A 72,089-nucleotide genomic window follows, 5' to 3' on the forward strand; every position below is an offset into this window, starting at 1 on the left:
CAGATTCCCCTTCCCAAATTGGAGGTGAATGTTTGTTATTGCTCTATAACTACCTGAGATTGTAGTGAGGTGGGGGTCAGCTTTTTCTCCTAGGTAACAGCAGTAGGATAAGAGCTGATGGCCTCACGTTGCTTCATGTCCTTGCTGATAAAAATAAGACACTGCACAGTTTTGTTCACCCTTTGCTCAGGATAAGGACCATCTCTGGCTGCAGGGAAGTGCTCATCCTGGCTGGGATTTGGGTTGTACCTCATGGGGTTCTTCCTGATAGCGGCAGCACCAGCAGTCTGCAGGCGTGTGGATTGGCTGCGTGCGGCTCCAAGAACACTGACACCTCTGACAGCATTAGTCAGTGAGCTGGGACAGCGCGGAAATAGAATCCAAGGACATGACACACACATAGGAATAGTCCTATTTATCAGTGGAAACAGGAACAAGTGGTGTGTGCCCGCGCTGGGCTCAGAGCTGGGAACAACACGGGATGTTTGTGCAGTCGTCAGTAACTCGACAGCAATACAGTTTAGGAAAAAACTGACATAAGTTTTAGATTTTATTCATTCATACATTATTTACAGCAGTTGCTCTCATATTACAATTCTCTTTCATCTTTTCAGTTTTCACTTATAAAAAATTAACCAAATAAACCTTATATAACCAAATTTATCACAGCAGGTCTGGTTAATTTTCACAGTTACAGCGGCCATCAGGAACACAACACGAGTGCCTACGCCTCGCTCTCCCCGCTCCAACCCACCACGGACACACGGACGTGTGGACACACGGACTCATGTGTGCTCCTTCCTCCTGCATTCTGCCATAGGGCAGAGCAGAGCACACCGGGCTATGAGACGTTGGCTCTCCTCTGCGTGGCAGTGCTGGGTTTGCCTCCTGCCTGCCCACAGGCTCCCTCTCCCCCACCACAAACAGCATTTCCAGTAGCTTTCCATACACCCACCCCACACAGCCCACCCCACACGAGGCCTGGTGGTGCTGACCCGTTTGAGGCCCGATCCTGTACGTGTAGGCCCTGCAACTCGCAGCCCAGCCTGGCCTGCTCGCCCCCACCTGCTCTACAGTGTAATTATTGCTGTTTTAAAATAGGTTCGTATTTCTTTGAGGACTTGTAGCCGCTTCCTGTTACAAATACAGTACATACGAGGCTGGACATGGAGAACACAAGACTAATTTCACATCAGTCTCGTACAACAGAGGGGAGGTGCAGAGGCAGCCCCATGAACCAACACCACCGCCATGGGCACGTCGAGCCATGGAGCCCCAGCTGACGTTGGACATTTTCCAAATGCATACCACACATCTGCTTAACACTATATTAAAAAAAAAAGTAATAATATTAATAATTATTATTATTTTTGTAACCTTTACTGCATTTGTCTCGAGAAGACTTTTGCTTTGATAAAATAACACGAGCACACAAACAAACGGCTTAAAGCTAACGGCCCAGCACAACTGTAAGTACAGCTCACAAAGCAAAGGGTGCTTTGTGAAACCTAATAATAATAGCTTTGTATTAATTAAAAAAAAAAAAAAAAGCAAATATACATATTACAAGTCAAAGGACTAAGCTTTGAAGGCAAAGAAACTGAAAACTATGTTAGCTATATGCTCATTACGCTTACATAGCAGTAGCTGCTTCTGCATCCAAACGTGTTATTTGTCAATAGATTTACAGTTGCATCAGGTATTTTCTATGCGCTTGGTCTCAGTAAGTCCATCTCCAGCTACTCTGATGTTAAAGGCGTGCTCTCTCCTCTAGCTGGCTATCACACAATGAACAGCACCTCCAAATCATAGACTCATAGAATCATTTGAGTTGGAAGGGACCCATCAAGACCACCTAGTCCTACTCCCCTGCAATGAGCAGGGACACCTACAGCTCCAGCAGGTGCTCAGAGCCCCTCCAGCCTGACCTTGGATGTCTCCAGGGACAAGGCTTCCCCACATGCAGCAACCTGTTCCAGTGCCTCACCAACACTACTGCAAAAACGTCTTCCTTACATCCAACCTAAATCTCCCCTGCTCCAGTCTGAAACCATTTCCCCTTGTCCTATCATTGCAGACCCTGCTAAAGCGTCTGTCTCCTCCCTTAAGCTGCCTCACAGCTCCTGCTTTTAGCCACACTGTGTTCTAACCAACTTGTCCAAAGGATTCTCTGGCTCCTTTGATTCCAAATGAAAGGTAATCACAAGGGGGTCGCAGGCAGCAGCTTTTCAGAGGGAGATAACTAATCTCTGTGCACAGTGTCTGCTACTGAGGAGCGCAAGAACACATTTTTGCTCAGGATTTTGCTCAGGATTTTTCAGGGAGAAAAAAAAAATAGGAAAAAAAACCAAAACAAACAAAAAAAAAAAAAGGTCCTTTTGCATGTTAAAGCTTATTTAATAGCTTGCACCCATTCATTTTCTTTATGCGGTACAGTACATTCCACCGCAAGACTCCTGTTAGCTTGGAATTAAAATGCCTTTATTAAGCTTTAAATAGAGTGCATACCAACAGCATTATACCAGCGCTAATGAAACACAGGCTCCCAGCAAACTTAAAATTAGATTGTTAATTCAGAAGTAACCGGAGCTGGTTCCTACCCCCGTGTATCTAGCAGCTCTGGGATCCCTGCAGTCCCTCTCTACCCATTTGCACCTCAGCCAGGAAATGTGCCAAATTAAAAGGCAGTGTGGCCTTGCACGGAGGATCGAAAAGACTCGGTGAGAAGCAGATGCTCCTCACTGGGATCCCTAAAATCCCCATTTCCTTGGGGAATCTCACGCTGGGACTCCCAATGACCTCTTTGGTGCTGCCCTGACCACGGGTGCAGTGACAGCAGCGCAAAGGAGAAGCAGCGATGTCCCTGTGGCCAGGAGCACTGCTCAGCTCTGAGCACCTCACAAGTGCTGCCGCCTTCACTCAAGGGAGGACATGGCGTGAACTGACAACAAACAGCAGCGTGGGGCTTGCAAGTAAAATTACATCCTTCATTGCTGACCTGCCTGTAACCAGGGGCTGAGCTCCCCACAGACCTTATTGCCAAACATGACGTGTGCTTGGGATGCTGTTTGCTCCAGATGTGCAGGGTGTCCCCGCTCATCTCCAAGGGAACTCATCTCTTGGGGCAATTCCTGAGCTACTACAATGCAAAATTTCTTACTTTCAAGGAGAAGTGCTCTGTACCACCCCTAGTTGCTCTCCCAGGTGATCTCTGGCTTCGAGCTGAGGACACGTGAGCAGAGCCCACTGTGTAAGGATGAGCAGAACAGCCACGGTGCTAAAGGGACGACGGCATCGCCATGCAATTCAAGGGCAGCAGATACAACCCGTGTGAACAGCAGGTGCCTGGCACAGCTGGAGGACATCTGCTGTTATCCAGCTGCTCTGCCTGGCCCTGAAGTGGTCTCAGTAGCTTTCATATTTACCAAGGCAAGCTTCACAAGGGATGTACTGCTCTTCCCGTCACTCCTGCTATAGAGGAGCAGGGCACTTGGGCAGAAAACACCATCAGTCAGGAGCAGCCCCTCACTGCTGGGGTTAGATGACAACTGGAAATAGGTTTTCAATGAGTTCCAGGCAGTGGGTCCAGATCTTCTGGCCAGCACCAAGCTCAGAACTGCTCTGTGCCACCCTGATGCTCAACTGGGAGCAGCAAGATGATGCCTGAGCCAGTGAAAAGAGCACAGGGCTGGTCCTGCTGCAGGACTGCATCATGCAGGAAGAGCAAGGAGCTCATATCTGAGACTACAGGGCCGTTTCTGGGGGCCCTGCAGAGCTGCAGGCTCTGACTTCTCTGCATGGCACCATTTGAATGGGTGCAAAGCATAGGATGGATCTGCCAGGTCAGCATCAACTGGGGGTGTTCCTCCCCACTGCTGCACCTGCCCAGGCAGGGCAGCACCAGCAGCGTTGCACCCGTGAGCCCTCTCCATCTTCTTTGGCAAGCACAAGGCAGCACGCTTAACAGCCAGCCCTTCCCTCCCAGAACCAGCTGCCCGGGATGGATGGCACTGGGAGCAAGGGATGGATTTCTTCCAAAAAGCCACAGGTCACAGAGCAACTCACGAGAGCATTACAGGATGAAATTCACTGGGCAACTGGTGGCCAAATGGCAAAGATTCAGCACATCCCCAGCACCCAGCAGGTATCACCAGCAGCTTCTGCCATCACCAGCTTCAGTCTGCTCATCTTAAGAACAATCCTGGTAAGCTGACGGTACTTCTGTATCTGTGGGATCTTGGTACAATTGATTCCAGGTTTGTTTTTTTCTGATAGGATGATGCGGTGGTTTCATTACAAAGGCACAGGTATGAAATAAAACCAGCGACATTCTTTCAATTAAATACTCCAATAAAGAAAAACCTAATGCTCAGTTTAGGCTTTACGTATTCCTCCCTTATTAAGAGACTAGTTGTGTGTTGTTGTGTTGTTTTTTTTTTCCCCTCTGGAAAGATTTTAGTGCAGTGATTATATAGCAACAGAAAAATAAACTAAAAAAGGCACAAACTGTTTCGTGGTTTCTTTTTTTTTTTCCTTTCCCTTTCACTAACACTTTATAGTTGTCTATTTTCCTTAGGTTAATAAATCACTGAAAGCAGCAAGAAAATATTCTGCCCATTTCTGTACACTATACAAAACCCCCCAACCAACAGTACATTATTTCAGCTTCAGGAGAAATGTACAGCATAGTAAGACTGTTAAAAATAGAGTGCCCCCAGACAGAAATGGTGTTAATTAACCTCGTGCCACAGCACCCCTGCTCCACCCCTTCCCCCCTTATTGCTGACAACACGGATGGGGAAGGGGCTGTTCCTGGTGCTGCCCAGGGATGGGACCCCACACCACCACCCTGCCCCCCGCCCTCACACTGCAATGCTTTCAGTGCTGTTGATACGTTCCCTATCCTCTCACCGAGTTGATTGTGAACATTTCCCCCCCCTACACACATAATACCTTGTGAAATAGTAACTACTTCATTCCCCCCAGGAACTGAGTGAAAGGGCTTTTCCCTTTGAATGTGTTAACATAGCTGAAACCCCTCCACCCACCCCAAATTAAGTGCAGCCAGAAGTGTTTCTCTTTATATTTCTGATACCACGTTTTAAAAGTAAAATCTACTCATCTTCTTTTTTCCCCTCCCACCCCACCCCCAAGACGTAATTCATGCAAAGTTGCTATTTGTTTAAATAAGTTATAAAAGTTGATATTTCAGGCTAGGAGAAGCTGTAGCCTTGGTTACTCTTAGTTGGCAGGCACTGTACATACATACTGGGTACAGACACATGCCGGATCTGCTTTGCATTGCTTTTTGCATTGTACAATTCACAAATCTGACATCATTAAAGCGGTTAATTACCTTTTATGGCAGGCTGCAGTGAGGCCATCTACATGGATCAAACAAGCAGCTGGTTAAGATAATAAGTACGTGCCCCCCACCCCCCAGAGCCCCCCAAAATGCTATTATCTGTCACATTGCTTCTCTGAAGTGCTCGGAGCTGGTGCGCACATTAATGTGCAAATGTGTTGCCATAGGAACTGCAGCCTCCATTATGCCTCAATGACACCATTCAGCAAAAGCCAGAACTAAAAAAAAATGAACAACAACCAAAAAAAAAATATATTAAAAATAAAACCAAGCAAAACAAACAACAAAGAAAAGAACACCCACCCCAAAAGGCAGCAAAGAGAAAGTCACATGCGGAGCCTGGCCCAGCACTGCAGGTCAGGCGTGGCGACGGTAGCGCAGGAGAGAGATGGGGCTGATCTTCACTTCGGCTATGTTACATCGGGGCTCAGAGTTTGGACGGATCGAGTCCGGCTGCTGGCTAGGAAGGAGATGAGGATGGAGCTGTGGTTCCCACACGCCGAGGGGCTCTCAGACATTTGGCAGGATGAGGCACATCCAGAAAAGTGCAACATCAGTGCCGCGGTGGCAGTGCGATGTGTTGGAGTGCGAGCGCACGCTTCCTCTTCATGCATTGCAGCAAGCAGGTTGGGCTGGGGGCTGCCCCCCACGTTTTCCTTGGAAACTATTAACCAGTAAATAACGGTAAGACGGATGCATAATCTATACTTACTGGTGCGTGAAATACTGAAAACTGCATTCAAGTAATTTTCTCTGCACTATGATGAATGCATCGCTATGTTATCTTACACTTGGAAAAGGAGAACACTGGGCGCACCAGAGTGGCGATGTGATGCTGCAGGGAAGATTCTGTGCTTTCTGTCAGTCCCCTGGAGGCTGATACTGACTTCCAGCCCCGCCACCTCCAGCATGCAAGGCTGGGCCACCAGGCTGCACGGAGCAAGCCAGGATGAGATGAGGGAGCAAGGGGGGCACAAAATTGGCAAATAAACGGTGACGAGAAAGAGAAGGGTAATTTATTATTATTTTTCTTCTTTTTTTTCCTTTTTTTTTTTTTTTTTTTTTGGAAGGGGGAGGAGAAAAATAGCATTTTTGCTCATTGGTTGGGTTTTATTCTTCGCGGAGCTGCAGGCGGTAGCGGTGGTAGCGAAGCTGGAAGAACATTCTCTCCAGCAAGGAGTGAGTCATCCCCGGGAGCGCGTAATGTTCAACCACACCCACGTGCTTGAAGCCCAAGGACTCGTAGAGCTTGTGGGCCGCCATCTTCACGGCTGTGGTCCCCAGTACGACGGAGGAGTAGTTGTTGAGCATGGCAAACTCCAGCACCTTGCGGCCCAGGGCCTTGGCGATCCCCTTGCCACGGTAGTTGGAGTCGACAGACATGCGGCGCAGCTCCACCGTGTTGTCCTCCTCGTTGCCACGCGCTGCCACGATCCCCACCACGTTGCCATCCAGGACAGCCACCCAGAAGCAGGAGCCTGTAGGAGACAAAGCACCACATGTAGCTGCCTGGGGACTAAAGTGCTCTCAAAGCTTGGACCCAACTTGTTTTCCCCTTGGCAATGCCAGGGAAATACTCGTTTCCAGAGGAATACGTACATAAAGTTGCTAAAATACAAAACGTAGACACTAACAATTATAAAGTATGGATATATGCCTCCATGGAGATCTACAAAAGCCACTTCTGGCAATGGACCTGAGCACCCTATTCTGGGTGGTCCTGCATTGGTCCTTGTCAGCTTCAGCCACTGGCACTTAATAGCAAAGGGTGATCCTCCACTGTAATGGGACACAATGGGTAAATCCCAACTTGCATGCAGTTGCGCTCTCCAGTCATACCAGCATCTACACCATGTTGAGTCCTGGCCCCCATTTGGGCAGACCTTTGGTTGTGTGCTGCACCTCCCTAGATCCAACCACAGCACAGGAAGCCACGTGTTTGCTTGGCTTTCCAACAAAATGGCTCATGTGGGATATGGACCTCACCAAGAGACATTGGTACCCATTGAAACCAGCTGCTCAGGCTGATCAACCAACATGGGAGCCAATGAAATTACAAACTACTGCAGTTCCAGAACACTGCAGCACCATTTGGCTCCACTAACAAGACAACTTAAGCAAAACAATTGAAGTTAAACGAATGAATTACTTTGGTTTTAACTAAAGCAGATCATCACATAACACGTGATGTGATAACATGTAACAAAGTGCCTTTAATTGACCTGAGAAGATTAATGCTTTCATCACAGGACAAAAGCGATTCCAACTTGGATGCTGCTTAATTAACAGCCAAGAAAGCCATTACTCAATTACATCAGCTAATGAGGGATACCATGACAAACTTTTCGCTTAGAAGGAAAATGTGAACTTCTGCTGCACAGGAGGGATGTGGCCTTACATTAAGAAGACTGACCAGAAGAGATCTCGACATGCTGTGACTTTGGGACTCAGGTACCCCCATCAGAAGGAGATGGCTACAATCCATTGCACAACAGCCAAGGAATAGTGGGGCAGAAATCAAACACCCAGGATAAATCAGCCTTTCCACTGCACTCAGCCATGCATGGTGCCAGCAGTAACACTTGCTTTTGCTCCTGCTGCGAGCCATCATCACACTGTTGCTATCTAGGTCAACAGCTAATTTTTAAACACGCTGGGACCCATCTTGACCCACTTATCACAAGCAGCTAAAACATCTCCTCACTGCCACCACTGTGACAATGCCACTCATCCTCCTGCATCTGCCCAAATCTCACACTGTAATTCATTCAGACAAGACCCCAGACAACTCAGGAGTGCTGAGGACCAGCAGCTGCTTTCCCTCTGCACAAAAAAAACTAGACTTTGCTGCCAGGGCAGAGCACAGAAACTCTTCACACTCCTTTGACATGCCCAGCCCCACACCAAGGACCAGCTCCACTGCAAGTAGAACCAAGGAAAACATGCACATCTTGTTAGTTTTAACTTACAGCTTTAAAGCTTGATTATAATGATTTCAAGTTCAACATGAAAAGAAACACTATCTGGCACATCTCCTGGTGTGTGTTGTGCATGAAACGCTTATAATTAGTGCCAGACAGGACACATCTGCTCAAACAATGCAAGTTGTATTTGTCATCCCTTTGCACCAACATGATCAGACCCCAGTACTTTCATTGCTCAGTGTCCATGCTGTGCCACCAGCCTACAGTAAAATGCCCAGATCCCAAAGCTGCAAACCCAGCACCGTCTGATCCACTTTGAGTGTAGTTAAATCCCTTCCTTGGGGAGCAATGCTTCTTGCAAACAGGGATTTGCTACCTAAAGTCATTCTGGGTATCCCCATGCACACTGCTGATCATGATTAGATCATGGAATCATTAATGTTGGGAAGATCACTAGGACTGTCTAGTCCAACCACCAACCCATCACCTCTATGCCCTCTAACCATGTCCCTCAATATCACCTCTACCCTCTTCTCAAACATCTCCCAGTACAGTGACCCCACCACCACCCCCTGGGCAGCCTGTTCCAATGCCTCACCACTCCTGAGAAGAAACTGAAATTCTTTCGATTGCTTTCTGCCAGGGCTCACTGCTCCCCACTGATCTCAGCCAGCTGCAGCTCCATACCCAAATCCTCCAGCAATACATGCGCAGCACATCTGGAGCAGGAGGGAAAACAAGCCACATCCTCATTCTTAAGGACTATGGGGGATCTCCTAATCTTTTCGGGATTTAGGGTGTTGAATCAGAGCCTGTCTCATTTTTGCACTTTTTCATACCTAGGATGAAACAAAATTATCTTCCTCTCACCTGTCAGCAATAAGAAAGAGCCTCGCTGCCAGCAACACTATTAATAGCAGGTGCTGACGTTTTACTCCCTTGAACTGTGATCTGAAAATAATCACGGTTTCAAAGATAAACACACCCTGACGGCTGCGGCTCACCCTGCCCTTCAGATGCTCATCTTGATCAGCATTTGCCTTTACTCTCACCTGCCTCCATCTTCTGGCATCCCCCCACCGATCACTGGCGCAGTCAAAACCTTCTCAACTCATGCTGCCCCAAACTGCTCTCTAGATTTCTGATCCTGCAAGAAGACTCACTCAAAAAGGGCTGCTCTGCACACATGTCTTGCATTTAACTTCAACTGCTCTATCTCCATGCTGTCAGCACCTCAGGCATCTCCAAATACACTCCAGCTCACGCCGTAAAGCCCAGGCTTCCCACTTGAATGCGGTCTCACTGCAAGCCATCTCCAAACCATCTCCAAACCACGTCCTTGTCTCCTGCCATGGTGCTCCTACCACACTCCCCTTGAAGCTCGGCCTTTCTGCCTCACATCTCCACTTGTGGCACCCAGGGCAGCCCCTTCCTAAAGCTTTCCTTTTACAAGTGTGTAGAGGAGAGATGCTGTAGTAGGATATAAAAGATCTACAAAATACACTGTAAGATAAAGCAAATGCTCTTATATCTCCTACCTCTATAAAACTACACAAAGCACCTGGGATAGCAAGAGGCCAGCAGTTCTGTCTTATCTTCCTATGCTCTCCTGTTGTCTGTCTTTCAGTAACAGCATCTTTCCTTTGCCTTGACAACAAGCTGAACCAAATTGTCAGCAAGTAACCTAAACCATGCAGCTGGCTGCCAACTTGGACATCACCACGGTGAAGTGATGGTCACTTCAGAGTGGAGAGTAGTACCAGGGGAGCAGAAAAGTCAGACATCAGCCCTCCCCATCATCCTGAGTCCTGTGTGACTGAACAGCTCAGGTTCCTGCCACTCTCTAGAGTCCCACAGTGCCTGAGGACAGCTGTTCCTTAAGGCAGAATTGAATAGCAATACACTGATTTTGCAAAGCAAGACTCTGACCTGGCTTTTCTGACCAGACCATTACAGAAAACACACACATTCTGAGGTATTCTGAGATACCTTTTCCAGCAGCTCCATGAAGGAGGTGACACCCAGAGAAGTGATGCTACCAGCTCACACCACGATCAAAATGAGAGAAATTCACCCTCTTTCAGAGGCAATGACACTCACAATTACTCGCTGAACCCCACTTCCAGGCAGACACAACATCCCCACAAGCACATTTCAGATGGACTGTGATTTTCAGTGCTGATGTAGCACGTTACCATGACACAGATGTGAGCAGTCCCCCCCAGCTCAGAGCTGTCAGGATCAATGTCCTCAGAGCATCTTCTCAACCAGGGAGGTGATCCCAGTGAGTGGGTCACTGAGTGCGAAGGAAGCTGACACCTACAGAATTCTGTTCAGCCTCCCCAGGATTAAACATTGCAAACCTGCATTGCTGGGAGGAAGGTGTGAGCTGTGGGAGGGGATGGGGGTTCATGTGTTCTCAGGGCTCAATGGGAGGAGTGAGTGCCTTATCTAACATTGAAGCACTGCACACAGGGCCAACTCCATCTCACACCCTCCCCTATATCATTATATTGGGGGGAAAGGGAAAAACAAAAGAAAAAACAGCTGAGCACTTCCCAAAGAGCAGGTCTTGCAATTCCCCATGTCCCTCTCTCACATATCATACACAGAACTGATAACATATCAGGTTTGATAACACCAGCTGCAAAACCTGTATGCCCCAAACTCTTTGCTACAACCCGCTGACATCCTGGGTCCCATTGCAACACCACTGCACAGGAATATCAGGGCAGATGGAATGCAGCACACTGCCACATCGCAGAGCATTACAGATTTCCCTTGGAGTCATTTGCCCTGGAAGCTCCATGGTGGTTTTGGGCAGCCCAAGCAGGGCAGTGCAGGGGGAGCCCAATGTGGCCATGCTGCACTGCACTGTGTAGGTTGTGCTACTCTGATTTACTTGCAGATAACCAGCTAAAAAGCCCCAAGGCTCAGTGCATCACCTCTGTTACCTCCATCCTTTCCAGGCCTGTTTCTCTCCCTTTCACCTTTCCAGATCCCCCTGGCTTCAAGCTGGGCTGAGTAACAAGCTCCAACAACTTCTACAAATAACTCTACACTGAACTTCAGTTAGGAGGCATTCCTGGAGGGCTCTGACAAAATAATGGCATTTCAGAGTTGTTTATGGTGGTGGAAACTGGATGACATATGAGAGTCCTGCCTTGGCACTCTTGAAACTCATGAGCATCCCTATACAGCTGACACAGGTGTGGGGGAGCAAAAACGTCAGGGGCACAAAAGAATTACCCATGCATGAAATTAGAAATGCTATGGGAAACTTTCCTTCATGTAAATAACTCAACACAACCTACCACAGTAGGATTCATTGCCCCAACACAAACAGCTCCATGCTGGATGAACATTGAGCCACGTGGATGCACACTCAGAGTGGGTGACACCCACTGATTCATGGGGCATCCAAGGGGCAGATCACTGACATGTGCACAGCACTAGGAGAGATGGATGAGCTGCCACCACCAACCAACACAACTGCTTCTCCATCTGCCTTCTTTTTCATCCTCACTCCCTGGAGCCAGGAGCAGGATCTGATAATCTCTGTGGTCCCTTCTAGCATGGGGTATGGCAGCATCCTCTAGACTCTAGGTTGACCTAAACATCTCTGCAAACCCAAAAACACTCTAGGGTTCAGACTCAAACATCTGCTTTGTAACATGCCACTAGCAAGTCCAGAACAGCAGCCATGCTCAGCACATACAGATGAGGATGGGAAAACATGGTGATGTTGAACTTCTGAGTAAGAATAGGAGAACTGACTTTGACTAGTGCCTGTTCCATGTTTCCTCTGAAACCCTGAAGGCATTTCTGACAGCCCCAAAACCAGACACAGGCAGCACTTCCAGTGCATCTCAGAGGCTGCTACATTAACAAGTGCAATAGCAAGACCTGAAATCCTCTGTGCAGCTCTTTTTTGCTGAGCACGACACACCTTGGCTGAGCAGCACAGATCGCTCTGCATCAAGCAGCAGGAAAAGAATATTTAAAGCAACCTGAGAGCAGATGTTCTCCACGAATCCAAAATCCTCACTAAGCCTGTAAATTGTGGAGTCAGACCTTAGGTAAGCCAATGCTTTAGTATTTAGGTTGTTTTAAGTCAGAAATATAAAGGTGAGAAGGAAGGCAGCCCTCCAGTCAGCCTTGCTATCCTGCATCCCCCCAGTTGCTGCTTCAAATGACAGCTCTGACAATGAGCTCCTCATTAGTTAAATTAGTTTACAAAATAAAATGTGCTGTTCATTGCACTTTAAGCCAGCTTCTTAAAAGGGCATTGTTAACGCTCAGTCTCCATCTTCTCAATCTTCTCAATCTATTGTGGCTTTATTGCTTTCTGAAATGTACTGGAGCTACATTGCAGCACATTTCACTTTCAAATGTTGAAAAAAACCTGGAAAATCTAGAATTATTGGATGTTTTAGTATTCATTATTTGCTGGCTGGCTTCTGCTTCATGTGCATTACCGTAAAACGGCACTGAACAATATCAAGACTTCTTTTTAGCTTAGCAGTTGGCCCAGACATAGATCATAAAGAGAAAATGGGTAGAATTGATCTTATTTTAGCCATCTATCATTACTCGTCTGGCCTAAATTTAGCCAAGCTTCCCTCCAGTTGAACAGAAGTGCATGTACCTACACAGGAATTGCACCAAATGCTTCAAAGCAAAGGGAGAAACCAACATTGCATTTACTTAAGGTTAAATAACAAAAGCAATTCTGATCCCTACAAGGACTTCTGAGAACTTTTATGCCGTTCTAAAGGAGGTCAACAAACTTTACGGTGACTCACCCTTCAGGAGAAGCCATTCTGCAAACAGAGGTAACAAAGCCCACTCAGTGCTCTGCAAATGCTGGAATGATTCCCTGGAAGCAGTGGTGGGGTCCTTTGGAAGCTCCCCTGGAAGCACTCAAGGCCAGGCTGGATGAGCTGTGAGCAATCTGATCTAAAGGGAGGTGTTCCTGCCAATAGCAGGGGCTGGAACTGGATGATCTTAAAGACCCCTTCCAACCCATACTATGATTCTATGATCACGACAAGAGCAGCAGGGTGAACTACCCCCAAATTACAGACATAAATGTGGGGTATGATATAATGATGCATTAGGACAGAATAACCTAGCAGTACAAGCAGGTTCTTTAAATCAGAGTTTAAAGCAAGGCTGAAAGGGGCCTCCTCCACTCAAATACTTAGCTGTATGTAAGAAAATGAACCTAAAAGCAGTTGCAAATTTAAAACACGACAGCAAAAATGAATCCACATTCGCATGCCCCAAATGGTATGACATTCCCTTCTACTTTCAGGGACATGGAGGAAACCCAGGCCACAGAAGCAATGTAAAAGGCCAAAGGTGTTAATGATCTGCTGGAGTGAAACAGCCACCATAAGCAGCCATGTTTTCTCTGAAACCACACTGAAGAGCTCATTGCTCAAAGTAGAGGAAGACATTAAAAAATGAGAGTACGTTGAAAGCACAGGTTTGGTACAAACTAAACACCAGTGCAGGGCAGCGTGTCTACAGCTGGTGATAGCAAATACTTCCACAGCTGTGCCCTGAGCCTTGCTCAGAAGGGATCTCCTCTTACAAATGAGGCACCCAACTGCAACCATGGCCAGGAGAGGTGCAAACCCATAAAATCCAGGTAGCAATGCAGTATTTTAAGGATCCAGGAAGATGTTTGTATCTATCAAGGCAACACTAAAGTATATATTAAACCTCAATTGTAAGACAGAGAAGAACAAGTGAAACAAGAGCAGGTTCCTGGCTGGAACAGCTCCTTCGTAGAATTGTTTGGGCTGGATGGGACCTTCAAGACCACCTAGTTCCAATTCCCTGCTCCTGACTCCCAACAAAAGACAAAGGATAGAAGCACGTGGTTGACTCAAAGCAAATGCTCCACTGAATCTCTGAGCCGAGCTCACTCAGTTCTGCCTCAAGAAATAAAGGGTGTCAAGGGTTTCTTTGTTATGATTTTTTTCTTTATTTAATAGTTTTGTTGAAATCCTTCCTCGCTGTTTGAGTTATTCATGAACAACACTCCCACTTCTTAAGCAGCCTCGCAGATACTTTGATGCTTTTCAGAGAGCTGAGGGCTAAAAAACAAAACAAAACACTGCAAAATCTGGTGATGGCTTATTCCTGAATGAAAACCTCTGCACAGCTAGATGTTATCTTCTGAGCATCTGCAGCTTCTAAAATCAGACCAGACGTGTATTTTCACAGCTGCTAAGTGAGCCTCATATATTTTACAGGCAGCAGAAGTTTTCCAAGAACACTCCTTTCAAAAAGCTTGGATTCCTTCATAAAAAAAATATCCATCCAAATGCTCACTGCCATCCCTTTCTAACACCAACTGGCCCCACTTGCATTCTCCCTCTTTTTGACCAATTGCACCAACACTGCCATTCCAATAGCAGTGACTTTACCAATGCAATCCCATGGTGAAGCACCAAACTGCTGCCAGGCAGACAGCAGCTGAGCACCCAGAGCACTTTCATTGCTCTGCCTCTAAACTAAACACCATCCACAGTTGCTTAGCGCTGGAAACAGCAGGTGCTCCAAAGGAGCCCCGTTTCAAAAGCTTCTCTTTGCTGTTCTACTACTTGCATTATTTTAAATTGAAAGACAGCGTATTTAGGTCTTCCCTGGATTCCCACTGGCAGTGTTACACGGGGTGCTGATGCTGTTAGCTAGTTCCAGGGAGGATGAACAGATTTGGCGACTCCAAAAAAAGAACCCAAAGCCCTGATCTCAGCAAGCAAAACAACTTTTCTATGTACTCTGCCTGCAGTAATGATTTCATGCATCCTATTAAAATGGTCAGAACGGGTTTCGTGGAAAGAGTCAGAGTGGAAAAGATCAATAGGACATACCCAGATATGGATCAGGATGAGGTGGGTCAGAGGATTTAAAGGAGGTGTAAGAAATCCTGTTGTTGGCTGTACATTTGCCTTCAGGCAAAATGTTCTCTCCCCACTGCCATGTGGGTTTATGCGCTGACGCACCGTGTTTGCAGCTTAGCAGACACAATATCCTCGTGCAGCTGACTTGTGTTTGTTTTCTCATCTCTGTTATTCTGAGCGTTCCACCAACAAAAATAAATGCCTGCGCTCACCATGAAGATATCTCAATGGCATGTTAAGAAAGAGAAGGACCTATAGAATGACATTAAGCAAAGGGACATAAGCACATTTTAAAACATGATGGGAGGAGGAGAGGTGCAGATTGCTGCTTTGGGGAACCATCACAAGTGATAAATGAAGCAAGAACTGGCCCACACAAACCCACCGGAGAGTTCAGCACAAGGATGGGTACGAGAGCCAAGTGGGATTCAGAGAAGAAAAAATGCAAGCATTGCAGCTTGACAGAAGAGTGGGAGAAATGGGATGCAGAATGGCGGGTGGCAAGGAAAGGGGTAAAAAAAAAAGACAAAAATAAACAAAGAGCCACTGTCAGCTCCCCATATCACTGCTATGATCTTGTAGCACTGTACGTGTCTGCTGGGCACACCGAGGAGCCAGCTGGCCAAGAACCCCAACCCAACCAGCAGAACAGCTGATCAGACTGCACTTCTGATAGTGGTTTCCAAGTCAGGATTCGAACATGTTGATAAGGGAGCACAGGAGCAGTTCATGTAGCTTTTACTTGCATTGAAAAGTAAAACCAGGCAAGTATTGTGCTCAAAACACAGCTTTTGTCAATTCAAAACAAGTCACACTCTTGTCATGAATTCACTGAAGATCTTTAGCCAGGTCAGCAAATACACAGACAACCCAGACTGGTATTAATCCTGCTCACAGCTCATCCTCACATCTCTGCTGCTTTTAGGGACGTGGCTCAGTGGGCACAATGGTGATGGGCCAATGGTTGGACTAGATGACCTCAGTGCCCTCTAACCTGAGTGATTCTACAGTTCTATTTCAGAGGGCTCCCACAGCACCACCTCCTCAACAACTACATCAGTACAAAATGCATTAAAACAGGGCTCAGATGCAGGTGGTCTCAGCACTGATTCTGTGTGTACCTCGTAATACCACGCAAAGACCACAGCCCCTTATGGCCCAGTAATTCGGGTAATGCCTGGGAGATAACATGGACTCTACTCTAATCAGCATTTTTAATTTATTTTAAATATGCCTGGCTTCAGAAGAAAGCCTGTAAGAAAACCAGCCCTCCTGACTGACAAGGAAAGCATTAAGTTCACTTCAAAACCTACACCACAGAAACTGTGTCCTCATAAAAACTCAGGTTTTCAGTTCTATCACTTGAATAAATCCTACAGACAACAAACGAATGTCAAGCCACCAAACTATTATTTGCAAGTTATCATTTCAAGCAGCTCACCCCACCGCAAGACAGGCACTGCATTTCTGTATTTCTTTTTACACTGTTCCAAAATTCAGTTTTATGTAGCACTATCTCACAGCGCCGTTAGAGAAAATACACCTACAATACATGTTTCTATTTGGAAATGCAGTCTTTAATTCTCAGAGCCTGTTTTTAAAACACAAACCCCACTCGGCATCAAGCACTGGGAGTTCCAGGTCAACATTTTGGGATTATCCTGTGAGCAATGATACCTTCAGCTCCGTAAAGAAACACCCTCTGAGCAATTACAGAGGGCAAGAAATGATACAGTACGTGCTCTCATAAATAGTTAATTGATCGCTGGGGTCCCGCGGGTCAATAGGCTACTTATAAACGCGTGGCTCAAAGCCATCTGTAACAGACACCATGGCACGCACCTGTCTCTAACCAGACCAGCACAAGCCGGCTGTGATGCCTTAATAAAGGCATGGCAGAGGTTTCTTGATGATTCCACTGTGCTTTTGTCAAAAGAATTAAATAAATCCTCTTATTGGCACCGGTTACAAATGATAGATTTGTGAACAGAAGCTAAGCAAGGCACTCTGCTGTGTTTGGATTCCCGTGAAGGCTGCTTTCATTAGCCAGCTGTCAGGAAAAAAAAGAGGAGAAAAAAATATCTGATTCCTCAGCTTCACTGGGGGGGCAGGGAGCAAAAAGGTAACAATAAAAGAACCCTATAAATACACTTTGAAGCTCCCCGTTTCACTGATGCAGAAACAACAAAGGCCATGCATCACTCAGTGTGCTGCAGAACCGCACACCAGCAAAGCACCCGGCAGCCACTCCTTTAGAAGGCAGGGAGCAGCACAAAACATGCTGTTATTTCTAAGAGATCTTCAGCACCTCAATACCAAGGTGAGGCGTGGGCTCTATGATGCCCATCAATGGGTTCTGTCTTTTTGACAACCAAGCCGTGTATTTAGGCTTCTACATTAAAACCTATTTCTTTGGTAAAAACCAATAAACCTTAGAGACCTTAAGATAAAGAGCAAAGTCTGATAGCTCCTAAAGTATCTGGGCACCTGGCTGTGTCCACGAGGATCACAGATACTCCTGGAAAAGCCTAAGAGGCTAAACACGGTGCCTCTGGTGCTTGAGAATAGGATCATGAAGGTTGGAAAAGGCCCTTAAGGTCATCCAGTCTAACCATAGTAAGATTTCAACTCATGCTCTACATCCAAATCAGCATCAGAGCAGCTCAAAGCTCCAGACTTTTCTACCTCTCACCACGACTTTGGCACCTAATGTGAAGACTGAGTTGAAATCTCTTCAAAAGCCTTAAACTGAAACACACCTTTGGGTAATTGTTTTAAATCTCAGCCACTCTGAAGGAAGTGAGAGAAGGAAGAAGAGCCATTGAGCACCCTGAATGAGACTCATTACTTCACAGCTGAACTCACAGAGAAAACTTAGTACTCCTCCTCACGTTTATTCACTGAAACAGTCACATGAAGCTGTAGATAAAATACTACTTTAAGCTAGAAAAAACCACAATGCCTGATGTTGCTACTCTATTCATGCTCACAAGTCCCCACACAGCTCATGTTTGATGCTCTTGAGGAGGTAACAGCGCCTATAAGCTGCTGGTGTGCCATTTGCACAACTCACTACTGCTCATGTCACAGATTAATTAAAAGCACTTGCACATACTGGGGTTTTTAAACACCTGTACACAGTTTGCTTCCAGCAGTGCCATTCCCAACCAGGCGTCAGTACAAACTCAACACTGCTGCACGAACTGATAGCCACATCAATTAGGGACACCTCAAGAGAGTGTTTCTGAATGCAAGGGAAAGAAGTATAGGTCACAGCACTCCGCAAAATTTACTAGAAAATGTAACTTTATCTCATTTCGACATGGGAACGTGCTGAAGCTGGATCTGAAGCGAGGTCTATTTTTGTCTCATGGATATGCATGTTGAGGAATGAGTTTGCACACTCGTTCCTGCTTCAGTAATAAAGAAGGAAGAGGAACGGGGGGAGAGCAAGGCTGCAGCAGCTTCTCCATTAATGCATTTACCCCATTTGGGTCTGTACCACAGCCCTGAAGAAGCCTGAACCCTCACGTTGCTCTGTTAATCAGGCCACTTCAACTTTTCCATGGTAAACTCCCAGCTTACAGCATTGCTCTTCAAGATAAAAAGATGTGCATCGACTGAGCATCCCCAAAACAGGAAAAAAATGAAGACTCAGGTGTCACTTTCCCTCTTTCAGCCCCACCAAGTGCTTATCAGCACAGGCACAGGGCAAGGCTGGGGCTGGCCATGATATCAGCCAGGGGGAAGCTCAGCCGGCCTTGGGTTTGTCCATGCTTGGTCACATGCTGGAGGAAGCCCTGGGGACACTCAGCCCCAGGAAAGTGGCATAGCAAAGTGTCACGTCCATCCTGGAGGGCAGGTCCCTGCTGCTGCTGGCTGCAGGAGCAGAGGATGGATATGAGAGCATGGGATGGAATGCCAATTGCATCTGAAGAGGCAGGTTTCACAAGAAGCAACTCTTAAGGCTTAGGAGAGACCTTCTTGCTCCCTACAGCTACTTGGAAAGAGGTTGTGGTGAGATGGGGGTTGGTCTCCTGTCCCTGGAGGTGTTCAAGAAAAAGGCCAAGGAGCCACTGAGGGACATGGTTTAGTGGGGGAAATATTGGTTGCAGGCAGACAGCTGAACTGGATGATCGTGGAGGTCTTCTCCAGCCTTGGCAATTCTATGATTCTAAGTTTAATGACGTTTTACATAACTCAAATAATAAAATATTTTGGTCAATGACCAGTTCTGGACAACACACATCTCTAACACTTGAAAACATCAGTTGCTGTTTATTGCTTCCCAACAAGCTCAGCTCAAGACAGGCATTGAATGTGAGAACTGCCGAAGCGGGCAGTTCCAGCTCAGCTAAGGCATTAGTAACAAAAAAAAAAGCAACACTGGGAATTGCTTAGCAGTCCTCCCACAGGAAGCCAGTCCAAGATACATTCAGGTACAATGTTTTCCATTCTAAAATACACTAAAGATCTTTCACCCTTTTCTTGCAGGGTCTCTCCAAGGTGCACCATCTCATCCTTTGAAGTTACCTCCACTGGCATCCGGAGGTGCTGCCACACAGCACACACTCAAGCAAGGCCCTTCTCCTCCAAAATATGAGACCTGACCTCTGTTACTTCCAGCACCGTTGGAAGCAGAGCTGGGAAACACAGTGTTTCAGGACACAGCCTCTCCCCTGTGTTTCCTGCCCCTGCTCCATGCTGCACTCCCCATCTCTCTGTGAGATGCACGCCAGAGAAAATCCCTAAAAATCCCAACCCACAAAAGCCAGTGAAGGGGTTTGGCAGATGCCTGAGGTCAGGGTGCTGTATGATCCAGCATGAAATGATGGAGATAGGGATGCCTTAGATTCCAGCTGCCTTTCAGGCATGGGCAAGTGAGGCAGGGCCCTCTGAAAACACATTCCTGCACTGGGAAGCAGCAGCCCTGAGCCCTATCCTGGGGTCAGGTAACTAAGCCCTGGCTTTGCAAAGCTTGAGCTGCTCTATTCTTTCAAAACAATGTTATCAGTGGGCAGCGTCCCTCCAGCTTATCTGGTGGCTCAGCTGCTTGCCTTACCCAGAATGTGGAAGAACTGGGCTGCAGAGTCAGCCCTGTGCCTGGGGGTGTGCTCCAATACCCAGCTCCAGGCCTCCATTCCCACCATAGAAAGCTGCCATCTGGGGACTCCAACTCCCTGCCCAGGCCTGGAAGGAAACCAGCAGGATTTGCACCTCCTCACAAACCATCTCTGCCCCTACCTCAACTGGAATCCTGAGGTAAGAACACAAGCTCAAGGTCTCTGTCAAGGACAAGACCTACCTCATGGGGGTTCAGCTGAGAGACCATACAACCACTAAAGTTGGAAAACAACACTAAGTTCATCTAGTCCAACCATCAATCATCCCCACCACGTCCACTTAACCATGTCCCTCAGTGCCACCTCTACCCTCTTGAACACCTCCAGGGACAGAGACTCCACCACCTCCCTGGACAGACTGTTCCGATGCATTGCCACTCTCAGAGAAGAAACTTTTCCTAATATCCAACCTAAATGTACCACCCAAAAGCAGCTCAGACTGAATTCTCATAAACCATCCTCCTTTCAGGGCAGTGCAATACTGACATTCAGGATTAATCTATTCATCATGTACTTGGGGACAATGGAAACAGAACTGCTCTGCTCACCAGCAGCCTGGACTAGGTGAACAGAGGCAGACCCCTCCCCATTCAATGCACCCAGGGCCCTCTGTGATTGAGCTGGCTGGCTCCCTGAACCCAATTTGAAAGGAGAAAGCCGAAGATGGGGATTCAGTGAAGACAGAACTGCTCCCTCCAGTCCTGCTCACACCACCACAGAATAATCAATGCAAGAAACCACAGCCACCAGACTGGTGTGCTTAATGCAACCTGACATCTCCTGCTTCAACCTCTTCAGCTTCACCTGCTGCCTTATGCAAGGCAGATGCCCTCAGCCTTCCACCAGGTCTGGCAGCCACAGCTCTCCAGGTCACCTGTCCATGCTCTCTGCTCCTCCTGCCTGGGCCCTGCACAAACAACACCAAGAAAGGTCAGCTTCTGCAACAAGGAGATCTTTGCACCACCACCACGCACACATACACACATCCCTGTGCAGAGGTACCCAGCAGAATGGCAAGACAGACAGCCACAGGAGATAAGAGATGAAACTACACCAGAAAAATATGCTGGTTCATCTGCTCTGCTCATTGAGGAGAGCAGTGGGCTCGCACCAGCAGTGAGGAGTTCTGGTTTCCATCAGCCCTCCAGCAGAGACCTCAACCTCCCAAGAATCTTTCCAACACACAAACTGCTGCAAACATACACAGAACCACCGTGACAGAAGCTTGAAGAGATGCCGTAAAACTGATTAGTTGTCAAAATCATCAGACCATAAAAGAAGCTCCAGCTGTGCTCCCCTTATTCACGTCAAGCCCTGCCTCCCGCATTTCTCTATTTAAAATTACTTTTGTTGTTGTTGTTTACTAGAACCCAAGTTACTCTGCTTGACAATTAAGCCTATTATCCAATTCCTTCCTTTTCTACCACCCCAGCGCCTTATTTCATAGTTTATGCAGAAAAAGATAAATTCTAGTAGGTGCTACTTTAAAATGAGCTAACGAAGAGCTATGGAAGGTTGGGCCATTCACTCTTCTGTTTTAAGATCCCAATCCAGCACCGAACTCAACGCCAACAATTCCTTTGAAGTCAACATCAAATTTCAACTCAATCTACTGCCCTTGGGCTTAGAGTTAAACTCTGGCCCAAATGTTCCGCCAGATCCTTGGTGCAAGTGTAGGAGGACGAGAGCAAACAAATGTTTAAATGTTGGCTTGTGTACTTCAGCAAAAAAAGGGTCTGTTTCAACTCAGGATATTCTATGAATCTTCCATAATACTCAATTGAGAAAGCTTTCACTGATATCTAAGTTGGAACAACAGGCACTACTTACAAGGAGGAGCCCTTATTGTTCCTGTTGTAATAATTAATGTCTGGGTGCTAACTCGTCAGCTATCACAATAAGAGAAAAAACTTGGGGCTGGAAGTTGCTCTGGTGTCATTCCTGTCCTCTGTGCAGGGACGGGGAGCTGATATGGCACAACACTGCCTGTTCTTAGTGTGTTTCAATAGACAATGAAATCAGTGCCAGAAAGGCAAGAAACTCAAAGCTTTTGGAGACATCTGTATTTACACTGCTGTCTCTTAGGGCAGAAATAAATGATCAGAATGCCAGGTTGGTACCTCACACAGCTTCACAGCACACAGATGGGCACTGGAATTGTGGATGGAGCAGTCCTGGCTGCCTCCTCTTGGCCTTTACCAAATGATGACTCTAACTCGCTTCATGCTACTACCATCGGGCACCCTTCACAAGCACCAGCAGTCCCATAAATCTGCTTTTTACGGCACGGCAGAAGCCTAATTACACATGATTAAAGTCTGTCAAAAATTAAAGCCCACACATTCCACTGAAATTGAAATCAGCCCCGTTAGGTATCAAGAAGCAGCAATGCTGATGGGTGGAAGGGATGCTGTCTATACAGCGCTGCTGACCCTACACAAGTGGGGGCACTCCCAACTCTTCATTTGAACCTTCCCTACAAACACTGGTGTAAGCACACCCCAAACTGTGGTCATGCACATCTCAGGCTGCAGGGACAGATGCAGCTCAGGCACCTACAAAGCTCACACTCGCTGCTCCTGCTCTCCTGCAGCTCTCCCCCCCCCCAGCACCAGGCACTGTTGGACACACAGGTTTGGAAATGTTAAGCCACAGCCCATTTATTTTTGTGACAACAGCTTTAATGAATATTGAGCTCTTTAAGGACACATACAAGTTACACATGGTTTCGCTGTCACGAGAACGAGCATTGGGAATTAAAAATAACCTACGCAGATGGACACTACAATGGGATGCAACATCCAAAAGAAATGGTCTTAAGGCATTTTGGGTCTTATTACAAGGTAAGCACCATTTTAGATGGATGCAGGACTAGGAATGAGAACAAAAGTTTGTGGCTTTTATTACTGATGAGGAGAGCTCCAGCCATACTGGGGACAGCAGTGATGCAGCGAAAACCATCACATAGAGAAACCAATGAGTGGTGCCCTGAGAGAGCAGATGATGAATGGCAAACCTCACCCAGCCCACTCCTCAGGAGCATGATACAACCACAGTGCAAACCTCCAACCCCAATAACAGCCCCCAGAAGCCCACAGAGCCCCCAGCTCTGGCTCTCACCTACAGAACGGGAATGGTACCATCGCCCCGACAAATTGCAAAGGACTTCTTTTTATTATTATTAATTGTGTAGGAGGTTTTTATTGTTATTAATCACGTAGGAGCTATTTGAAGCTAAACAGTCAAACATTAGACGCTATGCTTTTAATTACATGCACTTGCATAACAAGAAGATGAAGGCATATATCACACCAGCAACATCCCTTTACATACCTGATCTACGTTCCTTCCAAAACACTTGCATTAAGGAAGGTTCTTCTAGAGAAATACGGCAAAATGAGCTTTCACCAACACCCCGCATGCCCTGATACACAGAGGGGGCAAAGAAACCCCCAGCTCAGAGAACATGGGGTGCACCCAGCTCCCTGTACCCCCACTGAGCATGGAGAGCACGGCCCCCAGTGCCTGCCTGCAGATGTGGATGACTAAACATCTTGGGAGGGGGGATGGATGGATGGATTTGTGCTTGGCGTGTCCTAAAAGCTGCATTCTGGCAACTTTATAGCTGTGCTCAGTGCTGCTGCAAAGAGGACGAGGTGCCAGCAGCATGGGGCAGCCACAGTCCCCAATGGGGGGGAAGGCAGCCCCAGGCACTCACACTCACCTGGCGGTTTCATGTAATATTGCTCGATATCAGACATGTCCGTATGCAGCGCGCAATCGAGATAGTGGAGGATAACTTTTCTGCTGAAGTAGTACCTCATGCCCATCAGAAAGATGGGCAAGCAGCAGGTCAGCAGGAAGGACTTGGTCACAACAAAGCACATTACTATGGAGATAAGGAAGAGAAATAAACGACACCTGTCAGAAAAGAGAATTTAGTGTTGATTTCGGAATACAAACTCATTTAAAAAATCAAATCAAATCAATAAAGAACATAGAGCAAAACAGACATTTGCAGCTCATACATGAGAGCGGTGCAATTCTCCCTAAGCAGTGCTAAGTGACAATGCAGCTCAGTATCCCTGCAGTGTATGGGGGGGGGTGGAGAGGGGCTGTGGGGGCACCCCTTGCGCCCCGCTGTCAGTTGAGGGGGGGGCTGTGCTGCAGGCGCCGTGTTCCGCAGCCATGTGTTTGGCACTGCGGCATTACTATTTCCAGACTGGGAAGCACCGGCTGCTGGGGAGGGGCAACAGCCTTGGGGCTGGGGGTCCACAAAAGGCCTGGGGGGGCTCTGGGGGGATCCTTTAGTAGTCGTTTCCCAGCACCCCACTACTGCCAGCGGTCCCTCTCCAATACAGAGCTTGAGGGGTCACCTGCAACCACCAATGGCTTGAGAACCCAGGCTTGGGGTGGAGAGTGCGTTTTTAGTGGGGGGGGACGTGCATTATTACACTGATATTCACACAAAAGCGGAGCTCACACCATTACTTCCAGGAAGGGGGGCTCGGGCGCACATTATTATTTTAAAGGGGGGGTTTCCACACGTGGTTATTTGCGGGGGGTGGGAGCACCCTGTAGGAGTTATTTCGGGATTGCAACCCTCGGAGGTGACCCCCCCCCCCCAAACACACACACGGAGATGGAGAGGACCGGCCGTCTCCAAGCAACGGCGGCACGCGGTGCGCAGGGCTGCGCGCTGCGGACTGCGCCCTGCGATGCGCGCACCGCTCCCATCCCACCCCCCCTCCCCCCCAACCTCAACGCCCAGCACAGAACAACCGCAAGGACGCGCAACCTCCGCGGGGAGCCCCTCACCGCCCTCCAAACCCGCGCAGCGCAAACCACCCCCCTCTCGCTGCTCTCTCCGCATCGCTGCGGCTCCGCGTGGCTGCGGCGCTCCCGGCTCCACGCGTCCCCGTGGGGACCACGAGCGGAGTCGCTACTCACCCGCCATCAGAGCGTAGAGCAGCTGGGTGAGGGGCTGCTGCTTTAACCCCCTGAACGCCGTGTTGGGGATCCGCTCCATGATACCTTCGTAGAAAATGCGGCGCACCACCTCCTGTTCGGAAGGGTGGAATTCGCGGATGTAGACGTTGTCGCGTTTGGGTTCTTCTTTGGGGGTACCGAGGGGAGCAGGGGGGGAGGAGGGGGAGCCCGAGAGGGTGGGCCACATTTGGGAGGAAGAAACAATGATGGTGTCTTTTTTGGCTCCCGGGATTGAGTCATGGTCTTCCGCCACGATCTTGGTCTCACAAACCATCTTGGGAGACAGACAATGCATGCAAACGGGGCGCGGGGAGGGAAGGAGGAGAAAAACGGGGAGAGGGGAAAGGGGAGGGGGGAGAAAAAAAAAAAAAAAGGAAAAAAAAAAGGGGGGGGGAGGGGGGAGGAGCGGAGCGCGGAGCAGGGCCGGAGACCCGCGGGCAGCTGCGCGGGGCGCGGAGCAGCGCGACCGGGCGGGACGGGAGAAAGGAGCTGCGCTGCATTTTGGAGAGGAATTTATAGAGCGGGGGGGGCCGCGGGTCCTTGGGGTCCGAGAGCCCCCCGCATTGGCTGCGCGGGGTCGCCATGTGATCGGGGGGGGCGGGCCGCCTGCCCACCTCCCACCCCCATCACCAGCACCATCACCCGCGCCGCCCCTTTGCAAATTACTACGGCGCGTCCCTGCGCGGGGGGCGGTTTCCTCCCGCGGGCCGCGCATCTCTGCTCTGCATCCGCGCACGGGGACAACGCCGCTTTCTTTCTTTCATTCTTTCATTCGTTCTTTCCTTGTTCCCGTTCTGGAACAGTCGCTGCGGGTGCGCGGAGCCCCACGGGCAGACACGACCGCGGGTGGGTGCGCGGGGTGCGCGTCCCGTCGGGCTGCGGCACAGCGTGGGCGCCCCGCGGTGACTCATGCGAGGCGGGACCCCCACCCCTATCCCCATCCCCATCCACGCATCGAGCGCTCCCCGAACCCACCCGACCCCACGTCCGTCCCCCGCGCCGGCTCCGCGCTCCGTCCCCCGCTCTGTAACTTTTCCTGCGGGAGAGAGAAGGCGGGGGGATGCGGGATGCGCAGCGGGGAGGAAGATGGGCTCCTCCTCTTCGCGAGACCCGAAAAGCTTCGTTCTTTCCCGGTTGGAACCGGCCGGCATCTGCCCCAGGCATGCGCCGTGCGGGGACGGTGCGGGGCCGGGGATGCGGAGCGCCGGGCACGGACACCCGCACCGGTGGTCGCCTCCCTCCCGCCGGCTGCACCCCCGGAGCCCCGTGTGAGCCCCACTGCGAGCTGCGCCCCTCAAAGTCCCGTCCTCCCACTTGAGCGTCCTCTTGCCCGGTGCCCCCCTGCAGCCGCCCCTATGGATGCTGCGTCCCTCTTTGGAGCCTCTGCACCCTGTGGGCTCGCGTTCCGGGTGAGGTCCCCAGGGTGGTGTGCAGGCAGTTGGGGCTTTGCTCCAAGCTTGGTGCCACTGTGATGATTTCCTTGCTTTGCCTTATCATAAAAAAAAAAGGGGGTGGGGGTGGGGGGCGGAGGGGGAAGGAAAAAAAATGCGTTGCAAATCATGGAGGGGGGAAGATGTGAGGCCAGGGCTTGGAAGCTCTCCCACCTGCTGAGTGCTGCCAACACCTGCAGCCTCACACTGCGCCAGATGCCCTCATGGGGAGCTTCGGGGTGGGCACGGGATGGTCCTTTCTCCAGAGCATCTGAGCCAGAATGTCCCACCTGCTCACAGAGCTGGGGGAACAAGAAGTGGCACTGATGGCAGCTCAGCTCATCAGTCATGGTGCCAGGGGAGCAATGTCCCCAAGCAAAGGACCTTCCATGGGAGGAAGACGTTCCCATGTCCCTGGCACATCTCGCCCTCAGCAGAATTTGCCAACGTGAAGGCAAAGAGGCAGTGGATGGGGAAAACAAACAAACAAATGGGGCAGTGTTCACTTTCAGATTGTGAAAAGCTCCAGGCCAAAGATAGGAGATTGCTGGTTTAAAAATATAATTCAAGTAACACTCAGCTCCATATGCCTGGGTGAAGCAGGCATTTATTTTTGTTTGATCCTTTCTACGCTGCTTATTTATGAAATAACGAGAGTAATCAAAACAACTCATTCCTTAAAAAAATACTGCCGCAGTTATGTAACAGCCAGGAAAGCTCCCAATTCCAGTCCTGCTCTATGGGCCGGAGTGTTGGCGGATGGATTATTTTTAGAAAGGCTCCAAACACTTGTTTACTACTTATGCTGCACCTCATAAGCAATAATGAGCATCCTCCCTTTGCTCGAGGTGAGGGCACGCTGCTGCAGTGGGGAAACTGAGGCACGGGGGCATTTTGTGCACCATCATGCAGCGACCCGGAGGAGCCGCGGGCACGACACCAGCTTTCCTGAGCCCTGTCTCAATGCCAAACTTCACCTTCCCTCATTGCCAAGCCAGGTTTTCAGGTTTCTCCAGGGCTTTGGCAAAGCAGCAAGGAGGGATGGGGGACGGAGCAGGAGGCTGTGACGGATGGAAGCAAATGTCAGTGAAAATCAAGGGCCTCGCTGCAATCGATTGCACAAGGCAGGCAGGTTCCCAGGCAGCAGATTTGGGCCCCCGGAATGAAAAGAATATTGTTAGCAGAGCTGCCTGGCAAGGCAACTGCACTGCCCAGAGCTTTCAGTCTGTAAAAGCGCACTTGTCATCCCAAGTCACTGAGGATTTTGCTCCTCCAGGACCTGGGGGGAAGTCACCCACATGCCATAACCCACTGCTGAACCGCACAGAAAGAAGTAACGTAATGAAGATGGACATTTCAGTCTGCATTTCATGCCAGTGCTCCCAGCAACTCTCACCGTAGTGTAAAGAAGAGCACTCGGTGCATGGATGCTCAATCCATTTGCATGGAGTGAACTGGGGGCAAGTTGAGTGGCTCTGAGGGCTGAGGAATTGGGTATAGTTTTCAGCAAGGAAGTATCGCATGCTTTAAAATGTGGTGTGTTATTTGGAATTAGGAAATTGCTTTGTCTCTAGCAAGTCTGCTTCAGACTGGCTTTGTTTTTGAGTAGCACACCAACCCAGTAAGCCATGGGCTGGTTGTAGGATGCACCAGGCAGATGTGATGTCACTTGTTGGTCCTTTACATGTGAACAGAGCCATTGACTACTGGGAACCTTGTGCTCTGTTCTCACTCAAACTGGAGGTTTGTATCCAGCCCTGGGATTTGAACACCCCAAACCAAAGTAGATTTTGCTGTAACTCTTGAAGCAATGAACCCTATGGGTGATTCCAAACAACCAAACAACTTGGATGCTCTAAGAGCAACCTAAGAGATGGTGGGCAGGACCTCACCAGCATCCTTGAGCCTCCTCCAGCTCATGATGTGCTGGGAAAGAAGACATGATGCATGAAGGGTCTGTGCATAGCAGCACCACGGTGTCGGCTCTGTCTTTATCCTGTAACAGCCAAAATCAATCCCTCACTGGGGGCTATCAGTATATCACAGCAATTAACACAAAAACCACCCCAATTTCTATCGGTGCAGTGGTGCCAGAAGGGCTCTTCCCAGCATGGTCTGGTAGCTCTGACCTCATCCTCCACAATATCTCCATCAGTGAGTGACCGAGGAGGTGCTGAGATTTCAAGCTGTTGTTCTTATCTGCCTCCAGGTCCTTCTCCAGCCCTCAGCTCCATCACTACAAGTGGCTTTGCCATGCTATGGGCACAGGCACCCGCTCAACCCAAGGAGTAGCCCAGCACCACGGCTTTAACTGCTGCAGCCTCTGCTTTGTAGGGCTGCAAGAAGTGAAAGCTTCTCTGTTGGCTGCAGATGTGCATATGAATGTGATGCATTTGCCTAATAAATAGCTTCCTAAATTAAGGGTGATTAATCAGAATCTGCTCTCTACTGCAGGACTTTGGGGAGGTTGAATGGGGTGTGAAGGAGACACCACTGAAATGGTGGGAACGAAAACTACATGTGGCTGGAGGAGCAGCAGGGCTTTAAAGCCAGGTGTATTTGGGAATGCCACAGGTGGTACGAGCCAGGGAATGCTCATTTCTTTTTTTTTCCCCCTCCTGGAAAAGTACCTGTCTCTGCAATCAGTTTTTCCTCTTGCTATGATTAACCCGCAGCCACCCAAATTTTGGTTACTTGCTTGGGTCAGCAAGGTAACAGCGCTAGGAAATGTGCTGTATCATGAGCAGCTCTGTCAATGAGTATCTGTCTTTGCTAAAGAAGGAAAGAAGAACCTGAGGTTAATGATTGTACTTTCGGCCAACAGCTATTTTGCTGGCATTTTTAACAGCAGCGATTTTAACTGATGGCTGAAGCACAGCTGTAGCGGGCTGAGGGTTTTCCTGCCTTTGTATGCTGCCTTGCAGCAAGAAGCAGAGGAAAATTTTCCTGTATTTCCAGTTTTGCTGCTCGGTGATGCCTCCAGGCTCTGCACTCATGGCCGGGTCCCCTTCCCTCTGCACATGGGGACAGCAATTGCTCCAGGTGCAGAAGAAAAACCAACGGCGTGGAGTCTCATCTGCCTGTCCCCATTGCTGTGGGGGGCATCAGGATCTGAACCTTAATTCTGTGATTCTACGACTCAACGACTTTCCCCTCTGATGGGTGTCACAATACAGCAGCGGCTGCCACTGTGATAAATGTCTATAAACGTCCAAAGGGAGGTGGGAGGCAGATGGATGAGGCCAGGTTCTTGTTGGTGATGTGTAGCCACGGGACAAGGAGTGGCAGCCTAAAACTTGAACATTGGAAGTTCCGTACAAACATGTGAAAGAATGTCTTGACACTAAGGATGATGGAGTGCTGGAACAGGCTGCCCAGAGAGGTTGTGGAGTCTCCTTCTATGGAGATATTCAAGACCCATCTGGATGCTACCAGTGCAACCTATTATAGGGAACTGCTTTAGCTGGCTGTTGGACTCAGTGATCTCTTTTCTGTGACTCTGTGCTGCTATATTTTCATTAAAATCAAAGTCACAGTCGTTTGTGTAGATCAAATACCACAGTGGTATCTTTGTAACATTAAAGTTGCTGTAGTCACGGCTCTGGACAGATAAAAGAAACCCAATACACAGAGGCCTGGTAATACCCTACAGCATCCCACCCCAATGATGGGCACAGCCTGGCGCCATGCACAGGGGCTGGAGAGCACAGGTACACAGCGAGGAGACCCGCAGGAGAGCAGAGGTTTGGAGGAGGCCTTCTCCATCCAGCAAAGTGAGCAGGAGGGAAAACCTGCTGCTGCTTTTCCTCCCTGTAACCCTGAGGGGTTTCCTGCCCAGCCCTCCCCCAGGCAGACACCAGTGTGAGCTCATCATCCATCTTCATGTCATCCAACTGAAAGCCTTTCAACGCCCGGCAGTCCTGCAGGTGCCTCTGTTAGGAACATCCCCGTAAGACATGGTTTGCTGCTCACAAAGCAGCGCTCTAAATGCACTGCTCCTGGGCAAAAATAGGCACAGTAATACTGCTACAAAACCATGGCAAAATAAGATTCAGTTTGGGTGTTTTTGCATGGTTGTGCTCCCAGCCCAGTGCTTGCTTCCTGGGACATCAGCACAGCCATCCATCCTCATGATGGTTACACGTCATCCCTCCTGGCCACCAGCTCGTTCAGTTGGTGTCTCTGTGCCATTCCTGGGCCAGGATTTCATCCCTGTATGTTGCTCTGCTATTAAAAATACAGCATTCAGACTCTTGCTCCCCAAAACACCCATGCACACAACACAGCTGGGAGGTGAGGGTGGATGAAGGAAGGGGAGGCACTGACCTGGAAGCGGTGATTGGAGCCCGGCTCCCAGGGAGGTGCTTGGTGTGGCTCTGATTAATGGGTTTTGTAGGGGAAAGCCAGGAGCAGCGCTGAATGCAAAAGGGAAGATCAGAGGATTTGAGTTCCAGGCTTAGCATCTCATTTCAGCCTGTCGAAGGGAGGTTTGAAGCCTGGCGAGGAAAAGCTCCTTGCTGCCATCCCCCAGCGTTCTCTGGGGAGCTGCTGCCGGCTGCTCCGAAATTCAGTTTCTGCGCTGACAAGCGGCACGTTGGGGCTGACAGTAATTGCTTTGTTGGAGGAGTGGCTGCACACCTCTGCCAGGGCTGGGGCTGGGACAAGTGTCTCGCCCTGAATAACGGGGTGGTTTTGCTGAGAGCACAGCTGGGAGACCTGAATCAGCACGAAGCTTCTGGGGGCCACACATTCACTCGCTGCTGCTGCTACCCTGTGCTATTTTCAGCTCATCTCCAGAAAATAGCTCACCCCCCCCACAGGGCTGGCTCTCCACGGCAGGGAGCAAACTCAGCAATTTACCAGAGGGATTCTGCTTCTTATTTTAGACTCCTATTTTAGCCTTCCTTTTCTTTTTACATTTTCCACTTTAATTCCTTTTCCTGCAGTGGGAATGAGGTGCAACATCGCACTGCTTCATGCAAGTCTCATCCTACCCCAGCTATTGCCTGTAAGTGAGCAATAGTAGATGCTCTGAGCAAAAGAGCTCTTTGACATTATTATTATTATTATTATTATTATTATTATTATTATTATTATTATTATTATTATTATTATTATTATTATTCAGTTGTAACAGCAGAGAAGGCAAAACAATAAATCTGGACTTTTTGGCATGCCTGATCCAGCTGTGATCATAGAACCACTGAGGTTGGAAAAGACCACTAAGGTCATTTAGTCCAACCATCAACCCATCCCAACCATGCCCACTAACTATGTCCCTCAATGCCACATCTACACAAAAGCCTCCAGGGATAGTGACAACTGATAGTTGATTTGCTGGAAGGTGCAGAGTCCTCACACCAAACACAAATGTGGGTTGTATGTGTTACCTTGCAGTTTCTGCGCCACTCATTGCAAATGGCCCTTCCTGAAGTGCATTTTGATGTGTGGTCTGCTGCCTATCAGCTGCATGCAGAAAGCTGGCCATCAGATTATCTATGCATAACATCTGTTGGCCATCTCAGTTTCAGTGGACAGGATGGGAATGATACGTTGCCGTCATACGAGTCTCTTCAGTTGCTTCAACACATCAACGTGCTGCTGCAACCAACCCAGGGTACATCTGTTGTTCCTATAATGCCAACTATTTATCATGTTGACTCATTTTCTATTAGATCCAGCTGTTCGGGCTGATATGCTGATTGACCTTTTCAGCTTGTTCAGCACATGGCTACCAGAGGTCATCAGACACGAGGTTGACACAGGTTCAAGGCTGACATCCATCCTGTTGGGGTGAGGAGCCATGTCACCCACCTGTTCTGAGCAGGAGCACCTTGGAAGGTCAGCTGGCTCTTGCATGAGGCCACCACTGTCTCCAGCATCAATAAATCAGTCTGGCCCTGAAGCTTCAGTAAACTCTGTAACCTGGAACGTACAGCTCAGCCGCTCACGCCCCAGCTTGTAGGAACCATAGGTTCAAATCACAGCAGGACCTGGTGCTGCCTTTAGCTTTCCAAGGCAGGAGGAGATGCCACAGTGATGCACATGCTAAAAATACTTCTGAAATACCATGTGGCAGCCCTGCTTGCAAGGAAAGCGTGCCCAGGGCTTGGGGAAGGGGAGAGGACAGGAAAGCAGGGAATGAGGCTGACTAGTGCACATTAATTAAATGCAGGAGATGAATAAGTAATGAGAGAATAAATTAAATAAGTAATAAATAAATAAAAATAAGTAAGTAAAGAGAGAATTAAAATCTAGAGGAATATGTTCTTGCTGACAGTGGTTTCTTAAAGGAGAAATCATTCTCATCCTTTACTTTTACCCATCTATTTCTCAGCATTCAGCCCCTGAAACTGAATCTCCAGTTGAGGTGCAATCCAAGGTTATCCAGGTTTCCTTCAACAAGTAAGGAATGAATATTCACAGACTATTCCCAGTTAAAATCTGTCCTCAAAACCCTTCAGATAAGGGGAGGTCTGCAGCTTCCTTCAATAATGTAATCTCCAGTTTTATTGCCTAGCATTTAAATCTCATTACTCCTCATACCTAACCTAAGTCACTTTCCTTGTGCATTACTCCAATTACATCCTATCCTCCTGCCAGGAGATGAAGGACCACAACTGAACACCTGCTTTACAGCAACCTTATGTGCATTGGAAACCTATTATCTTATGCCCTTTTCACTTCCTTATGTAGACTAAGCAAGCCTAATTCCTTCAACTTTAGTCAAAAACTATTTTTTTTCCAGCCATTTGTACTTAATTTAGAACATAAGTCTTGGCTGATGTGCCCAGGTCAAGACCGCAGGCAGAAAACTCCCTTGCTTCAGTTTTGCTGGAAAAGTGATCAAAGAAATTGCATCTGTATACATGATAGAGTGTTCTGCTGGTGCTGCCCCACAAAGAAGAGGCAGCACAGCCCTTCTGCAAGAGTTTTCAAGCAGGGACCAAGTGTGAGGTTCCTCCGTTCTTTGCAGCCATGGTTGTTTGCAGCAGGTTTCTGCCTTGGTTTTCACAACCATTGCCACTGCTCAGCATCTCCAGGAGGATTCCCAGGAGGGGAAACAGCCTGCATGGAAATCTGCCCTCCTGGATTTCCTTTCCTTTCTGTATATTGGAGCTTATGTGGCTTTGGTGTGCTGCCACCCAGGCCAGGTGTCCTGCACCTTCTGGGCAAGGGATATTTAGAGAAGAAGAGTCAGAACAGCACCCAGACAGCACATCCATACCACAGTAAGGCTTGGTTTTCCTATTGCACTGAAGCTTCTTCGAGTCCCCAACACAGAGGGCAAATTTGGCAAACCCCTCTTTTTGCTTCTGATCATCCCCTGCTCATCTCAGAGCCCCCACAAAGGGTCTGTGTCCTGCACAGGGGCCTCTCTCAGTGACTGGTGGAAAGTGTGAGGCTGTTTGCAGGCTGGAGGGACACACCAGGAACAGCACGTCTTGCTGCTTTCGCTATCTCTGTGGGACTGACTGTGGGGAACAGCTGGTCCAGTGAGGAGAGACGTGCGATAGCAAGATGCCAGATGAGTAAGACTAAACAGGGCTGTCCTGAATTGCCTCTCATGTCTAACAGATCAAACACAAAATGACCCCATTGCCTAAGCAGAGGTGGGTAATGTCTTTTCACAGTCTGCCTGGTGCCTATCTGCTCTGCATGGGCAGGAACCTGCCTCAGATGCCCTGCCACAGCCACCAGCCATGCTGGGATGGCGTGGTGACCACAGAGAACATGCTGCATGCCTCTGCATGAGCAGCCATGTGGACTCATGCTGGCTCTGCTGTGCAAAATCAGCAGCAGATCTGGACCCAGTGGGGATGCCTGCATCCAAACTACTTTCCTTGTGCAAAGAGCTGGTTTTGCTAGGGCCTTGAGCAGCTACAGTTGCTTTGACTTGTTTGCTGTTCATACTCCTGTTTGGGTTAAACAGCCAACTGCACAACAGGAAGCCCTTGTTTTGAGTGTACATACTACAGCCTCCCATGCAAAACAATGCTTGGCCCCAAAGCGCATGCAGCCGGAGCTGAGCAGAGAGCGCTTTTCTTTCCCTGTGAAACTTGTTAGGATATCAAAGAGGAGGATAATAAATCTGCCATGAGCTGCAATGAAAAGCCACAATAATCACAGAAGCATTTTTCAAGCTCTAAACCTGAAAGAAAGATTCTGGGGAGCTTAACCAAAATGTTTCACTTCCATTTCAAACACGCAGCGATTGGCCCTGACACCCGCTCTGCTTGCAAAACAATACGTGTTCAGCAATGTTGACTATCATTCAAAGATATACTTCCCCAAGTTGTGAAATTGGTTGAAGCCAACTTTTATTTTTTTCCAGAGGAACACATTGTTTCTCTCTCATCTGATCAATTTTTAATTTTCCCATGAATCTTGTTAGCCCAGCAGCAATCCAATAAGCGCCAAGCTGTAGCTGGACTCTGCCACTTCTGCAAGCACTGGAGGAATAAATGTGGCATGGGGAGTGATTTACGCACATTCATGATCCCCTGCAGCTCCGGCTCTCTCCAGGAATCCCCTTGCACTTCGCCCCACTGCTGTGCTTCCAGGCAGCTCCCTGGGGTTCCCGTCTGTGCTGCTGTTCACCATCCCACCCTTGTCACATCAACCAGTCCCTGTGGTGGGCACAGGGATCTGAGAGGCAGGATGGGAGATAAACGGCGTGTGGGTCAGCCCACCTGCTGTGGGTACAGCAGCATGAGAAGGAGGGATCAGTAACTCCAAAAGGAGATGTTAGAATCATAGAATCAAAAACTCATTTGAGTTGGAAGGGACCCTTATTAAAGGCTATCTAGTCTAACTCCACTGCAATGAACAGAGACACCTACAGCTCAGAGCCCCATCCTTGAATGTCTCAAAGAACAGGTTATCTACCACATCTATGGGCAGCCTGTCCTAGTGCCTCACTACCCTTATCATACTTTTTTCTTTCTTATATCCAATCTAAATCTCCTCTCTTTTAGTCTGAAACCATTTCCCCCATCCTATCAACACAGACCCTGCTAAAGAGTCTGTTCTTGATGAGCTCTGAGATGTACAAGGCTTCCCATGAGCCCAAGGTATGAAGTCAAGCATGAAATGAAATCAAGTCCTGGGATGAGACAATATTTAGCATCATCAACCAGGGGAGAAGGCAGGGAGGGGTTGTTCATGGTGGCCAGGCTGAGTCCCTGAGGATGGATGAATACATCTGGAGAGTCATGATCCCAACCAGGTCCCTGCAAGCAGGAACTAAAGATATTCACAGAATCACAGGATCACAGGGGTTGGATGGGACCTCTGGGAATCATCAAGTCCAACTCCCCAGCTAAAGCAGGTTTCCTGCAGCAGGGCTGCCCCTTCAGTCTCTAAGTCACTGCTGAGAGCAGTGCTCACCTACTTCAATTACACTGCCTGTGGGCAGCCATCACTTTCAGAACAAGGCCATGCAATCCCCTTGGTGCATTAACACTCCTCTGTATGTCCAGGTGGGACTCTCTAGTCCATTGGCCAACACTGCAGTCATGGCAGCCCTCCAGTACATCCTCCAGCCTGCTCTCCTGGTGTTCCTCACCTGCAAGGTTCCCCAGGATTTTCTGCCTCAGTCAGGGCAGCAGAGGACAGCCTGAAGGGTTAACAACCATGGCCAGATGGGGATGTGAGTGGGGAAAAAGAGGGCTGGGAACCCTGCCAGGAGGTAAGGCAGTGTGAGAACTGCTGGCAAAGGCTTCAAACCCCTCGGCTAATTTGGGATGTTCTGCTTGTGACATGGGGCTATGCACTCCTCACTAGGAGACAGCTCTTCAATGGGCCTAGCAAGAGCAGGGAGGGCTTATTAATATAACATTTCCAAGAGTGGTTTTCATTCTCAGCACGTCTTGCTTTCTGAACGCCCCATGTGAGGCATTTTCTCCCCTGTGACACTTTTCCTCAGCAGAACTCAGGGAGCTACGCAGATATCTTTGCAAAACCCCAGGGGTGGAATGTTCTCCTGGCTGCTGGAGAAAACAAAAAAATGCAGAATATTAAAGGCTAAAAATGGAGAGAAGATCTTGGACAAACCCATGCTTGCTTTCCATGCAGTGAGATGGACAAAAATTGCTCTACATCTGTAGAGGTACATACTTTTAATCTATATTGCCTATATTTGTATCCATAATAGACATGACATTTCCTCCAAACTACTCAAAAGGATTTCTGGGTAGACCTTGAGCACTTCCATGAGGAAATAATAGGATATAGCAATCAGTGTAGAGAATTTTGGTCAGCTTCCAGATGTGCTGCCGAAGCCTGTGCCCTCTAGGTTGGTTGCTGGGTTGGATATTGGACCTGGCATATCACCAGAGCATCCTACCAGGGTATAAGGCCTACATAGTGAAACAGGAGAATGCTTGTATCCAACTGGAGAACCATTGTGTTTGGAGATCCACAATCTGGGAACTCCTCAATGTAAAGAGATGCTCGCAGGTCCACCTCAGTGCTCCACTTTGGAGACACTGCTATGGGAGACCAAATATGGAAGGCCATCTGTGTGGGGAGGCTGGATTTCCTCATGGCTGGCACTTACTTTATCAGAGAGGAGTTTCCCCAGAGGACAGCACTGACAGATGCCAGCGATGAGGTCATGGAATAGGAACAGCATCAGGTCATGGCTTCTCTGTCCTGGACGTGCAATGAACCCACAGCCTGTACACTGTAATGCACATGGCCTGTGGCCTGCTGACAACTCGAGAACAGTGCTTGGTGAGGCTCAGTCTCCAATTCCTGCTATAGTCTATTACCCACCTTGTCCAGTGATGGTTGTTGCAGTGATTGAGGCTGCTGGATGCAATTTAAGAGGTTTAGGGTGGTGATTGTCCCTTCTCCATCATCAGATGTAAGGTGAATGTTATTTCTGGCTACCTGGTTTGCTGCAGAAAGAGATTTCTGGTGGGGAGGATATCACCATTCAGGCTATGTAGAAAGGGAACACAATCACTGCTCCAAACATGTGAATCTAAGCACCAAAAACGCAGTGACATCCACAGCAACACAGCCAGTTTCCAGCATGGATAAAAATCTCCCTAGCCCCTGATGCTGCTCTGACACCGCCTGCTCATTAATGGTAGCAATGCCTGCAAAAGCACAGGGACGTGCCCTCCGAACCCTCTGAGCTGGGGTCAGAGAGCAGCTGATGTTACTGCCACAGCCAAGGATCCCTTGTGGCTTCCTGGAGCCTCTGTCTGACTGATCCAACGCTACCACACAGATGTTCCTTCATACAGCAGAGATGTTGGGATTTCTGGACATCTGCTGACCCAGCAAGAGCTGCTGTCCCAGTCGGGCTGTCCATAAATTACTGACAAATGTGCTACAATCAATGAGTATGTCCACATCTATGAGCATGTCCACAGAAACACGGAGCTGGAAGCTTCTTCCTCACTGGGGATGTTTTCTGAATGTGTGGCACGTGTTTTCTGCCATGTATTCTAACGTATCTCCCTTACACCTAACAGACCCACTGCAAAAAGTGGGATTTTTTTTCCCTTAGTTTATGACTGCAGTTGGGATGAGAGCTGTATGGTTTCAAAAGTTCAGTTCAACCCTTGGCATCAATGCTTGTGCATGGCTGTGAAGGACAGGGTGCAGAGAGGATGGGGAAAGAAAGCAAGAATAGGAAAATAGAGGTATTTAGAGGCTTTTATCTTAAAAAATAAATAAATAAAAAATAAGGAAGAGGAAGCATAAAAAAGAAAATGAAGAAGCCGAGAGAAATTAGCAGAGGATGAGGAAAAAGCAGAAGTTCTCTCAGTCCCCGTAGGCAGAGAGCAGGCATTCCTTCAACTACAGACCATACACATGCAAATAACACCTGCAGCAAACTGACTCACTTTGAGAAGAAACACGGGAGATTAAATTACGGGTAATCGGGTTGAGATGATTTCAGAGGAATGAAAGTTTCAGTGCAAAGCAGAGGTGATGGCCTCGTCACAGGCCCTCTGCCTCCTTTTCTTCACAAACTGACTTTGTTCTTGATTTGCCCAACAGCCTGTGCTGCCTTTTGGGGCTGGTCAGAGGTTTCCAGCACAGGATACAACTCCAAAGGACTGTAGGACTGCTGAGTGTGCTCTGCACAGTATTTGCCTGCTTCGTGCAAAGTGGGTTCTCCATGCCTGGGCTTGTTTGGACCCCCAGTCTCATAATATAATTCTGCCAAGGTGATCAGGGACCTCCTGAACTTCTAAAAAGGGATGATGTTGTTGGGCTGTTCAGTTGGGCAAAAGAAGAATAAGGAGAAACTGAGAAGCTGTCTACAGTGCCTTGAAGGTCAATGATAAGTGCAATGGAGTTCAAGTCTTCTCAGTAGTGCAGAATCGTACAAAAGAAATCAGTGACCACAGGCTGCAACTTGAGAGGGACGGCAGGGAAAATGTAATGTCATGAGGAACACAGTGCAGAACAGGAGCTGGTCATAGAGAGGGGATGCTCAGGTTCTATCTTTGGATGTTTTCAAAGTTTGGCCATCAAAGTTATATCTGACCTGATGCAGAGTTGGCTTCAAGCAGGAGGTTGGACAAGAGACCTCCAGAAGCTGTAGGATCATTAAGGATGGAAAAGACCTCCAAGATCATCCTGTCCCTCCTGACCATCACGTCTATGATCCTGGGACCGTTTCCTCTCAATCTCAACATTTATGTCAAAGTTTGTTTGATTCAGCCTTGCTGCACTAAGCTCTCAACAAGTGCTCACTCTTGGCAAACAGCAGCTTTTTAGTATTTCACCTTCCCAAACTCTCCTGCTTTCATTATTTTTCCTTTGAAAAACAATATAATAGCGGATGGACCTTCTGGCAGGTTATAGAATCTTTTCCATCTTTGACATATTAACAGAAAACATTTTTAATTGTCAAAACTATCCAATCTGTATATTCTGGAGATAGCTAATAGGACAAATTGGATTGAGGTTGAGCAGTATGCAGTTAGGCTATTGGCTGGAGTATTTAATTTTAATTGAAGTGTCGTTTTCCTTTTGTTAATAAAATATTCAGCCTTTAATGCCATGTAACAAAACAACAGTTGGAAAGCCAAATGACTGGTGGCTCCAATTCTGCAAGAGCATTAAGAAACCTGTAACATTCATCAGGTGCTGAAAGATAACACGTGATGTGTTAAATCTGTGACTTAAATTGAGTCTGATGATATAATCCCTGAGACACAGAGCTTCGAGGTTGGGGAAAGTTTCTCCGTAAAGCACTCAGAAAAGCTAAATTGAAACAGTTGAGGTCAGTGAGCTTTTAATAAAAATTATATCATAAAAGCGATCTACCCCTAATTCATAACAACGTTCCCCTTTTGTTAGTCCCCAAATGATGAAAAACTGTGTTTTTATGGAACAGAAGAGCAGCCCTTATTTTTTTTTCTCTGAATGCTCTCAAGCTGAGCTGAGCAGAATTTGATTTACTCAGATTTAAGCCCAAGTCAGATGCTTCCTGCAGGAATCCCACGGCAGTATTCTATTTTTTCAGGTGCAAGAAAAGACTTTTTTATTTTATTTTATGCAATTATTCACTCTGGTGACATTTAAGGAAATGATGTTCAGTTTCCTCACTGAGTATAAAGCCTTTCCCTTTACAGACAATGTTACCTACTTATTCCTAACCCTCCCACAGTCAGGGCAGTGGGTGATGATGCTCTGGCACAGGCTGCCCTGTGCTGTGGGTGCCCCATCCACAGACGTGCTCAAGGCCAGGTTGGATGGAGCCCTGGGCAGCCTGAGCTGGTGTGGGACAACCAGCCCATGGCAGGGGTTGGGGATGGATGATCCAGAAATGGCCCAGCAGCTGGAATGCTAACATAACTACATGCCAGAATTTAATGGAAAGCTGTCAAACCTTGGTGACAAAAAAAGGGTGACACTGTGAAGGGCAGTTGTCCTGGACTCTGGCAATAACAGAATTGCTCTTCTCCAGGGTCCCTACCCAGCAATAACAGTGACAGCAATGATTCCAGTGTCTTTCCTCCTTAACTAAACAAACTATATTATCTGCTGTTGTCAATTTTGTTGTTTTGGCAACTTTTAATGTTATTTACCCAACATTACTGTTGCTTTAACTCCCATAGAAGAATATGTGGTAAAACTGTTCTCCTCAGTGAGTCCTTGTCTTGTGCCCTGGAAAATCTTTCGTGGTGTTTGCTTCCTAAGGAGGCAAAATGGTTAAATCCTGTAATTTCCCAGAGACATCTCCTGGGACTGTTTGGCTTTCTGATCACTGCCTGAAGGGTTACAGCTCTTGTAATCTGGTGCCTCAGGAGAGGTGCCCGTGTAAGTACATCATGTATCCACGTTGAAGGTGTTTCTCTGCAAACTGTTAACTGCTGGTTTCTGAGCTGGGAATAGATTTCTTGGCAGCAGTATTTCTTCAGGCTCTTCACTATATACAACAGATCCCCACAGAGTCCTTTGATGCCCCTGAGGATTACAGGCAGGGGCTGAAATATGCTGTTATCTTTCTCCTTAAGTTTTTTTACTCCTTCTGGGAAATACAGCATTTCTCATGAGAGCCAGAGATTCAAACCCGTGCCTTGAAGATCCTGCTTTGTTTGTTGATAGGTCACTGTGCTACAAAGAAAACAAAACTGAATATGTATCTATGCTTGAAGTATGGAATTGTGGAATCACAGAATGGCTGAGGTTAGTAGGGACCTTAAATATCATCCAGTTCCAACCCACGCCATGGGCTGGGTGCCCCCCCATCAGCTCAGGCTGCCAAGGACCCATCCAACCCTTGAGCACCTCCAGGGATGGTGTACTCACACTTTTCTGGGCAGCCTCTGAGTAAAAATGTTCTACCGAACATCTAGACTAAATCTCCCCTGTTTTACTTTAAAGCCATTCCCCCTTGTCCCATCAAAGTACTTCGTATATGATGGTTACATGTATGCATGCCAGACAGGGAGACATAAATAACTTTTAAACAAAAGCTAATAGTAGAATTCCTATTGCCTGCCCCAAGGGTCCTGAGAAGTTCTGTCCAGATGTTCTCACATTACAGTCCATCAAATAGTGCTGGATTGCCTATGACTGAGCCCCAAGAAGAGCAGCAAAGTGTCAGGTCTGCAGGGAGAAAAGGAAATCATTGTGGTTCACATAAGCAAAGGAAGACATATCAGGATTCATTTACTGTCCATACTATCTCCTTCTTCCCAGTTTATTGTGATAACAAGCAAAAGTGAGAATGGAAGTCCAGGCACAGCAATGTTAATACAGTACAACAGGCAAAATGGCAGGCTGGGAGAGCAAAGAGCAGAGGCTGTGCAGACTCAGGCATGTCCTGAAAGATACTGACATTCATCCAGTGTTCTTTTCAGCTGTGTAGATTTGAGGATCTTCAGCATTTTTAAGAGACTTTGCTTCTGTGGAAGCAATGAAATAACAACAATAAATGGACATCATCAGTGGAGAGCTGACATGGTGACAACAAAGAAGACGTGCTAAAGTGGCAGAATAGTGTTCAGATTGTTATGATTATGCAAAACTGCAAGCATTAGTGACCACAAACAGAAGCTTCTGAGCAGAGGACATGGTCTGGTTTTTGCCAGCTCTGCACAGAACCACAGCATTTACAGCAGTCACCCACTGAGATGTCACAATGAGGACTGCCTTGAAGTGCCTGGGAGCTCTCTGCCCTCTTTGAAATAGGATTTGGAGGGAAGGCAGAATGCCAGTAAGTGCCAAGTGTTGTTAAGCCTGTATCAGAGTCTCCAAGTTTGGGGATCTGGAGCAATATCTTCAGAGTTCAACACAGAGACTTAGAAGCCAAGATGGGTTTGTAACTTAAAAATACAGGCATGTGGCCTTCCCCAGCCTCCTCCAAATAGGCTGAAGCAGCAAACAGAGCAAGACCAAGAGAAGTAAGCAAGTTAATATAAAACACACATCACTCCTGAAGCTGGAGGCCTTTTGACCAAGAAAATCCAGGAAACAAAGGCAATGACAAATAAGCCAAACAGCAAACTTTCCAAAAGTGATAGTTTTCCTCCTTCTCTCATGCTCTTTTTGGCCTGAATACTTTGAAAGGGTTAACCAAACTGTGCTCAGAAAGGACCAACCCGCTCTCAAAAGGCTTTTGATAAAGTCCTGCACTAAAGGCTATTGAGAAACTTGGCAATCCAGAGGTAGAAGTTAAAGTCCAGTCATGGATTAAAAACTAGCAGAGAGATAAGAAGAAAAGAGGAGGAACAAATGGCCAATTCTTAATGTGGAAAGAGATTAATTGTGGCTGGCTGCAAGGAGAAGATTTCAGACTGGTGCTGTGTTTACTCAGCTCCAGCCAGCCAGGTGGTATAACACTGCTGGCTCTGAATGTTCAGGATAGACAAGAACAGGGAGGTTAAATATAACCCGAAGGAAAATCTAACTTAAGAGCCCATTTCTGCCAGAGATTAGTGTCCTGAGAGGCACGAAGACTGTAAAGAGCCAATTTGGTGTAGGAGGCAAAGAAAAGACTTGATGCAGACAGGCAAATACAGACCAACGCTGAAAAGAACAGAATGAACACTAACCTGTTGTCACAGAGAGGATAATTAACGTAGGACACCAGAATTAAAAGCAAACAAGTGAGACTGAGAAGAAGTCCTGAGTGGCACATGGCACTTTACTTAGATTAACACTGCCACCATCCACGTAACCCAATGCACATTGGTGGGTAGGAGCAAGGCAAGGCAGAGACCTCCAAGTGAATACAGCCTACATAGCTGTACATAAATTAACAGAACCCTCCATTCTCCTTCTCCCAGTTACAGTCACTGTCTGCCCTCAGAAGAGGTACCAATGTAGTTACCATTTGCTCCTGAAAATGTCTCATTGGAGAAAAGCTTTGTAGAGATCATTGCTTTCTCTGATACTGCATGCAAATGACAACAAATGCACTTCTACTTGCTGCTGAGGGATTTAAAAAAACACTTGATATGTGTTAGCAGCTGAAATTTCATGGCCACCCTTGTACTACAGCTAATAAACCTTATTGTCTCTGTTTGACATGGAGCATCACTGCAGTGCAGAGACATTACTACACTACAGTACTACTACAACTGAGATACTTATTTAAACATATTTATTTAGTGTGAGATGACACACCCACAAGTGGCATTCTCTTCTAACTCTCAACAGAGGAAGTCTTGATGAATACTTGAGGCTAACATTATCTTTTAAAAGGTCAGAGACTTGTTGAATCCCTCCCCTACCAATTAGAGCCAGAGGCAGAAAAAGTCCCTAAAACTCCCAGCTCCCACTGTTACGCTCATGCATAAGAGTCCTTAAGTATCTTGAAATTCTTGAAATGTCTTGGCCAGATAAGAAAACATCACCTCAGATGCACATCCACTCCTGCTGCGATGGAAAGCAGATGAGGAAATGAATATGCCTTGGTTAAATTCATCAGATGTAAGGGGAAACCAAATAGAATCATAAAGCCATAGAACCATAGAATGTTCAGAGTTGGAAGGGATGCTCAATGATGATCAAATCCAACTCCTGTCTCCACATAGGTCCACCCAAATTCTGGCAATGCATCTCATACTCTATTGGCTTGTGACTGTGACCACATCTCTGGGGAGCTTGTTCCAGTTCCCAACCACCCTTTTATGAATAACCTTTTCCTAATACCCAATCATAATACCTAATACCTCCTCTGAAATAGTTTCATGCCATTTCTTCAGGTCACAATCTACCAACTGAGGGCTTCAGGGGTCCCAGAGACCATCAGTGGTGTTGAAGACAGAGGTGAAGAAGTCATTAAATCTCTGATTCGTCCCCATTTGTAAGGTGACCATCTCCAGAGCGCATGTTATTTCTTCTGTGCTCACTTCAGTATTTTTCTTCTCACCTGTGGTTCTTTCAAAAGGGTATGAGGAAAGGGAACGGAACAAAATGGGCACAGCAACTGAAAAGCAGATTGTTTCTTTCCTAGAGAGGGCTCGTCTCTGGCTGCTGTTAAACTGTTTGGAAAGATCACGGATTCCCTTGATGACAACAGTGCAAGTTAATTAGGTGCACAAAGTCAGGTAATTAGGTGAGGGCAAAGAGGCAAAAATTGAGAGCTTTCCTGTTATAAGAAATCTCAGACAAATTATCTGCTGATCAGGCTATTTGGATTTCCTTGTGGATTAAAGTCTTCTTTGTACTATACAAACCACTTACGTCTGATAAATAGCAGTGCTACTTATTCATCTAGCATGAATACGGTGTTCTAAAGATAAATAAGGTACTGCCAGAAGACCTGGGCTTGCTTTCTGATACATGCATTAGGAACCTTCCTGTCAGTCCTACCTCACAAGGGAATGGTGAAAATGACCTCTGCAAATGGCTGAGACTTGCCCTGAAATAGAGAGAAGAATTACTTAAGTTGGGTACAAATAACCTCTAGAGCTTTCACTTCATCATCAACATCAGCAAAAGGGGTTTTTCTTAAACAGTCTGTGTCTCCCTGACCTCAAAGAGATGAGCTGGAAAACTACTGAATAAAAAGAGGAAGAGGATATGCCAGAAACTAAGGCTGCTGATCATGTTCTCTTCCTCTCCTGCCTTCACTCACTCTCCAATGTGCTCATGTAATACAGCTGAGTAATTACAGTCAGCAGTCCATGTGGGCATCCCAATGAGCAGGATCAGCATGCAGAAAGCAGGATGGTGAACTACATCATTCAAAGGTGCAGTTGCAAACATTCAGACATGAGCTGAATATGAATGGACACCACCAGACACTAGCTGTCTCTTTCCAATCAGAAGTAATTCAAGTGGCAGGCTTTAGTAACTTACTAACGATTGAGCTCAGATGAGCAACTAAAGCCTCAGCTCAACCCATCTAGCTCCAATGCTCTGAACTGCTGTCTCAAGTTAGGAGTCTGACTCTGTTTATTTCACAGTCACAGGACATAGTCATAGTTAAAGGCACAGACTCGCAGTAACTGGAGAATAGGAAAGAATCTTGGCAGAGAGTTGTATAGTCCATCCCCTACTCCAAAGCTGGGAACAGAGCATGTGTGGAGACATCTGGGAGTGTGCCTTGAGCTGGATGCCAGCAGTGATGGTATGGAGCTGATGTGGCACAATGTGAGCAGCCCTGGGGAGGCTTTCTCAACATGTTTTTCCACTGACTACCCAGTAAGCATCATACAATGCAAGGTCTAAGCCAGGTCTGAGGTCCCAGGAATAATTATTCTAACTGATATTAGGTTTCACTTAATTGGGAAAAATGTGTGCTTAGGAAAAGCACTTATTTATTTACAACTCTAAAATGTGCATTTTGCTTCCAAACCCCACTCAGCACAGCTCCTAAAACATCAGTATTGACTTTTACACATTTCCCAGTATGGTGAACAACTTCAGTTTCATTGGCAATACTTCTTTTGCAAGACTCTTGTCTCCTCCAAACTCTCTAGAACCTTCCTTAGAAAATGATCACAGAATGGTTGGGATTGGCAGCGGCCTTTGGGTCACATCCAAGAGGCTTTTGGAGATCTCCAAGGAGGGGAATCCACATCCCACTGGTCTCTGCGCCAGCACTCTGGCACCTGCCCAGTACAGCAGAGATGCCTAATGGTCAGGAGAAGCTACTGGTGCATCCAGGCTGCAGCTAGTGACTCTGGGTCTGGCCCTTGGCACTGCTGAGAAGAACCTGGCTCCATCTTCTTTGCACCCTCTCCTCAAGTATTTGTAGATGTTGATAAGATTCTTCTCTACATCTCTTCAGGAAGAGTTTGGACAACACTCTCAAACATGTGGTTTGATTTTTAGGTAGACTTGTTTTGAGACAGGAATTGGACTCAGGCCTTGTAACTGCCTTCCAGTTAGGGATATTCTACAATCCTTTGATTCCCCAGGCTAAACAACCCCAGGTCTCTCAGCCTTTCTTCATAGAAAAGATGCTCTTCTCCCTTAATCATCAGTCATTGAACTCTCTCCAGTCGCTCCATGCTGTGCTTGTACAGGTGAGCCCAGATCTGGGCACAGTGTGGCCACATCAGTATTTGGTAGAGGGGAAGAATCATCTCACTTGACCCACTGGCAATGCTTTGCCTAACGCAGTCCAGACTACTGTTAGATGTTCTTGCAGTTAAGGACACATTGCTGTCTCATGTTCAGCTTGATGTCCACCAGGACCTCAAGGTCCTTTCCTTCGAGGCTGCTTTCCAGATGGGTGACCCTATCATGTTCTAGGTTTGTTCTTCCCCAGGTATAGGACTTGGCATTTCCCCTTGCAGAACTTCATGATAGCCAGAAGACATCAGCCCTAAAAACAAAATGTCTACGCATCATTTTCCTGGCAATTGGCAGATCCAATCCAGCTTGGTACGTCCATGGGAGAACATTCTCAGGGCTACTGATTTTCATAACATTCCTGATATAAAAGATATGAATTCCTATTGTATACAGACTGGATTATGTCTTAATATATACGGACTGGATTATGTTCTGGAGGTACCTAATGTCCTATTGAATAAACATTAAAAGGGAAAAGACAATTTAAGGAGGTCTGACCTACCTTCCTAGGTGTTCCATAGTGCTAAACCAAAATGACTGCAAAGGGAAATTCAATACAAGATGAATTGGATTTGCCCTCCCAAGCCAAATATCTAAAATCTCATTGAGGCAGTGCCTACATTAGGCAGTGATTAATTACTGCCATTCCAGGAGAAAGGAAAATACAAGAGACGGTGTGGTAGACAAATACTCAGTAGCTGACCTCAGTGGCATGCTGCGTAGATTCACTTTGGTACATGAAACATCCAGGGAAATAGTTCCAACAAGAATAATGCAAAATCCATTCTGAATCCCACTACCGACACCACAAATAACATTTATAGAAATCTGTCGCTGCAGAAATGAGGACAAAATGAGCTTCTTATTCTTTCTCAATCAGTACAATGAAGTCAGATCTCGGTAGGGCCATTTTGCATAGTGAACCAATTAATCAGCCCAGGCACCAGATCAGACAGGAGATTTTGCTCCTGTTAGGGGCTGTCAGCACACTGCAATGATGAAACTAGCCAAGTATGTATGGAACTAACTTGGAAAGAAAGTAGTACCTGACAAGAATATATTTTCCACTCAGAATGCCTGCCTGAATGTAGCTTTGCCAGTCATGCCAAACCTCAAGATGCTTGGAAAATGCATTAGGAAAATAAGAAGTCTGCCCAATGCAAATTGAAATAGTCAACACTGCTTTGAGAAAAACACCAACACACAGTCACTCATCCAGCCATCCTTCACACCACCAGCCCCTCAGATACCAGAAGCAACTGCTGAAAAGCTCTCTAGTTATTGCCCCATCTTGGCGTCTCATTCCTAGGCAGGAAATAGAGAAGGTTAAGGGCACCACATTTCAGCAGCACAACACAGCAGACAAAAACAGTGCAGTTCTTGAAAGATGTCTAGACCATGGTGTAGCAGAAGGACACCTCAGCTTATAGCAAAGGGCGGCCTCAGTATGGATGTGCACAGAAGCCGCCTGTTTCTGAGATATAGGTGTGACAGTAGTTAAAGGTGAGTAGAGGCCCAAGTCCAGGAGTTCAAGCTAAAACATTCTGCAAAATGATTATCTGTAATCACTCAGATGGTCAGAGAGGCTGCAGCTTTTGGTTGCTGTTTGCACAAGCCTGGTCTTTCTAAGTGGGAACTGCTCCTCTAGGTACCTTCAAAGAAATATTTCAAGGTACTCTTTTCATGTCTCTAAGACTTGTCCCAATTTATAGGGAGGAAAGTGCCCATAATTGTCATTTTACAAGATGAAGTTCTTCGATTTTCTAACACCATTCAGTTCCTTTTCACAGGCCCTATAGCACGACCCCTCTGTAATCCTTTTGTTCTTTGATTTAGTGATCCCAATTCTTTGGCGCTTATCATAAGTTTAATATAATTCAGTGCTTATCTTAAAGATCTAGCTCTCAGGGCAACTGATTATAGAAGAATGCCACATTTTAAATAAAAAGAGTGAGTTTGTAGTCCTCCGGGTTAAAGAGCAAATGTAAAACACAGATCAGAAATATCCCAGCAGCTTGCAAACCAGAAGACAAATTGAAGTAGTATTTCAGTCTGTGTCTCATTACTTTCAAGTCCAACTTAAAATGGTAGAATTTTGTAAATCTTGTAAAATGGCAATTATGGGTGATTTCCTCCATAGAAATTGCTTGGTGCCACACTGAGACGAGCTTCAGAGGAGCTTAATTCATGATTTCTGAAAGTTTGAAATTGGCATTGCTGTATCTGGGAATATGTAACCACAGACGTTTCATTGTCTGGGTCTCACTAATGGGATATTGTATGCTATGTGACTGCATGAAGACTTCAGTCTCTATTCTCCTCCCCGCCTTCTTCCTCAATAGTACACACACATACTGAACACACATACTTCCACCAGATTTTTAAATCATGGTATTGAATCAAAGGCATTACTGTTGGGCATCTCGATTTGCCCGAGGTGTCCTGCACTGCTTCATAGGCATCCCTCGTATTTATGCCTGGTAGTTTGCCTGTTTTCTCTTTGTGGACTCTGCATCCATTATCATATCTGCATCCATAGTGACGATTCCATGAAGTGTGGCCTTGGCTGAAGGCATCACGTCGTATTTACAGCACAATATATTTTTATCCAACAGCAACAGAGAAGATATTAATAGAAGGTGGTGCTATTTTCTGTGAAAGTGCACTGCCATGAAATCTCAGCTCCTGTTTTCTTTTGCAGACCAAAACCACAGTCTCTTCAAAGACCCTTGTTCTTTTCTGCCCATAAAGAGCTGCATGGTGAGCCCTGGCCCTTTCCTAAGGTGGTGGCTCCACTGCAAATGGCAGAGCTCTGACAGAATGGGGACCCATACCAGATTAAAGTGGTCTTTTCTAACTTTAACGATCTAATTCCACCTGGGCAGTCCCTTGAGAACGATCCCAATAACTGAACTCAGCCTTATAAGGTGCAAAAAATGCCTTTTTGTCCGTCTCTGCCCCTAAAAGAAACCTTGGGCTACTCCTGGATTAATGGACCAGAGAAGAAAGCTGAATTTCTAGCACATGGAAAATGTCCTTGCTGCTCTTTTTCAAAATGTGGCTGTGGTCAGAAGCGCACTGAGCTCAGAACTATCAGATGAATCAGAGAAAACCGTATTTTTATGTGTACACTGTACTTTAAAATGAGAATTAATGCTACAACAAGCACTGTAGAGTGACAAAGTGGAAGGTATTTCCAAATGAAAATCCCAATTCATTGGAAACACTTGTTAGTGAGATCATTTCCATGAGTGGAGTCTGGCATTGACTGAAGTATCTTTTTGGACCTAGGCCAGGGAACAATATTGATTTTGATTAGTTTTTCATTAATCACATAGAAAGATTAAACACTTGGTTTTGTGGGAAGGAGGAGGATCACGTAAGTAAACAAAATATTTTGATAATCTATGAAATACTGCATTGATCCCAAAGGCCCCTGATCCCAGTTTACTCTAAGAATAATTGCTTAGTTGTCATTAGATGTCTGTGAGACAGGAGATGGCATTCTATAAATACTGCATGACCGTGACCACAGCGGGGTGATGCTCATTCCTAAATTGGATCAAGCCAATGCTGACATATGAAGTATGCTCTCTGCTCTCCTTCCCTTTCTTCCATTACCCCTTCTGTGCTCCCTCTGATTGCATTTTACCATGACTTATGCCCCTTCATACCTGAATATTTTTAGAGCTATCATCATGTCGAAGGCATGGTGATAATCATACATGTATAGACAAAATGTGTGAAACCATGTAGGTTGATAGCATGCCATGCTCTGTGGACATTTATAACCTGTTTGGAAAGGCTCACTGAGGAAGTGACATATACTACTAATAAGTAACTAATCTTGTTGCTAATAATAGTAATTCTCTGTTTTATAGTGTTGGGTTTTTTTAATCTGGAACAGGAGAGAACCACCCAGGGTTCGTGACCTGCATGAAGTTCCTGAAGCATTGTGAAGTGTGTACTGAAAACAGAAGCTGCAATGGGGATTACCTAAATATCCAAACCAATGCACATTTTGTATACACGTAGTATCAGAGGATCACAAGGTTGGAAAGGACCTTCGAGATCATCTAGTCCAACCATCTTCCCATTACCATTGCTACCACAAGCCACTAAACCATCTCTCATAGCACCTCATCCAGATGCCTCTTGAACACTGCCAGGGACGGTGGCTCCACCACCTCTGTGGGCAGCCATTCCAGTGCCTGACCACTCTTTGAGAGAAAAAGTTTTTCATTATGTCTAATCTAAACCTCTTCTGGTACAACTTGTGGCCATTTCCTCGGGTCCTGTTTGTTGCCTGGGAGTAGAGGTCAAACTCCTCATCACAACCTCCCTTCAGGAAGTTGCGGAGTGCGATGAAGTCTCCCCTGAGCCTCCTCTTCTCCAGGCTAAACTATCCCAGCTCCCTCAGCCACAAATATCCCACACTGTGATTTTGAGTCTTTTCCTCAGATTTCAGATCTCTTCACTTTCCTCCTAAAGCCTCTCTGGTTTTGTTTTGTTTATTATTATTATTATTGTTGTTGTTTTTATTGCTTTGGAATCAAATTTCTGTGACCGTAAAATTTGAAGTAATTAACGATTGGTGTCTTAGGTTTTAGGGAGGGACTGCTTAAGGGCTGTAAGTCTTTGATCACTCCAAAAGGAGCTTTAATATGTCTACCACATATCTTCAATGAATAACATATCCATCACCTTCAGCAAACTTCATCCAACCATCAATAAAATAATAGATTATTGTAGGCTTAACTAAACAACTCTTCTCACCATGCTAGTGGTAAGGTTCTCTTACTAGTTTCTAAATTAGGTAAGATGAAGAAGTAAAAATAAGACAAATAAAATGTTCTTGGAAATTAGAAAGAAAGAAACAAACACAAAACCAGAATGTCCCTGGGAGCACCTACTGTAAGTTACATGCATGTGATATAAGAGGAAGACTGAAAAAGAAGTGAGGTTACAATAGCTACTTGTCTGGTTGGAGAACTGTAAGTATATGATTTGTATAAACATCTTTAGTCTCAGCACCACAATATGCACTTTGACCTACAAGGAGCAGATTGTGGCTTCTACTCTGACAGCCTCCAAGCAAAGGCCATCTAGTACATGTGGCACATAAAGAAGCAGTAGCTCAGGGGCAGGGGGGACATGGCTGGGAACATCACAGTTTGGAACTCCTGGATAACCTCATTTGAGTTTCCTTACTGAAAAATGTTTCATCTATTCCAGAAAATTTACTATTAGACATCATCCTGACAGTCAAGCAAGACTGACCATAGAAATAATTTTAGTAATGGCTTAGATACAATTTGTCTTACTTAACTGGATTTCTTGTGTACTGGCAATATGAAGTTCGCACTATTATATTATTAGATATACAGTTTCTTAGTAGAATATCTTACAAACTGAAAGAGCCACAACCTGAATTACTTGGAAAGAAATGTGAAAAGATAATTACTGGATCAAATCTAAGGTTTTTCTTAAAATATCCAGAAACTTATTATCAGTCAAGGAAGGCTCAAAACTCCTGAGAATTAAGCTTAGAAGCAAAATCAGACAGTCCATTTGTGTCTGAATATACACATAGAATATTGACAACAGAAACAAAAAAATCCATTAGAAATGACCAAAATAAAATAAAACAGCACACAGTAAAACAGAAGAAAACCAACCTCGCTAGCTCAGATAATCTCTGAGTTAATAATCATAATTAACCAAGTAAACTTCCAGCCAGACTCCACAGGGATTGTCTCCATGCTATTTTGTGTTTCTATCAGTGCTTAAAGAAATAAAAAAACAACTCTTCACACAGTTGTTATGAGATACAGAGGATGAAGGGCAGGTAAACAACAGTAAGACAGAACAGTGATGTTTAGTAAACTTGACTACATCAATAGATGAACTGAGATGGATAAAATACCAAACATGAATAGTATGCTTATAGCCAAAGTCTGTGTGTTCTCATTGGCCAGGGTACAACTCCCTGGAAAACTGACTCAGAAAAGCACTAGCAAATGGTAGTCGATATTTTGCTGGCTGTGGCCTATCAAGACTATGGGAAAGGTAAGCGGGGCATTCTGGATGTTGGCAACCTTGGGTTCTTCAGGTTTGGAGTTCAGAAATCAAGAAAGAGTCAAGAAATTTTGGCAGGAAGAGTTGATTCCAACATATGGCTGAAGATAAAGATGTCTTGGAGAAATGTACACCAAAGAAAACACTGATGTAGTATATGAAATAAAAAGGAAGGTGACAGAACTGTTTGGTCATTTTCTAGCTGAAGTTTGATACCAAAGGAACTCAGTGTCATTGACAAAGATGTAGGAGTTCAACCACTGGGATTTTTCATTCCTTCTTCTCTTTAAAGACTTTAAATCACAACTAAGACTCTTTTCAAGGAAGCAGTCTTGTTGCAACAGGACCACTGTAAGGCTCACATTCTGTCCTTGGGAAGGTGCTGAACTAAAAGACTAAGATCGTGACAAGGTTCTCGGTATATCACCCTCAAACGTGGAGTCTGAATTATGATCTAATACACATTTTTATGCCTTTGGAAACACTTTTAATAATCCCCTCAACTGTCTTACGTAAGAAAATGTCTTTAAAGGCAATCTAGTTGTAAGAAGTTACTAATTGTTTTTGCTGTGATTAGCCTGAATCTCAGTTCCATTCTCATCGTCTTCACTGAGGCTTGAGACATAACACGACCTTGCTCCATCAAGTCACTCGCCCAGGTTTAAATCAGCCTGTGCTGCACTGAGTGTCTGGTTGCACTTTGTGCCATGTGTGCATTCCGTTCCAAGGGGCCTGCGAGAACAATTCTAAGGACATCTGTTAGCAGCACAGTCTCACAGGAATGCTCACAAGTCGCTTGTAAAATAGCCACTCTTCATTTCAGAAATCTTCTGCTTTGTCTATGAGACAGGGGATTTTCTTTACAGTTCATCAGGGTTGGCTCCACTGAATCCATCTGCGCCAGCCTTGGCATACCGTCCATGATTCAATCTTCAGAAGGAAACAGTCCATCTTTTCTAGTCAAGATGTCCAATTTGCATCTCATTCATTCATTTCCCACTTGTGCTGCCAGGTGTTGTGAGGCCAGCTCTGATCTCCTGCAGAGAATGTTTAAGTGTTCAGAACTCACCATTAAAGGGGTTTGTCCACCTTTCACAGACCCCCCCCCTCAGTTTTACCAACCAAAAACACTATAGGCCCAGTTTATGGAAAAGGGTCTTGAAGTGCACATGAAAGGCTTTATCTGCCTCACGATTTGAAGACATTTTGAAATCAGCCTATTTCAGATCGCAGTCAAAATATTTGGCGATCTAAAAAAAGATAATTACCTCTCCCTACAAACCTTGCCTCAAAATAACTTCTTTATTGACAGCTCTTTAGTGCCCCCTCATGATGATTTGTGTTTGACAGCACGAGCGAGAACATGAAACATCGCTCCTCTGAGCGAACCAAAAGCTGATGTGCAAACTCTTGCACTTCTGCACTGCAGGTGACTCTTTTGAAGTAGATAAATGCATTTTAAAATAACAGCCTTACCAGTCACCTTCACCCTTGTCATGGGAACAGAGCGCAGTCCTAATGCACAATACTGCTACCACAAAAGGGGACCTAACAGCAAGGCATGTAGGGTTCTATCATGTTAAATTTGTCAGATCCAGATAAAAGGAGACACTCTTTCATATTTCTCTACAAATATTAAGCTGTTTTTCTATCCAGCCTCAATGCTGGTACAGCTGAGAGTGCTCCTCATGGGTCTACTTCAAAATACTTATCAGAATGATTTTATACCTAGAAACCATCCCTGCTTTGCCTCATCTTTGTTCCTCCACTCCTGGTGTTGGTTCCACCTAACTAACGTGAGCTTCCCAGTGCAGGGCTTCCCATTGACTGAAATACGGTTTGAACATTTTATTTCCAGTGGTAATGCTACAGCAAACTCCTTGAACAAGCAGCATCCCTCCCAGTATACTGCTCTTCTTTAACTTAGGATTTTAGACTTGAGATCAGTCTTTTGGCCTAAAGAATTTGGTCAGTTCCAGCTTTCTTTTTTATTTTTTTATTTTTTCCAGAGAGAATATAAATTGATCTGTCAAAGCCCACAAACAAAGAACTTCTTGGAAACTGGCTGCTTTTTCCACAGAGATGCAATTGTCTCTTCTGGTTGTTTAATGGACCAGGAAGCTCTCAGGAACAGTTTTGAAAGAAGTTTAGCTGCTGAAATAATGCATTCATTATCATGGTAGAAGCAGTTATCTGTTTTACTGCTGACGCTTCTCCATCATTTTTCAATTTGCTGCTCTCTAAGAACGAGGGGCAAATGACACAGAGGGAACAATGCAGCCTGTTTGTATTTTAGGAGACCATAAGGAGCTGATAACATAAGCAGTACCTGAAAAACATGTAGTGCGGCAGCATCTGCACTTTAACCAAGATACTTTCTGGAAATAGGTCTTTAAATACACAACATGGTGTGGGGAAAAGTCTTTGGAAACAGGAATTAGTACCCTACTAAATCTGAATCAAAAATTCAAACCTGAGGCACAACTCAAGATGGCTTGATTTGATAATAAAAGTTGAATAAGAAGATATGCATTTATGAGGTTTTCTAGTCCTTCTAACTTGTGAATCACAGAATCATTAAGGTTGGAGAAGACCTCTAAGATCATCTGTTTCAAGTCCAACCCATCCCCACCATGACCACTGACTGTGTCTCTCGGTGCCACATCTCCATGTTTCTTGTACATCTCCATAGACAATGACTCCACCACCTCCATTGGCAGCCTGTGCCAATGCCTGACCACTCTTTCTGAAAAGAAATCTTTCTGTAAACAACAGCTCCATATGTATCTAGTTCTCAAGATGTTTCAGTTAGATGAAATGCAGAAGCCTTTAGTTGAAGGACCACTGTGCTGAGCTGCTGATGTGGAATTGTGTGGTTGGAAGATTACAGTGAGAAAATGCAATAGTAGCTATACTACAAACTATTCCAGGAGAGGTGAGAGCTGAATCATAGTTTGATCCTTCCATCTCATAGGGCTACGCTCACTTATGTACGAATCGCACATGTGTCAACAGGGCTGCAAGAGAAGTGAAGTTTTTAACAGATCAGCGGTTCTGAGAAAGGGCTGTGAGATGTATTTATTCATAGAAAAGTGACAACATTAATTTGTATCAGCTTTGGCTACAGAGCAAGTAAAAAGAAGGATTCAAATACTGCTGTGCCGGTATATTGCCTATACAACATATGGGTCACATAAACCTGCAAGTCACAGCTTAGCTGCACTGTTTTACATAGGTTATTTAAAAACTCCACCGAATAGCAAGCAGAGCACACCCCAGCTGTCTGAGCTTCATCACAGCCTCCAGCAATGATTAAAGAATCCACATCTCATAGTTCTGATCATTCTTTAAGTCCTTTCCTAAAACGTTAAATATTTTTAAAATAAAATAAATTTTATTCTGCATGATATGGCAGGGGAAGGTTCATATTCATTCCTTGCCATGTCGCAACCAATCCTTTATTTTGCTTTCTCTCTAGGCCAGTTTCTAGTCCGTGACAATATTCAGCCTCATACATTAGGGCTATTCTGTTTCTCAGATTGCCTCCTGTGAAGGACTTTGTCCTATGCCTCTTGAAAGTCCAAGAAAGTCACATCCACACTTCTGGCAATGTACTAAAAACTTGAGTAGATTAGAGATGCAATTTTCCTTCAGTGAATCCAGACCAAGTCGTCCCCATTCTGTCATGTTCATCCAGCTAAACTTCTGGTTTTGATTAGTTTCAACCATTGCAGCTGGCGTTAGAGAAGGGTTTGCTGGTCCCCTGGTCCTAGCATCAGCTCTTTCTAAAATGCAGATATGACATAACAAGAAGCAGCATATTTTTGTCAGCAACTCAGCTCTTTTTTCTTAAATTCCTCCAGTTCTCTTGGGATATATACCTTTCATTCCCAGCAGCTTGTGGCTCTTTAATTTGTTCAACACCTCATGTTTTAACATCTTGCTGTCTAAAACTTTAGCCTGAAAAAATAAGTCTTGGGCCAATATTTCCTATCATCCTCTGTAGCAGAGGCTAATATTAATAAATCCTTTAGCTTTCCTGTTAAGTTTTTCATGATGCTAAAGACTACCTCGTTGCCTTGGCATTTTGGAGTCTCTCTTGCTCTTGGAGGTTTCCTATGCCTGATGCCATGAAGCTCATCATCAGCTCTCTGCTTCTCTGGAAGCACAGTTCCACATTGTGCATGCCTTTGTCTATGTGCATCTATCAGATTATATTTCCATTTTCTGACCTTTGGCATGGAGACAGGCAGCTCTCCTGGTTCACAGATTGTGGTTGAAATAAACACACAGTGTGCTTGTTCAAAACTGGAACTCCTTAAAAACCCCAAATATGGCCAGATTCTGCCACAAAATGAATAAAGAGATCATTCATCTCCCCATCATGGCTTCTTTGGGGTGTTTAGTTACCACAAAATGAAATTTCAGGCTCTCAATGGTCTCCTGCCAAGATGCCCAATCTGCAGAAATGTGTTCTCTGGAGAAGATATTTCCTTCAGACCAATAACGTGGAGCCAGCAATTTCTTTCAACTGATTTAGTAATGAATGGTGCATTCTTTCTCAGGCTTGTATCAGTTACCACTGATACCAAAAAACACACCCAAAGGAAACAGCATGATGTGGGACTGAGCCTGATGGAGTGGCCAAGCCCCTTAGAAGAGCTGGAGCCTCACCAGCCACTGATTCTTGACCATCAAGAACTCAAGATACTTTGCTAAATGCAAGTGGATGCAAACTGTCTCCCTTCAAGCTCCCCTTGTTATGGGTTCATGTTTCTTTGTCAGAGTGATTTATGTGGGCTTACATGAGGTCTGGGATAAAGTTATTTCTATTGGTGAACCCAAGTGACGTGTCCCCACACCAAAGCAATTCCATGCCACAGAATCTGTCAAGAACCATTCACACCAACTGACCCTCTCCATGCTCGGAGAACACCTGGGCGACCAGCTAATTAATGAGCTGAAGGAACTACTGCAAGAACAAGCAATGAGCTAGGAAATGTGGAAGTTTGGTGGCCCTGTCAGGCAGGGGGGTTGGAGCTTCATGATCCTTGAGCTCCCTTCCAACCCAGCCCATTCTGTGATCTGTGGATGGCTCTAAGTGGCACTTGCAGCACCAGGATGTGTGCCCAGTGCCACCAACAAGCACTAATGTCAGTAGACGTTGTGTAGAACTGAGAATGCAAAGCTCGGGTGTTGGATCAGAAGAGCATCCTTAGCATTCTGAGGGTTTTAGGTAGAGCCTCCCTCAGGACTGGGAGAATGGGCATTTTAAGCTCCTGGGTCTGTCTCACAGATAGCAATGAATCTGCCCTACAAATACCTTCAGAGCAACTCACAATGGCATGGCTCTCCCTGAGCTTTCGCAGCTTCAGAGCCATGAACCATGCACAAAGGAGAGATTAGATAACATTGAACGACACTATTTACAAGGTCAAAACTATGCAAAGTTGGAAACAGAAGACCATAACAGATGTGGAGAAAATGACACTGGGTGCAGTCTGGACCAAAGGTATTGTTCTGACCCAGCTCTGCATTTCTAATTGTTAAAATTATAATTCTGTCTCTTATTTGTAACGTTAGGCCAGTATGACATTAAGTTAAACCTTTCCTTCAGGACACATTAAATACTGATGAAGATATGCCTCCTTGCTCAGATGGGGTAGGAACCCTCCCTGGGAGACCATTAACTGCAGGCTGATGTCAGAAATACTGAGGCAGTGCTTGCCGTATCCCTGCCTCACTGGCCTCAAAATCCCTCCTTGCAGAGGTGAGCTGGTTATCCACAGTACTGAGATCCCAATGCCCAGCCCTCAGTGCCCAGGACCGTGCACTTCTCCACAATCTCTGTCTTTTTGTCAGAAAAACAAAATGCTCTTGATTAATCTTTTCAGTCATTTTCTGTCCCCATCCCACCTCCAGGAGATGGGGGACGTGAGACAGCTGCAATTGCCACGCTGCTCACGAAGAGGACAGACCTACTTGGTCAGCCCCACGTCAGCCTGGTATTGCTTCACTTCATTTTCTGAGCCTTCAAATCCCTCGTCTTCACGCTTGTCACTTGAGACAGCAGGTAGGAACAAGTGCAAATGTCTTTGTAAGCAAACACAGATCAGATTGAAATACAATTGTTCAACCGCTATGACTTGTCTCTCTCTTTTCTCACTGCTCGCAGTTGGATGCGATTCATGACACACAGTTTAGATATAATCTTTTACATTGATTTAGCGTGTCAGCCTCATATTGATCCCACACTTAGGTCTTGTCATTTGTAGACAGTGCAGGCTGTGAGCATCTCTGCCTATCTGAGGGCTGACATCTTAATCCCTCGTACACATCATCATCCTTGCCCAGCTGCACTCTTGTAATTGTTTTCCTGCCTTACATCCTGTCCCAAGATGTGACTGATTGAAAACGTGGTTCAGCTTATTTTCTGGTTTTCCAGGTTTTCTCTTCACCTGTCTTAAGCACCTACATTCATCTCATCCTTCTTTACAGGAGAAAACCCAGAAGAAGAGAAAACAATCTGAGCCACATCTTTGGCTAATCTCGTTCTCGTTGGGCTCACACATGCAATTTGGCAAAACAGTTTTATTTCAGTGTCTGATTAGAGATGATTACAAAAGTAACGACTACCAGCCAGGGTGTGTTGTCACCTTGAAAAAGTACCCTTGGAAATAATCCCTGCAGACCAGCCTTCCTCAGTGAGGATGTGTGCAGGTTTGGAGCCCGTTACATCAGACTGGAGCACAGCAGAGAGATCTGTAGAAAACAGGACACTTGTGTGTGTACTTGATGGCATCAGGGCTAAGCGAAATGAAAGAGCATGTTGCTAACGCCGCGTGGGATTAGAAAGATTATCTAAATCTTTTTTTCTTCACGTTTTCCTTTACATTTTTTACTTTATTCTAACAGAAAAAAGAAATGTAACTAATTCTTTACATTTTGGAGGACCTTTCTGATTCACTGTTCTATTCCAATTGACCTTTAAAATCTCATTATTTCTCTATCTGGTCTGGCTATTAAGCTGTCCCTTTGCCTGACTTGGTTTTGTTCAGCACAGTGGAGCTTACAAAACTTGATTTAATTACATTTTGGAAGAAGACCCAGTTTGCAACCACAGAGCTGCCACCCTCATCAGCTCCCAGGCTGAGAGTATCACCTCCTACATCTGCACTGTTGCTCTACACAAGGGAAAAAGAAAGCTGAGGCCCCACTCAGCTGGATGTAACAGTCCCCTATATTGCTACAAGAATGATAACTTGGTATTTTGATGTAATTAGCAGCTCAGAGCTGGCCTTCAAAGACTTCATGCCTAGAAAACACATTGGAGAATAACAACACCAGAAAGAAACACATTTACAAGTCATTGCCCTCCTTAACACTCCAACATGACTCTGGCCCATAAAGTGAGAGAACACAATGGTCTTTCACTCCACAAACACAAGGAACTTTTCAACAGATAGTGAATTGAGGACAAGAGTAGAGCAGCAGAGATAAGATGAGATACAATCACTCAGGCTCTTTCTTCTAAAGCAATTAGACAACCTGAAAAAAATGCTTTGGTTTCATGGACCCTGGGGAAGGAGGCCACCATGAAGGTACAGAATCTCCCAAGTTAGAAGGGACCCATAAGGGTCACTGTGTCCAACTCCTGGCTCCACGCAGAACCACCCCAAAACCAGACTGTATGTCTGAGAGCATTGTCCAGATGCTTCTTGAACTCCGGCAAGCTTGGGGCCATGGCCACTGCTTTGGGGAGCCTGTTCCAATGCTCTCTGATGCAGAACCTTTTTCTGATATACAACCCAAACTATTGTAGCTTCATGATACAACACGAGTGAAGAGGTCTTCCTGGATATAGAGGAAGGTGATACTCCTGAAGGAGACCTTTGGACAACTGGGGACAAAGCCAACCAGCAGCAGCCTCTGATGTGAATCAAGGCCATGGGAATTGGTGGCTGTGGAACCATTAGCTGCAGGTTCCCAGGGGACATGAAGCCACTAGCTCAGTATCCCTTTGCCTTTCTCACACAGGGGGCAGAATCTTGATGGTACTGCAGCTGTCCTAATGAATGCACCTGCAGCTAACAGCCTTGTAATTTTAACAGAGGTATCTTCTCACAAAGCACACCTTTTTGTTGATGAAAGAGCTGTTGATGCATATAGAAAACAGTGCTGGTTTCTAGCACAGGCCCTTACATACTCTTTATTATCCTTGGATCTAGCTCAGCTTCAATCTACACCACAACCTACTCACAAAAGTACTTGCAAACACCGCTATGATTCAGATAGCAGAGGTTTAACTGCATTTTCTTGGTCTTTTACTCTCATAACAGAAAGCTGACACCCTTTCCAAAAGAAACAGTCTCCTGTTCTCCTTCCAGCACCTGCTGTTCAATGCGCTTTCTACTCAGTACAAAACAGTGTTTATTCTCAAGCCTCTCCGCACCCTCTCCTTGGAGTGATGCCCATCTAACAGGGCTATTTAGCAGGTGACTCCTGTTTGCAGCTCCCAGCTCCAGCCTCCCTTAGCCCTGCCCAGGTGAAACTGACCCATATTCAGGGAATTTCAGTATTTTTCTTGGGGGAAACAAAACGTCTGTAACACAAATGAAGTGTTACTGAGATCACAGCTCACAGAAAAGCAAATATTCAGCCACAGTTTTGTCTATTACAATACTAAGCATCTAGTAATTCAGACTCCAAAGTTTTGGGGGTTTCATTTAATAGAAGCTTTCACAGAAATATTTCTAAGCTGTTGTGAAGCTGGGTGTTCTTAATTCCTGCCCGGAACAAAGATAAATGTGAAATTTCAGCCTCTTACCTGAAACATTCATCATTCCAGTAGATCTGCCATCCCCTGTGTTCCTGTTCACACCTTCTCCATGGCCAACACAAAGATTTTCTCTCCCTCTGCTATTTGGAGCAATCACAGGTGACCTGCAGTCAATCCAACCACAAATTACTTCAAAAACAATGCCTAACCTCATTACCAACTTTATTTTAAGCCTCTAGGAGGGCTGGGATGCCCCTGCTAACCCCAACCTATTAGCAGCACAGGCAGGGGCTTAGCAACCCTTTAGAACTTCATCATCTCTAAGCCCACCTCAAACCTAACTTCTAGCAACCTGCTTGCAGCATCAATTCCTATTTTGTTTTTATTTCCCCTTCAGCAGGCACTACACCTCCTACTTGGCTACTCCCTCACCCAACTTCAATAGGCATTGTGTGTAGTAGTTTCAGCTGCTGTCTCCTGCAGGTACACATTTGGTCAGGTGCTGCACATCAGGGAGCAATGCCCAAGTAAAGCTTCCTTGCTTCTGCCCTGGGGCAACTGCTCTCCCACAGAGCAGGTTACAGCCTTCTAATGCTGAGGAGCTCTGCTCCAAGGGGTACAGGAGTGTTTAAAACCAGTGCTTGCAAAGTAGAGGACTTACTACTTAGTAGCAGTGCAGAGCCCACAGGATGTTATCTCCTTTGCCTTGGGAGCTTGAGTCATGGGCTGAGGTGGTCTACAGGGTTGCAAGTAATAAATCTACTTTTCCCCCATGGTAATGATTGTGCAGGTGTAAACCTTCATGTGATCCTTGACACTGAATCATTGAATATCCCAAGTTGGAAGGGACTCATAAAGGCCATCAAGACAGACAAGAAGGACACGGGTTTGAGTTACAGGTACATTTGGTAGCAAGTAAGAGACTAAACACTAAGGTGTTGCTGATGTTTGGAGACAGTTTATGCTTTTCTGTTGTATATCTCACACTATAAATGCTCCAGCTCTTTCTGCTTAGGAGAGTCAATCCTGCTCAGTAGATGGCATGCATACACAGGCACACAAGTATGGTGATTCAGAAGGGCTAATTCCTCCAGACTGAGTAAATGATAAGCAAATTATGTGCAAGCAGGAGGAAAGGCAAAGACAGAAGGCTAATGGAAATCAATGGTTTCTGAAGCCAAAATAACCACAGTCCCACAGTCAATAAAGAAAATAACATTGGCTAAAATCCCTTCCAGACTCTGTGGCAAAATAGGGCTCCAATTAGAAACGAAAAAACAGCATATGACAAAGGAGGGACGGGGGGAAAAAATGGGAGGGGGGGGGAAGTAGATCAGAGCTGATCAGACAAACACCATTTCTGAAGTATAGAAAATTGGTAATGCTTATTAAAATTATCAGGCAAAACAAAGACTATTTGAAAAGATGCCAAGAGCGAAGACTTCAGAATCACTTGAGTTGGAAGGGATCCTTAAAGGCCATCTAGTCCAACTCCCCTGCAATGAACAGGGACATGCACAGCTCTGTCAGGGGCTCAGAGCCCCATCCAGTGTGACCTTGATTGTCTCCAGGAGTGGGGCATCCACCACCTCTCTGGGCAACCTGTTCTGGTGCCTCAACATCATTAGTGTAAAAAAGTCTTTTGCCTTATATCCAGTATGAATCTCCCCTCTTGTAGTTTGAAGCCATTTCCCCTTTTCCTATCACAGCAGACCTTGCTGAAGAGTCTGTCCTGTTCTTAAAGCCCCCTTTTAGATCTTGGAAGGTCCTTCTTCTACTGGACTGAAGAACAGAGGGAGGTGTCATGATACAGAAGAAGTGGATGTTACTAATAAATAATCTCAGAACCAAGTGCTGTGTGCCAGGATAACCAAAACCCTCATGGGGCAGGAGGGACAGCTTGCAGACTCCACAGGAGCACACAACTGTAAAACTCCACATTTCCAGAGGGAACCATGCTGCTGCCATGCCAAAACCTGCTGAAATGACAGCTTACCTCCTCTCCCTTTATTCTGCAGCTTAGGAGTCTTTCCATCCTTTGTTACAGCTACACACATGAACCCACATTGTGCTGGAGGCTCCCATATGCTTTGATGCCTGCTGAACTTGTACTGCTGCTTCCCACCTGGGCTAGAGCAGAGCAAGGCATTTTCTCACAGAGCGATGACTTGTCACCAATTGTCTTTTACATATTCTACAAGGGGAACCTGGTGTCCTGTGAATATGGACACAATGAGGTCTTGATTCACTGTGTTCTTACAGCACGGCATTTTCATGTGCTTCATCTACCAACCCCATTAATACAGGCAGGGACAATAGCTGTGAGATATAAGCAACACTGAGACATCCATGTGTTGCCTTTACACTCAGCCACTCTCAAAATGCTTTTGAGCACTGTCACAGAGTCTCCCAAGCCCTAAGCAGCTCCTGGAGCTACACAGTCACCAGCTTTTCACCTGTTGGGTCCCAGCTACTTCACTGAAAAGGTCGATATCTTCCTGTGGGAAGCTGATGGAGAACCACAGGATGGTAACTGGCTTGTAACTGAGGTGTAAATTAAACTGAGGTGTGCAAACCTCATCCACTGCACTCCATATCGCTCAGCTTGACTCACACCTGTCCAAACCATCAGATCTTGCAGGACAGAAGCACTGAATTCAGCATCACAGCATCTTTTTAACCAAGACTTCTAGAAGCAAGAGTTCATGTAGGTTTATTTCTTTCTGCTGGAACTTTGTGCTGTTATATATTGAAAAATAATGAGTTTTGTTTGCCACAGAAGATGTGTAAAGGACAGAGACTTTTTATTTGCATGACTATTTGGGGAGCTTTCACAGCAAACACAAAATCCAATTTCCTTCTGGATTTTCAGCTACAAGGAATAACGTGAGAGGCACCAAGGGCTGACAGCTGATGGAGAGAATCACAGTAGCCTCCAGTGTAAGCAGAGAGAGCAAGATGCACTGCTAGCCTCACTGACACAGGAACAACAGACTGGGACTAGGCTTATACCCCAAACTGCACCATACTCATGCTATAGAGACAAGGGCTCATGCTTTGGTGTGGTTTAGGTGGTTCAGATGTCTCCTGGGCATCCTAGTGCCTGATTTAATTGTTGGAAACCCTGCCTGTATCAGGTGATTGGAACTGGATGGTCTTTAAGGCCCCTTCCAATCCAAGCCATTCTCTGATTCTATGATAATTCTATATTTCTACAATCTTGCATCAATCCTTCTCTAGACAGATAACTCAACTGAACAAAAACAAAAGCATTTCCGTGGCCCTATCAGTTTTCCCATCTGGTTCTATTTCTGATTATTTTACTCTTTTCTCTAGTCCTTTCTCTGTTCTTTATTTGGTGTGTATACTTACTCTTAAAATCTGTGGTGCATTGTTCTAAACCTTATTTGCTAGACAACATATTTCCTTTTCCTAAGCCTCCTGACACTGCTTACTGCTCCTGTTTATGCTTACTGCTGTCAGCTGCACAGCAATTACACAGAAATATGCTGGTTCCTTGAATATGTCTGGAAATCGTGTCCTTCTCTGTGTGCCATTCACAGTGTAATTAAAATGCTGTCGTTTTGCTCCAACTCTGTGATGGCATCCATTCTTTTTCTTGGACGAAACACCTTTTTCATTGTTTTAGTGAGCGCCCCTTGTATAGTAGGATCGTTTTTGGTTTTTTTTTTTTTTTTGAACAACTGGATGAGAAAATTGCCAAACACCACAAAGATGGGAAAAAGCAGACAGAAAACTAGCAGAGATTAGCAGAGCTCTGGAAGGTTTCCAGAGCAAAGCTGGGAGTTTGATCACTTGTAGGAGAGGTGACAAAGGTGATTGCTGGAGAGGAAGGTTGTTTTTCCATAGGGCTGCCTTCCTGTGTTGACTTTCACATGCACATGTGGGATGGCTGAGCCCTGGCTGCTGACCATTTCTCTCTGTAAAGTGGCAGTGTGCCAGCATCTGCCTGCAGCTCAGGCTCTGATTCTGGAGATTGCCAGAGATCCTTACAGTGTCTAAAGGTACCTCAGGAGCCATAGGTGAGAGAAGGACGCAGTGCTTAGACTTCTATTTTCCCCTGTTGCACTGTTGGAAACAACAGTACCCTATATGGGACCACACTACAGGAAGCAGAATGCCTCTCAGCTTGCAAACCTGCCCCTGGACCCACCCAATTCATTAAGCATGATGCTGAAATGCAGCCCAGAATGAGAATTTTGTGATACGAGATGAGAGAAAATATACAGTACTGCTCAGTTTAAATTGTTTCTGATGCACATCTGACAGGGTAATGAGGAAAGAAATCGCTTGAAGTTGATGTCTTCTGGGCTTACTGCATTTTTCTACCATGGGTGCTGGCAAAGGTGGAAGGGGCAGACCAGAACTTGCAGCATTAGACCAATGGTTGCTAGTTACCTACATTACCCTGAGTACCAGGTCCATAAGGAATGGGGGCCAATGCCTAGAAATCCAGAGCCAAAAGGTATGCTGGAAGTCACGAGCGTTGTCAGTACCTCACTGTGACAGGCAATGCCATGCCAGAAGCCTTGCAATAATCCCTGGGCAATGGAAGCAGCAGCAACCGTCAGTCATGTAGAACAAATTCACTTCATCATCAGCTGTCACAGGAGAATCTCCAGGCAGCGGAGGAGAAAACACTGCTAGAAGGAGTAGTCTGTGTCAAAAAGTCAAAGTAAGAGCAAAAAAAGAGCTGAGAAGGGCATGCTTGTGAAGTGGCGGGCAGGAGATGGAAGGCTTTGCTTATGTGGGCTGACTAACTCAGCGGGTGGCTCTGCAGACAGGGTGGAAGAGCGCTACAAAAGTCACTGTGATGTCTGATGGAGACAAGTGTCTGACGTCTGTAAAACAAGGATGCCAGTAATTGGAGGGCTGCTAATTTAATTTGTTCAGTGGTGATGGGTATGTGGGCTTCCCGTGCATTTGCTTGGGACTGCATGCAGTCATAAGACAATTTACAAGCTGTGAACATCTGCAGTTTTGAATTACCTTTACAGCTACAGGAGGCTTTTCAGATTAGCGTTACCTGCCACTTGGAAGATTAAGGATTTTCTGCTCAGAAAACCTCCTGGGTAGGAAAGGAGGTGTGTAGCAAGGCAGAGAGGGGATAAGCACACACCAGCAGTGGTGCTGAGTATTCACCATTCCTGTCCTGAATTATCCTTTCCATTCCCACCTGTATGGTTCTCCATACTGAGCAATCCTGCTGACTTTGGAAAAGCTTTTGCATCACATCTGAATCTTGGGGATCCCTAAAGGGCACTGAAGCTCAGATGTCTCCAAAGACACTTCAAGCTCTCTCAGCACTTTGAGGGTTATCCCATCTCAAGTCGTCCACTCATCTGTCTCTGGATGGTTGATGCTGATCTTCCCCATCTGGTAAAAGCCACATAAGTGGATGGTATCCATAGGGAAATATCCACACTGTGGGAACTGGGAAGATGGTGAGTAAGTTTGCCTGGGCACAAAGCACAAAGCGGGTTTCTCCTCAAAAGCAGAGGGGCAGCCCTTGAGGATGCTATCTTTTTGTAATGGCTTTTGGTCTGGTAACATGAGTTAGCACTGGGACTTCGTGCTGCCAAAATTGCTAACACTAACCCCTGCTCTTCTGAGCAGCAGATGGAATTGTTTGGTGGGTGAAATAAGTCCTTTCATTATTGCTTCCCTTTGTTCAAAGGCATTGGCTTGATAAGGTACATCGAAGTCAGCGGAGTAAACCAATTCATACCAACTAAGATGAGGCCTGCTATTGTTCTGGGATGATTTGCACTGCGATAATTTCCATCCATTTGGCTGCAGTGTTTAATTAATTCTGGTGAGTGATCGAAACTTCAGTCAATTGCTGCTAACCTGAGATAGGGCTATTTGTATAATTTCAGTGTAATCGTCTTCTCCCCTGCATCAATTAACACATAACAGCATTACACTGACAGCTTCTTAGCACTTTTCTAACATCTATTCCAAATCTCTCTCTCCCACTTCTCTCTGGACAATACAGAATATATATATGTACTTTTCAGAATCCTAATTGGTTGGTTGGTTGTTTTTTTTTACATTGCATATTTCTCTGTATGAAGATATACAGGCTCATACCAAGGCCAGTTGGTCCCAGCCTTGCTGAATGATTGATGAAGAAGCAACTGGGTCTTACCAGTCTATTCACCATGAGATCCAGAAGCCACAAACCGTTCTAATAATGGAGATGGGAGCTGGGAATAACCCTGGGCTAGGCACCCATTTGGGATAAAATCAATAAGTCATTTCACCAGTTTTATGGGTGGAGAAGTAGCTGTACAGAACATCCAGGCAGTTTACATTCTTTGATGGCACTGAAGTGGATCATGCTCTGTGTTGCTCTAAGGACACTGTGTGTTTTTTAGTCTATCAAGAGTCAATATAGCTGTAATTGCTGGAGATTTTGTCAATTGTCAATCTGTGTGTTGGTTTTGTATCATCTTTGCCTCTGTATTTCAGCAATTATGAATTATCATAAGCATTACTGCACTTTCTAATCATCTTTGCAGTGCTTCATCTGAATTTCCATAGACACTCAGCCACTTTTTATCAAGTATTTTTTCCTGCATAATGGAGACCTACCTGCAGCTCACCACTGTTGTTGAGTGATACTTGGCAACAACTGCAATCTGCCATCATCTGATGGGGACAGCAGCCTCCCACCCTGGGTTGTTACAGAATCACAGAATCACAGAATCACAGAATTACCCGGGTTGGAAGGGACCTCAAGGATCATGTAGTTCCAACCCCCCTGCCTGGCAGGGCCACCAAACATACACCTTTACTAGATCAGGTTGCCCAGGGCCCCGTCCAACCTGGCCTTGAACACCTCCAAGGACGGGGCATCCACAACCTCACTGGGCAGCCTGTTCAGGACCTAACCACTCTTCTAGTAAAGAACTTTCCCCTAACATCCAACCTAAATCTTCCCTCCTTCAACTTAAAACCATTTCCCCGTGTCCTGCTATTATCAGCCCTTTCGAAGAGTTTACTCCTTCCTGGGAGTAAGTTCCCTTCAGGTATTGAAAGGCTGCAATGAGGTCACCCCGCAACCTTCTCTTCTCCAGGCTGAACAAACCCAACTCCCTCAGCCTGTCCTCATAGGGGAGGTGCTCCAGCCCCCTGATCATCTTCCTGTCCCTCTCTGGACCCTTTCCAAAATCTCCATATCTTTTTTGTACTGAGGGCTCCACACCTGGACACAGTACTCCAGATGGGGCCTCACAAAAGCAGAAGTAGAGAGGGACGATCACCTCCCTATCCCTGCTGACCACCCCTCTCCTGATGGAGCCCAGGATCCCATTTGCTTTCCGGGCTGCCAGAGCGCACTGCTGGCTCATGTTAAGTTTCTCATCTATCAGGACCCCTAGGTCTTTTTCTGCCGAGCTGCTCTCAAGGACAACTCCTCCCAGCCTGTACAGGTGCCTGGGTTCTTTCCGGCCCAAGTGCAAAACCTTGCACTTTGCCGTGTTGAACCTCATTAGGTTCACCCGAGCCCAGCTTTCCAGCCTGTCAAGGTCCCTCTGAATGGCATCCGTTCCCTCCACCGTATTGACTGCACCACTCAGCTTGGTGTCATCAGCAAACTTGCTGAGGGTGCACTCCATTCCCTCATCGATGTCATTAATAAAGATGTTAAAGAGCACCGGTCCCAAGACAGACCCTTGAGGGACACCGCTCGTTGTGTGGTACTTGTCACTCCACCACCCCTTTGCCTTGCAGCCCTTCAGCTGGCACACAATTTTCTGAGTCAGTGGCACTTGTGCTTCTTGCCCTTGCACAGTGATTGTCATTTATCAGATCATCAGTAGTCCTTCCTTTCCTGCTGCCTCTGTGCCTTAAAATAGCCAACAGAGCTCTACACCCTGCAGAGAGGATGACTTTGCTCTTAAACTATTTCCATGGCATGCAGGTAAAGAGATAGAGTAGCAATTGTCTAAGAGGGAGTTCTCACAATAACCTTTTCAGACTTGCTTGGGGGTGAATATGCTTCTGTTAGATGCATACCAAGATTAAAGTAGTAAGTTGGTAAGGGTAACCACAAAGCTCTGGTCTGATTGCCCATAGCCAATGACTTGGACTGGTACCTTCCTTGAGCTCAGGTTTATTGTCTAAAACCCAAGCATTACGCAGTACAACAACAGCATTTCTGTTTGCCTCAGCTCACCAGTATTTAGGAATACAACACACTGTTATATTTCACCTCTTCTGATGTGATTCCTAAAATGCTAAAACCTTTTAGATGAACTATAGGTCACTCTGCATCGCATCTCCCCTGGGAATTAAATTCTCACCACACTCTGCCCCTTCAGGACAGCAAATGTATTCAAAGATGAACATCAAAAATATTTTTACAGGGCTCTACAAACAACGTTCATTAAAATACATTCAGTTCTCTGTGTAAAGAAACAGCCCATAGCAGAGATCCACCTTTGTGAAGCTGCTGTGGGGGGAAATAAATAGATGTGCATAAAGAATGTTTCTGCTAGAGGAAAAAATAATGAAGTAGATGAGTATCTGGGAAGCACAGCCTTGTTATTAAAACATGGGGCTGGGAGGGGGATGTCCACATTGTATTTCCAACCTCCTCAGCTCATACAGAAGCAACTGCACAGAGACCAGTGCTGCTAGTTTGTGGGGAAAGACCTGAATGGTAATACTTCCAAACTGAGGTAATTTGGTTGTAGGCTTTGGTCGTATCAAAAGCTTAAAAATGAAATACTTCACTCAGTGGCATCGCAAATCAGACACCCACATTTTAAGTGTATATCCAACCTCAGTCTGTTTCTCACCTTCCTTGCTGGTACAAGAAGAGTGGATGGACTTGGTACAAACCTCATGGGCTGAAGAAACAAGATATGTGAAATACCCAAATAATTCCAGAGACATGCCCAGGGGAAAGTGAGTATTTCTGAATTCAGAGCAGGGTTGAAAGATAGACATTAATAAGACACAGGGCCCTTCCACTAAACAATGAGGATGGAAGAGATTATTGACTAGCTGCTCACTAATTGAGCATCATCTTTTCTAGGTACTAAATGAGGCAGGGGACTAGGGAAAACAATGTGTGTAATTATAGTCTGTCTTCAAATGTATACGCATGGAAGAGCCTGAATTAATGTTGCACAAACATTATTAGTGCTGACATTTCCTAGATGTTGCATGCTAAGTTTCCAGTGACTTTTCTAACATACTTTGTTAAAGAGCAGTGTCTCTCTTCTGATCTTCTGCTCTGCAGCATTACTTGGACCAAAGGAAGTGGAAAACAGAGTGGAAAATGAATGCTTCCTCCAATTCTCAAACAGCATTTCTCCTCCACTTTGCTTTGGTGGGAACTACAGTACAAAACAAATGAGAACGGGGCCTTTGGCACCAGTGCTGGGAACCCAGGAGCTGGGGTATCCCAGAATCACCATTCATAATTTGGGTTGGGACTTGGCTTTGCCTTTCTTTTTCTAGTTACACAATAACAATGTAAAATCAGTTTTCTCAAGGGATTTTCAAGTCCTCATTAATATTTTGTGACACCCTTCATTAAGGACTTGGGAAGAGCAGCTTCCCAGTTTGCAGTGGAACACCTGATCCCTGAGCACTCACTCAATCATAGTCACCACAGACTGACTGGCTACATCACCCCCAGCTAAGGCCAGAATAAAAGGCCAGAATAAAGCATGGTGAGAAGGTCTGGTTTTATTACACGTAGGAAAATCACCTTTCGACAACACTTGCCCACAGTCAAGGCAAAAATAATGTACCAATGTCAGATGCATATATATTTCAGCTCAGAAATATCATCCAGGAAGTGCAAGAGAAAAAAAAAGTGAGAATTCAAGAACCTAAGAAAGGAGGAGATCAATTATAAAAGATGAGCAGTTCGTATATCTGTAAGAATGAATAGCTCGAGTCAAACGGTTTCTGTGACACAGCACAATAGCCTATTGTCTTGGCTCCCATAAATCAGCCTCTCACAGCTTGTGCTTGGAGAGCCAGATGTTCATTATTAAACAGTGTCCTGTTCTCTCTCTTGCCTTTGCTCTTCAGCCCTGTTCTGTGCCATGCACGGCCATTGTCACCTGGACCAGCCTATGGACATGATAGATTCTGGATGGGCACTGTAGGAATCATCCACTCAATAACAAAATTTCAGCTCAGGACAGCACTGCATTGCACTGCACTTGGTTCCAATTCCCACTTCTGCTCGGTTCAAGGTCTACTCCCTGGGTTCCTGCTTCATGAATAGGGTGCTGGAAAAAAACACCTTGAAGAATCTTTAGTCAAACCAGGGTAATTGGAGCTGCAAAAATGGTAAATCCAGGCACTTTTAGGCACATACACTATTTGTTTATTTTCAGTGTCTCACCCAGCGTGGGCTTGGGAACAATTCGTTTCTCTTGGCTTCAAGTCAACCTCTTCCTCTGCTGGCAGAGAGGTGTGT

At 46.0% G+C, this 72,089-nt stretch overlaps 1 protein-coding gene and 2 long non-coding RNA genes across 3 annotated transcripts; 2 read left to right on the forward strand and 1 right to left on the reverse strand.

Annotated features, from left to right (window-relative positions):
* The first annotated feature begins 450 nt into the window (after positions 1-450).
* LOC116653356 lies at positions 451-5,616 on the forward strand. The gene is made up of 2 exons (XR_004306988.1): positions 451-3,842; positions 3,890-5,616. It is a non-coding gene; the product is annotated as an uncharacterized LOC116653356 (long non-coding RNA).
* Positions 5,617-6,475: 859 nt separating this feature from the next.
* Positions 6,476-25,885, reverse strand: NAT8L (N-acetyltransferase 8 like). Its single transcript, XM_015862905.2, has 3 exons — positions 25,280-25,885; positions 24,054-24,218; positions 6,476-6,843 (listed from the first exon to the last, which is right to left on the reverse strand). Exons 1-3 carry the CDS (start codon positions 25,611-25,613, stop codon positions 6,476-6,478), a joined length of 867 nt encoding a protein of 288 aa, XP_015718391.1. The 5' UTR covers positions 25,614-25,885.
* A 74-nt stretch (positions 25,886-25,959) lies between these two features.
* LOC116653357 lies at positions 25,960-30,286 on the forward strand. The gene is made up of 2 exons (XR_004306989.1): positions 25,960-26,164; positions 28,958-30,286. It is a non-coding gene; the product is annotated as an uncharacterized LOC116653357 (long non-coding RNA).
* The last annotated feature ends 41,803 nt before the right edge of the window (positions 30,287-72,089 follow it).

Source organism: Coturnix japonica, chromosome 4 (genome assembly GCF_001577835.2).
Source record: "Coturnix japonica isolate 7356 chromosome 4, Coturnix japonica 2.1, whole genome shotgun sequence".
In the NCBI taxonomy this organism is placed as follows: Eukaryota; Metazoa; Chordata; class Aves; order Galliformes; family Phasianidae; genus Coturnix; species Coturnix japonica.

What these genes read in the sequence shown, in the direction of transcription:
- NAT8L (XM_015862905.2), bottom strand. Translation starts at nt 25,613, where the DNA reads ATGCATTGTCTGTCTCCCAAGATGGTTTGTGAGACCAAGATCGTGGCG. An exon ending in GCTCTACGCTCTGATGGCGG is followed by an intron (nt 24,219 to 25,279) that starts GTGAGTAGCGAC and finishes TTATCTCCATAG; the next exon opens with TAATGTGCTTTGTTGTGACC. An exon ending in ATATTACATGAAACCGCCAG is followed by an intron (nt 6,844 to 24,053) that starts GTGAGTGTGAGT and finishes TGTCTCCTACAG; the next exon opens with GCTCCTGCTTCTGGGTGGCT.